Source organism: Dasypus novemcinctus, chromosome 3 (genome assembly GCF_030445035.2).
Source record: "Dasypus novemcinctus isolate mDasNov1 chromosome 3, mDasNov1.1.hap2, whole genome shotgun sequence".
In the NCBI taxonomy this organism is placed as follows: Eukaryota; Metazoa; Chordata; class Mammalia; order Cingulata; family Dasypodidae; genus Dasypus; species Dasypus novemcinctus.
In genome coordinates this window covers 13,274,759-13,345,040 of record NC_080675.1, presented here as the reverse complement: position 1 = coordinate 13,345,040, position 70,282 = coordinate 13,274,759, and the positions used below count along the sequence as shown (strand labels likewise).

The 70,282-nt window shown below is 49.0% G+C and overlaps 3 protein-coding genes across 4 annotated transcripts in view; 2 read left to right on the top strand and 1 right to left on the bottom strand.

The window, feature by feature from the left end:
* Window positions 1–2,137, top strand: part of CCDC197 (coiled-coil domain containing 197) — an 11,508-nt gene extending 9,371 nt beyond the window's left edge. The window contains 1 exon segment of the mRNA XM_058292255.2: window positions 153–2,137. Coding sequence (XP_058148238.1) covers window positions 153–674 — 522 coding nt within the window. The 3' untranslated portion in view covers window positions 675–2,137.
* Window positions 2,138–12,238: 10,101 nt separating this feature from the next.
* OTUB2 (OTU deubiquitinase, ubiquitin aldehyde binding 2) lies at window positions 12,239–36,723 on the top strand. Its single transcript, XM_004484376.5, has 6 exons — window positions 12,239–12,435; window positions 25,382–25,477; window positions 26,757–26,875; window positions 31,932–32,016; window positions 32,503–32,697; window positions 33,693–36,723. Exons 1-6 carry the CDS (start codon window positions 12,433–12,435, stop codon window positions 33,897–33,899), a joined length of 705 nt encoding a protein of 234 aa, XP_004484433.1. The 5' UTR covers window positions 12,239–12,432; the 3' UTR covers window positions 33,900–36,723.
* Window positions 36,724–38,592: 1,869 nt separating this feature from the next.
* DDX24 (DEAD-box helicase 24) lies at window positions 38,593–60,061 on the bottom strand. Of its 2 annotated transcripts, none has more exons than XM_023586318.2 (9): window positions 59,957–60,061; window positions 57,783–58,487; window positions 50,000–50,524; window positions 48,854–49,007; window positions 48,068–48,583; window positions 45,915–45,990; window positions 43,577–43,765; window positions 40,717–40,846; window positions 38,593–39,158 (listed from the first exon to the last, which is right to left on the bottom strand). In XM_023586318.2, the coding sequence occupies exons 2-9, from the start codon at window positions 58,483–58,485 to the stop codon at window positions 38,893–38,895; spliced, it is 2,559 nt and encodes an 852-aa protein (XP_023442086.1). In that variant the 5' UTR covers window positions 58,486–58,487; window positions 59,957–60,061; the 3' UTR covers window positions 38,593–38,892. The 2 variants fall into 2 exon arrangements, with proteins under 2 accessions (XP_023442086.1, XP_004484432.1); XM_004484375.4 differs by having other exon boundaries at window positions 57,783–58,490; window positions 59,957–60,060.
* Window positions 60,062–70,282: the final 10,221 nt, after the last annotated feature.

The window sequence follows — 70,282 nt, the reverse complement described above, 5'->3', positions numbered from 1 at the left end:
TTGCCAAGTGGCAATGGTATCTCACCATGTGCAGAGCCCTGGCAAGCTTTAAAGGAGATGCAGGCCAAGCTTGGCCAGTGCTTTGGTCCCTGGGAAGTGGCGTTCGGGGGCCAAGGCGCTGTCAGGTGAGGGAGATTTCTTTTCTTTCCTAGGAATTTATGTTGGACAAAATGGAGACTGTGAGACTCCTATCACTGCTTGGGGAGCCCAGGCTGTGCTGGCCAGGGGAGAGCCCCAAGGTCCAGGAGCTCGGAAGTCACCCCACACACTGCAGGGAAGATCTGAGAAGACAGCATTTCGCCTTCAGGACCCCTGTGCCCAGCACCCAGCCTTTCAAGTGCCGCGCCCAGCCTGTACAGGCCCCATGGGCCCTGCCCACGTCACCGTCACCACCATCTCCCTTGTCCTCGCCATCCGCCGGGAGTGGGTGGGAGCCAGCCCCAGGGCAGGGGAGGGCGGGCAGGGCCCGGGGCCAGCTGGGGCCGAGGGACTGCTGCTCCTGCCCCGGGGATGGGCAGGGATGGAGGTCAGACCTGCCGGGGCTGGCGGGAGCAGGGGAGGGCTCCCGGGCCGGAGGCAGCAGCCGGGCAGGAAGCTACGGGCTGGCTGGAGGTGCCTTGGGGCTGGGCTGCGCCTTCTGCCCACCACGAGGGTCCCGGAGCTGGCGGGAATGAATGCTGCTCTTGGGGAGGCGTTGGCAATGCCGAGCTCCTCTCCGGATTGGTTTCCCTCCCTGTAAAATTAGGGGATGAGAGGAAGTCAAGGAGGCCCCCTCCACTCAGATATTCTTAGGTTAAGGGCGAGAAAGCGTGGGCCCCCTGGGTGCAGGGGCCTTGGTCGTGCCCCTGGGTAAATCCTCTTGGCAACCAACACAGCCTCGGAAGTGAGTCCGCCCCGGTGGGCCACTGGCGGTCGTTTATTTAGATAGAGGTTTGATGTCACCTGATACGCTGTGAACGGTGGGGCATCAGCAAATAAAGGTTTCAAAGGACAGTTTCATAAGATATCAAGTCAACAAGCACCAAGCATCTGCCATATTGCAGGCACGGTTAAGAGAGAGGCTCGGAGGCACCCGGGGGCACCCTGGGCCCTTAATTCATTAGAGAAGTTAGATAGCAAGAGGAAGAGCCTGTGTGCTCAGCTCCCTGCAGCAGTTTAAACAAAAGGGAACTTGGGAAGAAGAAAGCGTTTCCAGTTTCTGATCTCTTAGGACTTGGGAGCAAAGGGGGCATTTGAGTCTGATTTCAGAAGGGAGGGGCTGGGGGGAGGCTGAAGAAAAGGGAAGAAAGCACGGAAGTTTGGCTGGAGACAAGAACGTGATGCGCTTTGGAGGTGGGCTGGCGCCCCGGCGGGACGAGGCCAGGCAGGGGGTGTGTGGACCTGGTCCAGGGCCTCCCCGGCCCCCACCCCCCTCAGCCCCCTCTCCCCACGACATCCAGGGCGCGGGTCTCCGGCTTGGCGGCTCGGCTGCCAGCGCTCTGGAGAGCTGGTTGTCCTGTCCTGGCACCTGCCGCTGTGCACCTGCCGTGCACTTGGGACAAGTCCAGAGGCTCTGGCGCGCTCCTTGGGCGGGGGGCAATGGGAACAGGTGCCCGCATTCGCAGCCGCCGGCCGCCAGGGCTGTGGGGAGCATCGGGCCTTCCTGGGACGGGGCTGGGGTCGTGGAAGGGACGAAGGCACCCCGTGCTTGCTGCTGCCGCTCCCTGAGGCCACTGTGCACGCCGGGGGGCGGGGGTCCATCCTTCCTGTTATTTTTGCCAAACAGACAGTCTCTTATTCCTGACACCGCACCTTTAAAGTATATTCCTCTTGGGTTCCCTATGAGCTGGGGAGAGGCTTCTGAGAGTTTTTGGAGAGGAAAAAAAAAGCACTGGTTCAGGTACCTTATGAAATATCTTCTCATCTAACCTCCTCCCTTCCGGAGTCGGAGATCCCAAAACACCGGTGGTCGGGGCTTGGGCATTTCTGTCACGGAGAGCCTCACGACCTGGCCACACACTCCAACCTTGAGCCACTTCAAGCGTGAGAAAATTCTTCCTGCAGACCCTCCTGGAAAAACTGGCTAATTAGCAAGTGGCTGGTGCTGGAAAGGGAGCTGCTCGGGGGGAAATCAAATAAAGTGCTTTTTTTCACACCTTTTTCTTTGTAGTTTTCCAACTTTAAACTTCACCCAAACTACCTGAGATGCTGACTAACAATGCAGGTACTGGGGCTTACTCAGAGATTCTGACTCTATGGTACAGCCTGGAAATCGGTATTTTTAGCAAGCTCCCTAGGTGGGCCCGATGCAGGTGGGTTTCTAAAAGGAGAAGAAAATCTGGTCCATATTGACCTGATATACAGTAGGGAAGGCAGCCTTCCAACGCATGGAAGAAACAGAAGTGACACATGGAAAATTGTAACTGCATTAAAATGAAAAATTCATCTACCTTAGAACACAAGGAAATCTAAGGACAATAAGATGGTGAAAGATTTGACAGGGGTCGATGTTTTTGATGTTTAAAGAGATTTCAAAAAATATGAAGACTAATTGTTCATATTCAGCAAATATCAATTCATAAATGAAATAAAAATGTCCTATACATGTGAAAGGTGTTTCACCTCATTAAAAAAATTAAAACTATATAATTTGTTCCAAAAAAATATACTAATACTTGTAACATAAGCTCTCAACACTGTGGCACTGTTCGCGTAAACTCTGTGGAAAGCAATATGTGAAGAGGTACCAAGGACCTTAAAAAGCCTTATGTCCTTTGAAGCTCGGTAATTCCAGCTCAAGAAATTGAAGTAAATAAGACCAGAGCTCTTCCGTTCAAAGTGACAGAAAGCCTAACTTGGCTTAAGCAACAAAAGATAATGCACTGGCTCAAAAAACAAAAGACAGAGGATGCGGCTTCAGTTCCAGCTGAGTTCACAGGCTCAGTGTGAACAGGATCCGGTTTCTTTTCATCTCTGGGTGCTGCTCTCCCACACCTTGGCTTCTGCCTCAGGCTCAGCTTCGCCTCTGGCGACCAGCACCTCAGCCCTGCACCTGCTGAAGCAGGAGTCTGAGAAATAGAGAAAAGTCTCTTCCCAGAAGCTCCTGAGGAGTCCCAGGATTCACTCTGATTGGCTCGCCTCAGGTCATGTGCCTCCCTTTAACCAATCACTGCCTGGCCAGGCTTGGGCCAGCTTTTTATTTGTGTTTTAGTAAGCGGGAAATTTTTCATGTTTAGGCACCAAGACCCTGGTGGAGGCTGCGTGACCTACGTGGACTCCGAATAAGGGGAAGGAGGCTCTTCCGGGGGGATTTCAGTGTGCTGTCATCAGAGAGGTGGGACCTGGCGGGGGGAAAGCAGAAGTGTGAAATGGCCATTTCCGATGCCCTCAGAGCTTCTGCACAAGGATGTTCATCACATTGTCATTTATAGTGGCCAGAATTGGAAACAACCTCAATATTCTAGAGGAAGAATTCGATAAATTAAGCCAAAGCTTTATGATTTTGATTCTGCAGCTATTACATAGCATGTTTTCAAGTATATTTAATGGAAAAGAAAAGTATCTATAGAGGGTAAATGTCAGTATATTAAATAAGCAACAGAGATTAATAACAACAACCAAAAAAAAAAAATACATTACAAACCCAATTTAATAAAAATTATATGCCCTGAAAAGAGTAGAGGGAATTAGACTACAGCAGTGTCCAGGCCTAGCCAGGGGGGAGATGGGGCTAGTGGCCCCAAGTCTCCACCCCTGCACCTTTGCCAGAGCCTCAGGGTTAGCAGAGGGGGCACCCCGCTTCTTGACTTTGGGTTGGTCTCCTGTGACTTGCTTTGGCCAATAAGATGTGAGTAGATTGTGACACGTGGAGAGGCTTACGACGAGCTGGTGCAGTGGGACTGGTCCCCCTCGTGCTCTGCCACCAGGGAATGTGGCCCAGGGCGTCCCCTGGTTCCTGGAGGAAGGGAATCACGTGGAACAGAACCCAGCCTGCTGGGGCTGATGGCACTCGTCCAAAGCCGGGTAATAGTCCCTGGGGCAGCCAGGGAGGGGCGTGCGATCCGGATCCCTGCTGCCCTAAGTGTGGCCCGCGGACCAGCACCCAGGAGCTGGTGGGCAGGGCAGGGCCTCTGGGCCTGCTGCGTGGAATCCGCACGTTAAGATCCCTCAGTGCCGGGCTCATGTGCTCCGAGGTCTGACATCCCCCCCTTCCAGGGAGGACGTGACTCCCATGGCTGTCAAGACGGGGTAGCAGGAAAGCAGATATGGCTCAAGCGATTGGGCTCCTGTCTACCATATAGGAGGTCCAGGGTTTGATGCCCAGGGCCTCCTGGTGAGGGCAGGCTGGCCCATGTGATAAGCTGTCCTGCGCAGCAGTGCTGGCCCATGTGGAGCAGCAAGATGACGCAACAGGAAGAAACACAGAGGAGAGAGAGGATCAGAGATGCCGCTGACCAAGGGAGCTGCGATGACACAAGAGAACAATTACCTCTCTTCCACTCTGGAAGGTCCCAGGATCAGTTCCCAGAGCCACTAATGAGACTACAAGGAGACACAGAAGAACACAATGGGGTGTGTGTGTGTGTGTGTGAATAAATAAATAAATAAATAAAAGGTGGGGTAGCAGCAGCTCTCCTCATTCAGGGCATGGCACGGGGTTCCACTGTGGGGTCTGTGGACAGAGGAGTGACATGTCCAGCCAGCCAGTCAGCCACCCAGGGCTCCCGCTGGAGTGGGCTCGAGGGGCAAGGCCGGGCATGGGATAAGCTACAGACCCGCCCATGCTTCGGGGAGGTCCTTTCTGCCTTGACCCTTCCTTTCTCCAGTGGCTTCAAAACCTTACCTCCTCCATGAAGCCTCCCCAGCTACCCTTCCCCAGGTGGAGAGAGTAGAGCCCCTTGGACAAGGCTCTCTGGGAACACCTTGCTCCTTCCAGGCTTTACTTATACTTTTATTTCCCCCACTGGAAGGAGACGTTCTCCAGAAGGTTTGTTTTAACCACATATCCCAGCACCCAGGGCAGTGCGTGGTACAAAATAGGCCCTCAATCAAGATGTTTTGGATGAATATCCTCAGAGTAAATGAAGAATGAATGTCTCAAGCAAAGAAGTAAATCTCTAAGTGACAATTTTAAGGAAAGTATAGAAATCAAAAAAGGGATACTGGGCTGGGACAGAGAAAATGCTCCCTGGCTGCCGCGGGGCCCTTCGGTTGCCCGTGTCCCATGCACTGGTGCTGATGGGTGTTTGGGGCTATGCCCCCTCCCAGGATGAGCTGCCTCCCCACAGCCACCGAGGGCGATAAACCAGCCACGATGGTACGAGTTTCCTAGGGGAAGGGCTCCCTCTCTCCCCCTCTCCTCCAGCGTCATAAGGCACGAGGCCCAGGCTCCAGTCACCCGGGGCTGCTGCCAAAGAACATGGATGGGGGTCTGGGGACAGTCAGTCACCCCCCCGAGCCAGCGACGGTGCCATCTCCCAGGAGCCAGCAGGGCCTCCCTGTGGGCTCTTCCAAGCCCCTCTGGCCTCCAGCACGGGGAGCTGGGAAGGGTGGGATGTGGGTGCAACAGACCAGGATGACTTCTGGCTCTCTCGCTCCATCTATGTGCACGTGGAACTCAGTTTCTGTCTGTTACTAGACTATTCCTGAGCAGTTAGATAGATGATCCCCAAATCAGGAAGATGGATTTGGGAAGGTCCGCTTGAACATAAGACCTCATGGTTTCTACAAAGCTGGCTGATGGGACGCAGCCGGCTCTTGTTCCCACCCCCGATGTCACATAGAGCGTATAGCACATCATTTTTTCAAATTTCAAAAAACTGATCTCAGGCCCTTATATAATTTGAATTGTTATCCTGCACAGGATGTGGCTGTGGGGTTAGGGGTCGGGGGTGGGGAAGGGGTGCTATTTATTCCTGCAGTGACTGGTTCTAATTGTTTCGCTTCCCTTCAGAAATGATTCTAGGCAAAATACTGCTACCTAGAGAATGAACAAATCTTAGTTGTCCTTCAGCAAGGGATAAGAAGGGGAGACTGTGAAAGACAGAATGTCAGACCAAGAGGAACTGCTTAGAAATTTGCTTGGGAGGGACAGGATCTTTCAAGGGCAACCCAAACTGATGTCCTGGCTCAGAGACGTGCAGTAACTTGCCCAAAGTCACATAGCAAACAGGTGGCAAAACCCAAGTCCACCTAATCTTCAGGACCCTTTCCCTGATCAAAGTTTCTAGAAATTTCTCCCCAATTATCCCTAAGGATAGAAGAAAGTAAATTGAGACTTTCAAGGGCCTGGCATGCAGGCCTGAGGGGAAGTCCAGAATATCTTTACTGCTTTGCTTTTCATCTGAAAAAATTTTATCAGTGAATTGGCATTCTATTTCATAAAACTTCAGTCTAGCACACCAAAAAATCATGTTTTCTCCCTGCAAAACCTCTTTGAGTAGAACAGATAGCCCAGGAAGCTGCTCCGTGTTTACCCTGGACTTCCAGTCCTGTCCGGCAGAGCTCGATGGGCCCCTGGGGCCTCGTGGAGGAGCCCAGCACTTACCCCAGCCGCCCCCATTATCTGTGAACACAGGCCAGTGTTTCACGCTATTATCAACTACTCCGCAGCCAAGCTTTGCTGAGCTTTGCTCTCTGGGGCTTGGGGAGTTTCTTGGAGTCACAAGACCTTGAACTTTTCCATTTTTCATGTCCTGGGGGTGGTGTTTGGGGGATGTATTCGGGCGCTCAGCTCTGCTCAGTCTAACGAGGCCCAGTGCCCACTCTGCCTCCCATCGCTGGGCAGGCAGTGGCCTCGAGCCCTGCACTGTCTCCCGCTGCCCACATGCAGCCCACCGCCACGTCCCGTCCATGTCACTTCCTGCTCTCGGAAACCGTCCACTTCTCCCTATCTCCGGGCCACCCTAGACTCGGGCAGTCTCGTCTCTTGGCCTGGTGGCTACGGCAGCCTCCTGCCTGGCCTCCTGCTTCTACTGCTGCCCATTCTCCTTGTAGCAACCATAGTGATCTCGCAAAGAGCAAATCTGATTCGGTCCACCCTCCCGCCTGCCCCTTCCATGGCTCCCTACTGCTCCGAAGACAAGCCCCTTCCCAACACCTTTGAGGCCTGGACGATCTGCCCGTGGCCACTTCTCCAGGCTCATTGGAAGCACTCTCCCCACCCCTTCTTTCCTGTGCTCCAGCCAGGCCTGTCCCTGCTCTTAGAATTCACGGGGGTCCTCTCCCCAGGACCTTCACCGATGCTGTTCCTTCTGTCTAGAATGCTTTGCCCCTTACCCATTCATTCAGTGCCAGGCACTGGGCTGGCTCCACAGAGGACTGTCCTCTTGGAGCTTACTATCAAAAAGGAGGGCAGACACATGGAAAGTCAGGAGTTGTGACAAATGCCAGAATGGGAAATAAAGTGCTAAGAAAGAGACTAACAGTGTGGGACAGTGAAGGAATGGCAAATGAAATCTCCAACCTACACTTCAGACCCCAGCTCAGAACTCGCCTACTCTGAGAAGCCTTCCCTCCCCGCTGCAAGGCAGGACCCTCCGTCATCTGTTCTCTTTCCCAGCACCCTGTTCTCCTTCCCAGCACTGGCCGTAGTTTTGCAGTTAGACATTGATTTGTGTGACTAGAGCAGGGGTGAGGAGAAGTCCTGTGGAACATCTACTCTGCTTCCAGTGGGGGCTTGGGGAAGGGACCCCCAGCACTGTGACCCTCCACACGATCACCCGGAGATGTATCATTAATCCCACTTCATAGAGGAGCAGACTGAGACTGAGAGCAAGAGAGGCTGTATTAGTTACCTAGTGCTGCATAACAAATTCCTCCAAAAGTTTACGGCAGAAAGCAACAAACATCTATTCTCTCTTCATTATCCCTGGGGGCCAGGAGTCCAGGCGTGCCTTAGCTGGGTCCCCTGGCTCAGGGCTCTCCATACTTCAACCAAGTATCTACCAGGGATATGGTCTCATCTGAAGGCTCAGCTGGGGGAGGATCATCTTCCCAGCTTGCTCAAGCGGCTGTTGTCTGGCAGCCTCAGTGCCTCACTGCCTGTTGGCCGGTGGTCTCTCGCTGTTCCTCACCTGATGGACCTCTCCACAGAGCAGCGCAGAACTTGGCAGCTGGCTTCCCGCATGGCAAATGAGAGAGCAAGAGCGAGCGAGAAAGGCGGAGGCCAGTCTTCTGGCCACTTAATCTTGGACATGACAGCCCATCACTTGTGTTGGATTCTATCAGTTAGAAGCAAGTCACAAGGGCCCCCTCCCTGCTCAAGGGAGGGGATTATGCCAGGATCAGAACGCCAAGACATGGGGTCCTTGGGGCCTTTTCCAGGCTTTCTGGTCCTGAGGCCACCCTAAGTGACAGAAGTTGTGCAGCTAGGCCGTGTTCCAGCTGTGTCCAGGATCTGGGCTCCTTATCCATCCCACAGAAGGAAGTGGGGCTTGGGGTTGGGGCAGGCAGTTCTCTCCAAGCCTGGGGATCCCCCCGCCCCACCGCTGGCCTCAGTTTCCTGCAAATGACACCAAATACTTTCTCCTCTCATAAAAGGAAAAGATTGTTTCTGGCCAGCCCAGGAGGCTGCGTGGGTTCTGAAATGAAGGGACAGTCATTTCCCAGGCCCTTGGGAGCCCACAAATGGACAGCTGGCTGGGAAATAGGCCCCTCCATTACCCTGCCCAGGGCTGAGGATCGGGGTAGAATCCGAAAAGCCAATTGTAGCATGATACTCGCCAGGCTTTGTAAAATGATTTTTCCCCCAGGTTCTCTCACCTCACATTTGAAAAGCCAGAGCAGCCTCCCAGGGGGCCGGCGCTCCGGGGCCCTTCCTGGCCCCAAGGAGCAGGGAAGCTGTGGGTGGTGAGGGATCCCCGCCTCCCCCTGCCCAGCCAGGTGGCCTGGCACACGGCCCCCCCTCTCCAAGCCTCCATTCTTTCGTCTGGACCATGGAGTAGTGACACCTGCTCCCCATGAGAGAACACGGAGAGAAGTGTGTCGTTTGCTGACTTATTTGTTTACACCACCTCTGTCCCATCAAAGCTTCGCAGTGCCCTGCAAGTGCCCGCAACCACAAACAAAAAGATCAGTAACAACGAGCACGCAAGACCAGATCACGACATGCCAGACTAGAAACTCAAGGCGGGGAGAAGCAGGCCGCAGGTGAGGCCGGAGCACCTGCTTGTGCCCAGGGGCTCCCAGAGAACAGCACCGTGTCCCTGTGCTTGAGCTGCACCTGCGCCTCCCAGCCATTCAGGGAGCAGCTGGCAAATGCGTGCAGCTCGCGGCTGTCAACCTCGTCCCTAAAGGCGGGAGGCAAAGATTATTCTGACCCTCCTGAGGTCCAAATCGAAAAGGGAAATGCGTGCAGCTGCAAAGTATTTGTCCAAGATTAAACACGCTAGTGTTTCAGGCAAAGCCAAACTGTTCTTGGGATGTCTTCCCGAGAAGACGCCCAGAGGGAGATGCGTGAGACCCCAGTGGCGGGAGAGAATGGCCTCAGCAGCCTCCTGTGGTCAGGGAAGCGGCAGGGGTCACGAGCCCCCTTGGGGTGACCCCCCCCCCCCGTGACGGAGGGCTGGGGTGTGGGGCTCAAGGTCGCCACTTGACCCAGGGCTGGAAGGCAGAGGCGCACCGGCTGCGGCGCACAGGGCCGGGCAAGGCTCTGCACCCCAGGATTCGCCTCCTCCCTGGGCTGGGGGAGTGGGCAGCAGAGGGTGCGCTGGGGGCCCGCTCACGCCGCCCCAGTCCTGGGGACAGGCAGTACCCCATCCTTTTGGGTTGTTTTCCACTAAACTGAAATCTCCGGGTGTGTTCCGCCTCCCCGAGCTGGTGGAAAAGTAAATCTCGGTCATTTGGGGGCTCCCTCCCCAGCTTCACCCCGACTGTCATAGGCCGCCCCCTCCAGAGGCCCGGGGGCGGGGGGACACACAGATGAGACGGACGTGGGACGGGACAAGCGGGGCCTGCGGAAGGGGATCCCAGGAAGAGGGAACAGCCGGAGCAAAGGCAGAGGGCAGGAAAGCATGGGGCAAGCTCTGGACATGAAGCCACTGTCTTAAGCTCGTGGATTAGAGAATCAGGCAAGGGAAGGAGAAGAGAGGATGAGAACGGCGGGCAGGGGCCACATGCAGAGCGAGGCGGGGGCCCCTGGGGGCCTCTACTGGGTCTGACCAGCCGAGAAAGCCTGGCCACGAGCCACATGGACCACAGAGCCAGCCCCCAAGGGCAGGTGTCCAGCACCCAGGTGCAGGACTTTAGATGTAGGACAAGGCTCCCGGGCCCCGCCCTCCCCCCAAGCTGCAAGTCGAGGGGAGCAGCCCCCTTGTGCCTGCCCAGACGCCTGGACACCAGGCTGAAGGGAGGCGGGAAGAGGGGGGTCCACTTACTCCAGAGGGAGCATGTTTGTCCCCAGCCATGGGGCAGTCCCTGAAGGCACTGCTCACGCCCTCAACTTGGACCAGCTGTTAGCCCCCCTGGACTCTGCATAAATGTTTTTTTCCTCTTTTTAGCAGCATCTAGAGAGCCTGGGAAGGCTGATGAGTTCCAGACTAAATAAAGCACTTATGTTTGTCCTGCTCATTTGAGCTACAGTTACGGAAAGATTCTGTTATGCGTACACTGAGATTCTGAGTAAGGCCATGTTTTTGTTCTAAAGGGCTTCATGACCAATAATATTAAAAAAGAAAAGAAAAAAGCTTATTTTTAAACCATCCAGATTGTCAAACCCTTTTATTGAGAGAGGAAGATGGCCCAGAGAGGGCCTGGCAGTTGCCTGGGGCTACACAGCAGTGAGTGGCAGAGAGCAGCGCTAACCTGGGGCCCAGAGCTCCTTGCCCACACAGTCTAGAGCGCCTTCCACAGGTCAGTGCTGACTGGGCCTGAGGAAGGGGCAGGGGGGGATTGAAGTGGGGTGCCCAAGCAAAGTCTCCTTGTCCCTGCGCCACACCCATGCCCCGTGCAGCCGCACCAGGCTTAGCCCCTCCTCCATAAGTAGAGCCTAACACATCCTGGAGTGAGCACTGTACAAGGAGTCAGAAGTCCTGGATCCAACTCGGCCGGGTCACTTCCAAGCTGAGAGACACAGGCCAGTCCTGTCACCTCGCGGGCTTCCTCAGCTGTAAAAGCAAAAAGCAGAAACCCTCTGAAAGCAAAGCGGGCCTAGGAGTGCGCTCATGGCTGCTTCCTCAGCAGAGGGAATTCAAACCAGCCTGCAGCCAGACCGCCTGGAATTGAATCCCGCTCTGGACTGTGTGACCCTCATGGCTCTGTGCCTCAGTTTCCTCATCTGTAAAAGAGGGATAGTAGGGATGCTAATAATAGGACCTACCCCTATAAACTAGTTGTGAGGGCTTAGGGCAGCATCTGAGCACAGTAGATGCTCAATAAAAGCAAGCTGCTATCGTTAATTGCTTCTTGAGCCTCCAAGGACTCGAACCCCGACTCCCCAGTAAACGATAGATGCTTGGAAGGCACAGATGTTCACAGCCTGGTACCTGGGTGGTAGGGGGGTGGGGGTGGGTGACAGGTGAAGGGAAGGGGGAGTAGGGAGGGGAAGGGCTCAATAAACTCGTGGTGTTTTAATACCGTAAAATGGCTCCGGAAATGCACTGGAGCCCCCTCCCCTGCCCAGAGCATCCCCTCCAGGGGAGCGACTATGACTGACTCTTTGGCTGATAAATAGCCCTGTGTTTGGTGTCCAGTAATAATGAGCTTGTACGCGGGGTGAGTCACCCAGACTTGTCTCACTCTCTGGGCTTCGTATGCATCTATACAATTCCAGAGCCACCCAATCAACCATCCTAGAAATTCATTCATTCAACAAACATTAATTGGGTGCCTGACAACCTACTGATTCATGAGTTGGGAGGTGCGGGCGTGAGCGGGATATTATTGAGAAGCTGCACAAGGGCAAGAGTTAACTTAAGGTTACTGGACTCGTGTTCCCTAAATACCTTGTTCTCTGATCTTGAGCCAACTATACTCATGTGGCCTGATTTATGAATTAGCGAGGGCCAGCTAACCTCTCCGAAGACCTCAATTTGCAGTGTTTGTCAAAAGCCCTTCGGTCTTTACAAAGGAGGACCTGTCCTTCTGGGTTGGGCTAACTCCTTCGCGCTTTGAAAGCTTTTGGTGTCTTTAAAAGGAGGCGGTACCCTGTCAAGTGAGCCCTAAAGCATAGGCTGGGAGGCACGTGAAGTCCCACCCACTTTCTGTGACGTCCTGGGCGCCCGCTTCTGATTGCCCGTTTCAGACGTCAATCGCCGGGCGTGTGTCTTGCTGGGACACGGTGGAGGTCTAACCTCAGGTTTGCGGAGCGGTCGGGTGTCTTCTCCGCACCCCCGCAAGCCCTCGAGGCCCCCGCCGCCCGACCCAACGGCGAAGCGGGCCCGTGCCTCCCGCGGCGCCCTGCGCACCGGATCGCTCCTCGCTGGGGGGAGACCTGGCCCAGCGGCTCCGGTCACTATGGTCAGTGGTCGCGGGGGGCAGCGGGGCAGGGGAGCGGGGAGGCGCGCGGTGGGCGGGGTCGCCGCCCGGGCGCACGTGCGCTCGCGGGCCGGGGGCCGGGGCGCGCTCTGTCGCCAGCGCTGAACTCTCCGCGTTCGGATCCGCGGCGGGATGCTGAGCCCGGGAGCGTGCTGGGAACCCCGTGCTTCCTCGGAAGGGCCTGCAGGCCCAGAACGCGCCCCGCGGTCCCCGAGGACCACCACGAGGGGGACAGTCCTGGCCCCCCTCCCGGCGCGTCTGTACCGGCAGTCCCCGCGGGTGCCCGCGAGGGTGCGGGAGAGGCGCCCTCGAGCGGACCCACCCGGGCAGGGACTCTCCAGCGCTAGGGGTCGGCCCCTCTGTGAAGGAGCCTCCACCAGCACCCACGACCACACCCAACCGGGGCCTCAGCCCCTGGGTCCCCAGCCCCCGGGGCGAGGCTAGGGGGTGGCACAGATGGCCGGGTCGCCGGTCCCCTGGGTGGCTGGACATTCGCTCTGTCCCTCGAAGGCAACAGAGGGCCTCTTGGTAGGGTCTCCATGGAGAGGCTGCCTCAGGTTGTGAGAGGCATAAATGAGGGTCCAGAGGAGCCCCTGATCTGGGACCCAGAAAAGGCCCCAGGGACACTCTGAGCCAGGCCATTCCCAGGCTTGGCCAAGTGGGGCAGCCAAGACGCAGGCGGAGGGGACTGGTGCTGATGGCTGGGCTGGGGGGGCTCCCAGGCTGGTGGTCTTTGTGTTACATCAGCCCCTCTCCACGTTGCCGTGGGGGTCAGGCATCCTGCAGGGCCTGGGTGTGATGACAGTCCACACACCTGCCCGGGGACCTGTGGCGTGGAAGGGCCACCTCACCTGAGCAAGAGCCTCCAGCGGGTGCCTCCCCAGCGCTGCGCCGGTCTTCAGCCGCGGCTTCTCCCGCCATGAGCCTGGAAACGGGCGCACACGGGGGCTGGGTTCCCGGCGCTGGGCCAGCCTCCTCGCCCATCTGGGCAGGGAAACGGGTCAGGCCTGCGGGCTGCTGCCGGCCTGGCCACGAAGCCTGGGCGTTGTGTGGGCAGCTGGGTCACTGGAGCTGGGGCTGCCCCGACAACAAGCCGCTGTGGTGTGGCCGGGGGCCCCAGGGCATCCGCAGGCTCCAGCTTCCTGCTTCCACCTGGGCTGCCGCATCACCCATCAGGGAGTGGCCGGGGCTGGCTTGGGGCCGGAGGCTGGCGTGTCCTCTGACGGCTCCTGGGGAGCTGAGGGTCCAACAGGGGTGGTAGGGGCTGGGACCCCCTGCTGCCCCTTGTGCTGCAAGCGAAGCTGCCGATGCCACTGGCCCATCTGCCCCGGACTCGGGCCGGGAGGTTAGAGGACATGTGGGGCCAATGCACAGAGCATCGACCGTCATCAGACCCTCAGTGCAGGCCGGGGTGGCCTGGTGGGGGGTTAACCCACTAAATAGGACGTCAGGCTAGGAACCGGGAGGGGCAGAGGCTGGGCAGGGCTGCTCATGCAGTATTTATTGAGCACCTGCTGTATGCCAGGCACGTGCTAAGCCCTGGGCTGTGAGGTGGTTTTTCATGTTGTTTGAGTTTCCATGTGTGGTGGGTGGAAACGTCTAACAAACATCCTTGAAAAATACAGTATCTTCTTTCTTTTCTCCCCTCCAAGCCACTGGGCTAACCTTGAGAAAGGGTCTCAGGGAGAAGCCCCTTGGGAGGAGGAAGTGGGGCGAGGGCCAGGGGCAGGGGCTGCAGACTCAGGGTGGCATGCTTGGAGTGCAATTAACGTTTGCTGAATGAATGAGTTAGTCAGGCATGAACGATGAAACCATAGCGTCCTGCTGCGCTTTGCTCTCTCGGTTGTCAAACCAGCTCCTGGGAGCCCCCTGGCCAGGCCCCAGGCCCCAGGCCCATGAGGGCTCTACCCTGTCCAGGAGCTCGGTGCCTGTTGGTCAGGACAGACCTGGACAGGATACAAGTGATTCATGACCTACTGCTCACAGCCCAAGAGGACCTCTTCCTGCAGGAAGCCGGTGGACTCTGGGTGGCGGCTTGGGCAGTGGTCTTTTGAGCTGGGTGTTGAAGTATATATAGGAGTGCTCAAAAAAGATTTGGGAAAGAGTACATTCCAGGGGGTGGGGGGAAGGCAGTGTACTTAAAGGCCTGGAAATACGGTCAAGAATGGGGTATTCTGGGAAAGACAAGCAGCCCGTGTGAATGCAGGGAGATTGGGGCGGGAGAGGGGATGAGTTTAGAATAGTAGGTGGGGTCAGAAGGTGCTGGGCAGGCCTTGACATTCCATGCTGTGGCCTTTGGGTTGAAGCTGGAGGTGGGGGTAACTATGACATTTGATAAGAGGTGGCTGACTTGGAAAGGAGTGGACAGAGGGAAGGAGGCGGCCGGCTGGAGTCCAAGACCAGTTCACCCCTTTGTCCACCCATTCACTTGGTGTCATCTTTGGAGCATTACTCTGTGCCGTGCACAGGAATCGGGCCGTGGCAGGCGAGGTCCTTGCCCTCGTGGAGTCCACATTCTAGTGGAGAGAGTCAGACACATGCAGGTAAACAAGCGAGCCCACAGGTCAGCTAATGCCATGAAGAAATAAAGCTGGACAGCGATGGGGCGGGGCCCTCAGGCAGGGTGGCAGGTGGGGCCTTTCTGAGGAGGTGACGCGCCACCTGAGTCAGGCGAAGGGCCAGAAGAGTGTTCCAGGCGGCAAGAGCGGCACGTGCCAAGGCCCTGAGGTAGAAATGGGTTTGTCTTGTTGGAGGACCAAGAGGGCCCTGGCGGCTGGAGCTCTGGAGAGCGAGGTGAGCAGGGGCGGGTGGGACAGGATCTCGGAGGAGGCTGTCCCTAAAAGGTCGAGTCGCTTGCTAAGAGGAGGGAGCCAGCGGAGGGTGTTAAGGAAGGAGTTCTCATGGGGCTCACAAGTGGCTTGTGCTGGCTGCCCAAGAAGGGTCCGGCTGAGAAGCTGGGAACTGGGCGGGTGCTGCCGCAGCCTCCCTGAGGGAGACGGTGGCAGCTTGGGCCGGACCCTGGAACAGAGAGGACAGGGAAAGAGAGGAGCGAAGAGGACTCTGGGTCTTTAGGGCGAGTGCAGGCCGGAGGGGCCTTGGGTGGAGCTGGGCAAGCCCGGGGTGAGGCGGGGTGGAGCAGGGGGAGCAGTTGGGGACATGTCAGTTCCGAGGTGGGGCACCGGAGTGGCGGATGGAGCTGCAGGGAGGGGCAGGGCTGAAACCTGTGGGTGGGATGGAGGATGCTGTGAGAGTCCTCGCCTCGAGGGTGCGGGGCCAGGGTCTCTGCAAGGCCAGCGGGAGCTGTGGCCCCAGGAGGAGGGCCCGGTGCAGGCCCTTCTCGAGTAGCCGAGAAGGGGCACGTGGTAGACAGAAGAAAGAGTCCCCCCCGAAATGTCCAGGGCGTGACGAGATCCCGGGAACCTGTGACTGTGTCACCTTACATGGCCCAAGGGGCTTTGCGGGTGTGATTAAGTTTAAAGAATCTTGCCATGGGGCCCCTGTCCAGGGGGCCGGGTGGTGTCATCACGGCGTCCTCCTAGAGCGAGGCAGGAGGGACGTGAGGACAGACGCAGGGGTTTGGAGGGCGGCAGGGAAGGGGCGGCGAGCCCGGGAACGCAGGCGGCCTCTGCAAGTTAGAAAAGGAGAGTGGATTCTGCCCCCGTCTCCAGAAGGAAGGCAGCCTTGCCGCCACCCTGCTTTTAGACTTTTGGCCTCCAGAACCGGAAGTTATACGCTTGTGTTTTTCAAGCCACGAAGTTTGTGGCAATTTGTCAGAGCAGCCGGAGGAAACTCAGGCAGGGCCCAGGTCTCAGCTAAATCCGTGACCTCCATCACTTGGGCCCCTTAGCCGTGAGAGTCGTTGAGCGCTCCATCCACGCCACCCCAAAGCTAACATGGTAACGGGCATCTTCTGCCAGCCCCTAGAACTGCCCCCTGCACGAGGCCAAGGCTGGACGAGGTCAGCCGTGCAGTGACTCGCACCTGTGGAGTGCAGAGGTTGGCTCGGCTCTGACGGAGCTGGCGACCTGAGGTCAGGCCCCGCGGGGAGTGGTGGCTTCTGTGACCTGAGCCCGTGCGTGAGGCTGACTCACGGGCCGGGGTCAGCCCTGCGAGAGGCGAGCCCCAGGCTGGCTGCTGGGGAGCTCTTAGGAATCGACCACTGGCCCCGTGTGGGGGGCAGGTGGGTTCTCTTCATGACGGGCAAGGGTGCAGAGAGGCAGCGTGCTCCGGGCTGGGGTCCCAGTTTGCCCCGAGGTTGCCCAACTGTGTGCACAAGGCTTGACCTCTCTGCCTCAGTTTCCTAATCTGTAGGCTTCCACGAGGTAAGCCGTGGGGATGCTCTGCACAGCGCCTGCCTCTAGGGTCTTCGTGTAACAAATGGTATTGATTGCGACAGAGTTGCAGGCACTTGGGGTACACCCGGGTACAGAGGCGACTGACCTCCCTGAGCTCGTGGGGCGTCGTTCTCAGTATTTCACCCTCAGGGAGGTGCTGAGAGGCTGCTTCAAGCCTGGAGCTGTGCCTGCCCCAGGACACGCCTTGGTGGCGAGGGTCTCCCCCGGGCCGTACAGGGCCGTCGCGATGGGCAGAGCTGCCCGAGCCCCCTCCCCTCAGGCGTGCCCCTCTCTGGTGAGAGCAGGTTGATGCAAGGAATGGCTCAAACGGGAGGCGCCGCAGGACTTAAGAAGGAAACTTATAGTAATTTCATTAATCAAGACTTACAATTTTTATCATTGTAGAGATCTTATTAACATTTAAACTTATGTATTAATATAAGCGCTTATTTAATTTTTGGCCATTTGAATAGAGCTCTTTTATAAATTTTTATTTATCAATTTGTATTACCATCCGGAGGTATCAAAATATACACTGACATTGAACAAACAGACAAACACAAAAACGATTGCAACACACCAACAGAAACATAAAGTTTACTATTTGACTCATAATTCTTACTGTTTTGGTGTAACTGTTTTTAAGCTCTCCGTCATTTTACATCTTATATTTTACTGCTTTTAAGATTTCTTCTGGAATCCATGTTGCCTGTAACATGCAAGCTTGTTCTTGGCAACACTTTTATTAGTAATCAGCAACCAGTTAAGATAACTTGAGCAGCATAAATGAAGCTGAGCTTTGATGTAGCAGTTCAGACAGTTAACACACATTTTTTGATTACTACTCTTTAAGACAACACTGAGACTTGAAGTTCAGGAGTAAGCTACTGATTCAAAACTGAACATTCCTTTTAACACTTTGATAAAAATTTTGTGCTAATTTTATTAATTTGGTTTAATAGGCCCAATCAGAATCAGCATGGAAACAAAACAGAACACCAATGCTGCCATATTTTCCTCCTCTCCCAGTGGCTTCATTCTATCAGCCCTCAGCAGCCCTCAGCCACACTATCATGTAGGCAGCAGGGGATTTGCACAGTTGCTGCCAGAATATTTTCCTTATCTTAGTTAACACTTTTAACAGTTTTCTTACAAGCCTAATTGCACTAAAAAGGGCCTTATTTAGCACTTCTGCCTGTGCAGGATGTTGTATTTTTGTGAGTTAACCTTTCCTTGCATAAGCGGCTCAACAAGATTTCCCTCCGTTCTAGCCTGCAAGATTCCCTTCTGTAAAGAGGATAATTTAGGCTGGGAAGCTCCAGGCACAGGTGTGAGGGGTGGAGGAAGGGATGGTATAGCAGCTTCCTCAAAATTAATTAATGGAGGGGCCGTAGGCAAAGAGTTTAGAATCCAAACCTTTAGAAATTTTTATAGGGGAAGGGTCATCATGGACCTTTTCTTCATCTTCTTCATCCTCTGTTTGTAAAGGTCCTAGGACAGACTTAATAATAGTCCGTGTAGGCCAGATAGTAATGGACGGAAGCCCTTGAGTGTGTAATTTTTAAAATTCCTTACCAGCTCATTCCCAATCAGTTAATTCTAAACTGCCCAATCTTGGGAACCTGGAACAGTGAGCCTCAACAACCTGTAAAAGTTCCGCAACTTGGGACTCACTAGCTTTATCTCCCCCTGCTTTGAGGAGCTGTTTCAGGAGACAGACATAAGGACGATACTTGGTTGTACCATCTCCATTTCCCATTGTGACCCTGTAAAAACCACCTGAGAGCGTCCTTACCCACGGAAGGCTTCTGGCTCCAGATCATCACTTGGGGTTCTGTAATGTTACACCAGTTTTAGTTTCAGTCCAGCGAACCTTCTCCTAGTCGAGCTGTTCAAGCCCCACGTCGGCCCCATGTTGGGCACCGGATGTTGAGACCAGCTCAACATAAGGAACAGCTGGAACGGGAGGCGCCGCAGAATTTAAGAAAGAGACACAAGAAGCAAGAAAAGATGGAAACAGGGGACTCAAAGCCTCAGGGACTAAGAGCCTTGACCCCAGCTTCCACATCGTCTTCACTGAGTATCTCAGGGATGGGAGCAGAGGGACTTTTTATTCTTTTAGATAACATTTTGCCAGAGCAGTCTCTCCACATTTTCCCCACGTATGCCGTGCAAGGTTTACGTGTTTCTTTCTGCAAACAATTACGGGTTGTCCAGGACAGTGTTCCGTCCTGAAAGGACCTGGTGTTCCAAGGTCCATACCCGCATTTGCGTTTTGGAAACATTTCAACCTCCGGCCAATCTCCACCCCTGCCCGCCGGCAGCCTCCTGCTGCCCCGTCCCCGTCTCCATGGGAAGGACTGGGAGGCCCCCACCTGGGCCGCACCTGGCAGCTGTGGGCTGGGAGCGCCCGCACCGCCTCGGCGCGGGGAGCATCTCTGCAGCTCCACTTGGAGACAGCTTTACTAGAAGCTTCAAATGCCACCCCCTGCTTGGTGCAGCCATGGATCAGGATTCAGTTGGAGGGTTGGGGTGAACCTGGCTTTCTGCCCATCTCGGGCTGGCTGAGGAATTCTTGGGCTCGTGTGGGCAGGATTAGGTCCACAGAGAGGCTTTGGAGAGAGAACAAGAGACTTTTCCTAAGTCGGGACCGGGCACTGGCATTGAACGGGTGTGGCATAGCGAGCACCACGGCCAGGGACACGGATTGAGGGACAAGTCCCGAACAAGGGCTGGACCCGGGCCTGAACCCCAGCCCCGCTTTCTAGGGCATTGCGCTAGTTCAAAGGATGGGGCGGTGGGAAGCCAGCGTGAAAGAAACATCCAGAAACTGTTTCCAAGCAGAGGTGCCATCTGCCTGACTTAATTAACGTCTACTCACCAACGAGCCACCGAAGGGCTCAGCCTCTCCCTGGGCCTCAGGGGGGCTGACAGGACACTGTCGGGCGTGGCCTGACTGCTCTTTCTCCATGGCCTGGAATTTTTGGCCTTGGTTTAGGTATCAAAACAAAATGCCAGTTAGGGTCGGCTGAGCCCAAACTCAGAGCGTCGTACCTGATTTAGGGACCAGTAAATTGAGGCCGTGCCTGGGTCCTCCCTGGAGCACGAGGCTCTAATTTTAACTTGGTCCAGTGGGGTGGCCAGGACCGTGCCGTGCGCCGGGGCCAGGAACCAACTTCAGGGTTGCCCGGGCCATCCTGGCTGGGCCAGGCAGGGCCAGGAAGCCTCCAAGTTAGAACCCCCTGCCCTCCAGGCCACTCGGGGCCCGGGAGCCAACCCCAGGGCCCCCGCTGCCCGAGGGAGGAGGCCACAGAGCCTGTTGGCAGCCGGGGGGAGACTTTAATGGAGTGGCGCATGGAAACAAGCAGACCCCACACTATCAGGAGAATACTCTGCGTGCACATTAAAACACATCCATGCATAAAACAACAGTGTTTTTCAGAGATCCATGAGAGGGCCTGCCCGTGGGAGTTAAGGGCTATAGAAATGGGAACAAGGAGCAGAGATGAAGGGAAAAAGCTTGGAAAAAAGCTTCCTTGCAGAGTCGGGTGGTGACAGTGTCTCGGGAACCCTGCTCAGCTTTCAGCGGCCAGGGGCCTTCCCCCGCCCCCAAACTGGGTGCTATTTCCTATTTTTCTTTCAATTGACTGTTTTAAATAGCCTAATTGAATTTGTTTAAAACGTGAAGTGTATCCTACCGCGGAACACGGAAGCCCATTTCCCCTTCCCAGGCCACCTGTAAATAGTCTTTATTTTGGCTGTGGATGTAGTTTTCCACATTAAGTCCTTCTCCCTACCTATTTAGGGCTCATTTCCTAAATTCCTTTGATAGCTTCTCCGAAATTGCTAAGTAAATACAACCGGTTTTACATCCCCCATAACCCCCGCGCGCCCTGCCACTTTGTTTTTCATTTGGGGCGATCCAGGCACAAGCAGCATTAAATCCAGTTGTACTGCCTTTTTAATCTACCGTTGAGAAATACCCAAGCCATCGTTTCAAGTAAGCTGTCTGTAAAAACACGGCTTTTTATAAAATGTAAACAAAAGTAAATAATGGAGGAAAGTGGATTTGGCCCAACGAATAGGGCATCCGTCTACCACATGGGCGGTCCACGGTTCAAACCCTGGGCCTCCCTGACCCGTATGGAGCTGGCCCATGCGCAGTGCTGATGCACGCAAGGAGTGCCCTGCCACACAGGGGTGTTCCGGGCATAGGGGAGCCCCATGTGTGGGGAGTGCACCCTGTAAGGAGAGCTGCCCAGCGCGAAAGAAAGTGCAGCCTGCCCAGGAATGGCGCCGCCCACACTGACAGCTGACACAACAAAATGATGCAACAAAAAGAGACACGGATTCCCGGTGCTGCTGACAAGAATACAGGCGGACACAGAAAAACACACAACGAATAGACATAGAGAGCAGACAAGGGGTGGGGAGAGGAGAGAAATGAAAAAAAAAAGAGTCAACGAGCTTATTAAAAAAAGTAAATAATGGGATTTGGGAATGAAATAACATCACGTGTAGGGGGTGAGGAGTATGGTAAAGCAGATGCACTTGCTGTTTTTAAATCTTACCTGCTTGTCGCCATGCCAAGCTGTTTTTAATTCTGGGATCCCTTAGCTATTTACTTTATTAGCATACATATGAGTGGAAAATTAACCATACACCAGCAATTGTTACTTATTAACAATATAAATTTTCCACGGTTTAGAATAGATCAAAGCATGTTAACTTTTCCTAAATTTGCCACTGACTTCAATTAAATCAGCTTGTTTTAAGGAAAAAATAATAATAAATGCAGTGTACACAGAACTATTTTAGGCTCTTGAGTCAGAGCCTTACTCTTCGAAAGAGGAACTAACAAGTGAGAAAGGAGTTAAAGGTAGGAGCTCGCTTTCTCCTTAACGTCATCAGAAGGCCTGAAGGGTCTTGAAGAGCATAACCGTCCCTGTGAGTGTCCCAGGTGTTTTTAACGCCACGTGGGGGCGCCACCTGTCAATCGGCTCTCGTTCCAGCTGTGTGAGGGTCTCAGCCTGGGAGATGCTGCCGTAAACCTGGCCCCCACGAGGGGTCTTGGACTGGAGTTGGATGGATAACTGCGCTGCCCACCTCTCTGGGGGGAGCTGCAGGGGTGGGAGAGTGGGACCTGGCTTGCTGGCGAGAGGGCCCCAGACTGCCCTGCAGAGAATGTCTCTTTGTGTACCAGAGGCCTTGGTTTTTCAAGAGCTCCTGGACTCTGAGCTCCATCTGCCTAGACGTTTGGCACCTCCACGGCATTCAGTCAGACAGATCTGCATTACATCACTTCTGAGCACAGTACACCTGAGCTCTCTGAATCTTTTTTTTTTTTTGTCAGTAGATTTAATAGCACCGACCTCAAAAGATTGTTGTGAGGATTAAATGAAATAATAAAGATATGTAGGCCTGTATCTCAGAGGTTGGCACATAATGGATGTACAATAATGGCACCTGTTATTATTTCATCCATCTTGGACTTAGGCTAGCAGCAGATCATCAAGCCTGCCTCCACGTATTAGCTTTTGGCCTCACATCACAAGACGGATGCTATAATGTGGATATTGTATCGGCATTAAAGGCAAGGGAGTAAACGGATGTGGCTCAAGTGATAAGTACCATATGGGAGGACCAGGGTTTGACCCCTGGGGCCTCCTCGTGAAAAAGAAGAAGAGAAAGCATGCCTGCACAGCAAGCCAGTGCCTACGTGGCGAGCCGAGTGCCCATGTGGGTACCTGCGTGGCAAGCCATTGCCCGTGTGGCAAACCGAGAGCCTGCGCGGTAAGCCAACTGCCCGCACGGTGAGCCAGTGCCTGCATGAGTCACGCAGCAAGATGATGACGCAACAAAAGAGAGACAAAGGGGAGAGTCAAGGTGAAGGGTGGCAGAGACCAGGAACTGAAGTGGCGCAGTTGACAGGGAAACTCTCTCCATATCAGAGGTCCCCAGGACCGAATCCCGGTGAATCCTAGAGGAGAAAGATGAGAAGAGAAGACAAAAAAGAGAAATAGATACAGAAGATCCCACAGCGAATGGACACAGCAAAAACAGCAGGGTGGGGGGAGGGGGAGGAGGCAAGGGGAAGGAAGAAGGAATGGGAAATGCCATCTCTGATCCTTTATCCCAAACCAAAGCTTTCAGACGCTCCAGCAGACTTTCCTCGGGTTGGGTTGGCCAACCCTGGTCCCTTGGCTGCCATAGCTGCAAGGGAGCCTGGGAAATGAGGCTAGGGAAGGAGGGGCAGGATCACCGTGACTTAGAGTGATGGTTTTTCTTCACATCACCCCAGGTGATACCAGGATTCCGTGAGTGGGGAAGACATGGATAATGCCTGATGGGAAAGCAGCCCACCATGTCTGCCCCTGAAGGGTTCTCTGATTCCTCCTGACAGGTTCCCCACTCTGCTCACTTGCCGTTGTGGCATGAGGCAGAAGGGCAGAAGAAGTTTGAGGCTGACTTACTTTTGCAAAGGAGGGTGGGGACAGAATGAAAACTTCCAGACACAAACTCCATAATCCCTTCTCCCCAGTTCCGAGCGTTTGCACACTCTGTTCTCTCTTCTGGAAACACTCTTCCTTGTGATCTTCTTTGGGACAAGAGCTTCACCTTTTTCCACTTTTAAGCTTTCCTCTGGGAAGTTGCCTTGATCCCTCAAGTCTGGGGGAGGGCGTGTTCGGGACCACCAGGAGGGAAGGAAAATGTTAAAGTGTAGTTCAAGGAAGGGCTCAAGCCTGACTTAGATGGGCTGAAGAGATCAGGGAGGCTTCCTGGAGGAAGTGGCGTTCGGGCAAAGCCTCAAAGCAAGAACATGATTTTCATTCATTCATGTAGCAAGCATTTCCTCATCCTCTCCTCTGTGCCAGGCCCTGGGATGGGCCCTGGCGAATCGGACAAGTGAACCTGAGATCAGAGACAGTAAGAGGATGCCCTGCACTGAGAGACGCCCCTCCTTGCTGTCCAGTCCCAGTGTCTCTCCTCTGTCCTGGATGCTGACTACACGAATAGGGGCCAAAGAAGTGCGTTATCAGTGAGTCTGTCCCACGTGGAGACGTGGTGGCCCTAAAGTCACTTAGGCCTCCTTGTGTCATCTCATGGCTCTGCTCCCTGCTTCCAGGTGCCCGGCTTGGAGAAATCTAATCAAACATCCAGATATAGTGGAGCGGATGTAGCTTGGTGGTTGAGTGCCTGCTGCTCATGTACAAGGTCCTGGGTTCAGTCCCTGGTTCCTCCAAAAGAAAGTAAGAAGATCCAGATACATCTCTCCAGGTGGAGAAAAGGATTTATAGCCAAAAAAGGCTCCTCGACGGGCACGATGGTACTAGATTGAGATCCTTGTCTGGTCAGTGATGAGACAGAAGCGATGGGCAAAGGCCGCCTTAGTTGGAAGCATAAATTGAAAGTGGCAAGCTCCAGTGACAATTAAGTGTCAAAAACGGTGGCAATAAGTAGATGGAAAATTACGGAAATCCCAATTAATGTTCACTTTCCAGCTGTGCACCCACTGCATTAAAATGGTCTCCTTGGAAGGTGCACAGCCAAGAACGTCGCCCTTCACCAGCCTCGGGACGGGTGTTTCTAATGTCAGGGTAAAGACTGTAAGTGGCTTTCAGACTAATTTCTTGTACAGTGTTTTCATGCTAAAATCAGAGCTGTTCCCGGGGTGGGTTGCCGGGCAGGGTAGGTCTCCCACTTGCCTGGACCCTGGCGGGAAAAGCATAAGGCGGGGATGGGGCCGCTGGCGAGTTGAACAGAGCTGTCTCCTGCAGCCTCCCTGGCCCTGGACTTCCTTCTGCCGGCATCGCCTACCTGCCAGGTGATCACTTCTCAGCCCCGCGGAGACTGGCTCCGGGCTCAGAGACTTGTATTTTTCCGGGTTGGAATTGACCAAGAGGGGAAGCTGGGCTGCAATTTGAACTTTCACCGGTAGGTGGTGCATGACGATGCTCACCCAACCAAACCGCCGGGTACCCTGGGATGGTTTCCTCTGTGAAACCTTCCTTGGCACTCCCAGGTCATGGGAGGGGACCTCCCTCCGTGTGCTAGTGCCACTCAGGGTGTCCTCTCATGGGACCTTATTACACTGCATCATTAGTGAGTCCTCCCCTCGACTGTGAGCCTTGCTGGGGAGGGCTATGGCGCATGCTGGATATTCAAGGATTGTTGGATGAGTGAGTGAGTGAGTGAGTAAGTGAGTGAGTGAGTGAGTGAGTGAATGAGTGAATGAATGAATGAGTGAATGAATCAAAAAGGAAGGCCAGAAGGAGACAAAAGGACATACCATATTTCAGCGTAAAGGTTCCTTACGTTTGAACTATTACATTCTACAAATGCATCACTCTGGAAGTTACAAGCCGAGTTTGCTTATGAAGGAGATACCCCTGCGTGCTAGTGCTGGCACCGATGTCCTTGTCAGGGAAGGTGAAATCAGACGTGGATTAGAAAGCTGGTGGCCTGCTCAGACCAGCCTTTTGTGGGAAGGTAACATTTACTATTCTTTTTATCCAGCAGCTCAGAGACTATCTTGGTGAAATCCCATCAGTTGCTTCCAAACTTGCCACAGCTTTTTCTTTTCTGTCTTTCAGAGTGAAACATCTTTCAACCTAATATCAGAAAAATGTGACATTCTATCAATTCTTCGGGACCATCCTGAGAACAGGATTTACCAGCGTAAAATCCAGGTGAGGCAGAGTGTAGGGAGAAGATTCTAATTGAAATGGCTAGAGCTGGGAACAGAGAAGAAGGTGCCAGTTTGAAGGCAGGAGAGGCTTATAGTTTGGACCAGGTTCCTGGGGCCTTTGTCTCAGGGATGAATCGTTCTGTTGCAAAAAAGAATTGTTTTTTTTTAAAGTTAGACATTCTCCCAAGTGCTTTATTTACTCAGAGACCTCATTACAACTCTGTGAGTTAAGTACTATTATTATCCCCACTTTACAGCTGAGGAAACTGAGGCACAGACCTTAAGCAATGGGCCCAGGGTCATACAGCCCATGAGTGGCAGGCTGGGATTTGAACCAGGCAGCTGGACTTCACAGCCACATCTGTGACCAGCATACTATGTACCTACCTCCCAGGAGAGAGCCCGCTCTACCTGTGCCAAGGCAAAGGGGAGATTTGCCGGAAGGATGCAGGGATAAGGTGCAGATCCCACGGGATGTAGGGGCCCGGATGCTTCTGAGAGACTGATTGGTCCAGCTTGGGTCAGGGGTGGCATCATGTGGTCCACAGCCGGCCACTGGAGCACTGCCTGGCACAGGGGCAAAGCCAGCTGACAGGCCCCCTGGAGCGAGAGGAGATGCCAGCAGGGTCTGGGCTACCCTCTGCCCTCCCACCTGCCTCGGTAGGCCTAGGTCGGCTCTGACCCTTCTGGTCGCTTGATGGGCGCAGGGACTGCCCCCCATCTCTTGAATGCCATTCTCTGCTATCAGAACCCTGACTGTAGCCTCTGGAGGCAGGAAGGGGAATTCTGGGCCATTTCAGAGAGAAACTGACGACCGGGAGCAGGGCGGGAGGGGGTGGTGGCACGGGGAGGGCCGCATCTTTTGAGCTGCCTTAAGTGGCCCCTAGTAGACTGGGCGGCCTCCTCTCAGCCCACCCCAGCCACCCACACCCTCCCTCGGTGCTCCTCTCAAGGGAGCCGTGTCCTCCAGGAAGCCTTCCCAGCTTCTGAAGCTGGTGTAGACCCCGTGGCCGCAGCCTGGTGCTTCCCCTGCCCGTGACCGCAGCTGCCCGAGGTTTCGCACCAGTCTCAGGGCTGACACCGGGACGCCCTCGGTGCGCTTCTCTGCTGGTGGGATGACTGGCTAAATAGATGAGCACGAGGGGGGACACAGCGAGGCGAGAGCCTGGGCCTGAAAGGAGGGGCAGGCGTTCCCCGGAGAGGGGCGGGAACTGCAGGTGCCGCGCCCCGTGCAGCGGGCGGCAGTGGTTGCAGCTGTCCACGTCCTTCCTCTCCCACAGGAGCTCAGCAAAAGGTTCACTGCGATCCGCAAGACCAAAGGGGACGGAAACTGCTTCTACCGGGCCTTGGGCTATTCCTACCTGGAGTCTCTGTTAGGGAAGAGCAGAGAGATTCTCAGGTGAGACGGGCCCGAGTGTGACTGGGGTTAGGTCCCTCCTGGTTTTTTTGGCTGTGTGCAAGGTCAGCCCTGAGTTTCCCTGAGGGAGATTCCTCAGCTCAGATTGTTCAGCCTCGGGAGTGAGCTGGAGGGCTGCCTGGAAGAGGTGTTTAGTGTTGGGGGATGTCCAAGTGCCTGCTGTGGTTGAGACGGGAGCAGCTGAGAGGCAGGGGATGGAATAAGGGACCGTCCAGGCTCTTTCCCGCCATCTGCGTCGTCCACCGGGTCTGAGCCAGCCTAGGTGAGTGCCATCGGGCTGCTATTTGGTGACTCGCTCCCAGGACACCACCAGGTTTCACCTTGGTTTTCTGAATAATTTCTGCCGGCCCTGCTTTGGGGGCACATAACCCAGGCGTTCGTCTGGTCAGGCCTGGGTCTAGAGGTTGGTGCCGCCAGGAGGTCTCTGCCGGGAGCTGCTTCCCGTCGCGACCCTGTGCTGGACCTTCACGCTCTAGCTCAGCACTTTGCGTGTTGTAACATTTCTGCAAATCACCTGGGATCTCGTGACCGTGCGGATCAGGGTTTAGCAGGTCGGGGTGGGGCCGAGCATCTGCATTTCTCACAAGCGTCAAGGAGCTGCCGCTGCTGCTGGCCTGTGGACCCCGCTTTGAGGAGCAGGGAGTTAAGAGAACGTTGGGAGCCTCGCGGCCCTCGGAGGATTTGAGGAAAGCCACCGAGTCTCTGCAGCAGGGTCGCGCGCTGGGTGGGAGGGGGCGGCCGCGGGCCATGGGGCACTGGGGCTTGGACCGCGACCCCGGCTGAGACCCCCCCAGGGGCTAGGGTGGGTTTTTCCAACAAGGGCGCTGCTGCTGGGTCGGGCTGGGTGACCCTTTCCTGTGGGGCACTGTCCTGTGCGTCGGGGCGCTTGGCGACGTCCCCGGCCTCCGCCAGGCGCCAGCAGTCCCCCTCCCCCAGTCGTGGCCAACAGGAACCTCTCCAGGCATCGCCACGTGTCCCCTGGGGACAGTCACTCCCAGACAAGAAGCGCCCGGTAGAGGCCACCGTCTCTTATTCAAAATACAGGTGGTCTCACAGGGGCTAGAAATTAAGCCACTGGTCCTTTACTTGGAATGACCTGTTCAGGTCATTTCCCAAATGACAAACTGGCCAAGCCTCTGGTGACAGAACCAGCCGTCTCAAGCCTTTCCCCTCCCGGGCCTGCTCGCTGTCCTGCAGTGGGCGAGACAATGCCCCTGGGTGTTAAGACCTTGGTCCCCGGAGCTGTGACCGCAGTGGCCCTGGGGCCCGAGGTCCGATGGCCTGGGGTCCACCCTCCCTCCCTCATTAATCGCTGCGTGACCCTGGGCGAGTTAGCCCACCCCTGCGCCTCAGCCTGCCGCGTGGAGGGTGGAGGCTTCTGCAGCCCGCGGGGCCGTCACGAGGACTCGGGGCGCGACGCGGGGACGCCGGCTGCCCGCGTCTGGACCGGCCCCCCGCGCTCTGCTGACCCCAGCCTTCCCCCTCCTTCCAAGGCCCCCCACGCACACTGTCCACCCCTCACCCAACAAAGTACCCGCATGCGTGGCCCCGACACACGGCTGCAAAGACGAGCCACAGCTTCCTGCCCGGTGCAAGAGGCTCCCCTGGGAGAAGATGGGCGCTGAGTAAGGGCAGCATTTGGTGTGTCGGGCCAGGAGGGAGGCCGGGAGTCAGGTGGCCCTCAGAGCGGGGGCCGGGCGTGAGGGACGTGCTTTCAGCCCGAAGGAGGTTTTGAGCGGGGACAGGACCTGGCTGCGGGCCTGTGGGGGGCGGCGGGGGGAGGCCCGGGGCGACACGGTGGGGACCGCGACTGGGACGGCGGGCCAGAGCGGGGGTGGCGGCCTGCCCGGTGGAGGTGCGGGTGGCACCGAGTCGGGGGCGCCTGGCGAGGTGGAGGCAGCGTCGACGGCAGGGGGCGTGGGAGCGGGGGAGGGCGGAGGCCTGCGCGGAGGCGAGGGTGGGGGCGCCCTTCCTGTGGAGGGAAGGCTGGGCAGGTGGGAGCTCAGTGGGAGCGACGCCGCGGGTGCAGTGCCCATGAGCCTGCGAGCAGAGGCAAGTGGGCAGACGTGTGTGGCCGGCGCTCGGGGCCGGTCCATAAAACCACGGGGCGGCGCCAGTCCGGCGGGGTCATCTGCCCTAAACAAACTGGGGCCAGGTCGCCCCAGCCTTGAAGGAGGCCCCGGCCTCCAGGCGTCGGTGGAAGCTCTACCCTGGCGGCGCCCCAGGCCCTGCACGCCGCCGTCCTCCACCCCATGCGCGGGGCTGTGCACGGGCCGACCCACCCTGACGGGCAAAGGCGGTGGGCGGGGGTCCTTCACGTCTCTATGGCCCTTCCTCTAAGACAGGATCACAGGGCCCTCGTGGGGACCGAGCGATGCGCCTGCGTGCTTACACCACCGCTGGCACGCTGTGTATTGGTTACCACCCGTGATATTTATCCACCAAGATGCTCACCTTCTGGAGAAGCAGGCAGCTGCTTCCTCCTCGTACCGCAGTACCGGAGCACAGATTTACCGCCTACCTGCTGTGCACCGGTTCCTGAGCCAGAGGCTCTAAGGACATGCTCTACCTTTAAGGAAAGTCGCTGTTATTGTCCACATTTTACCAATGAAGAAATTGAGCCTCAGGAAGGTTAAACGATGAGGCCAAGGCCACAAAAAAGCCGCTATGCAGCCAAGAAAGGCTGAAACCCTGGCCTGAGTTCCCAGCCCTGATGCCCTCCTCCTTTCCCCCCCCCCAACCTTGGCCTGAGCTCTGTGTAGGCCCCCCTCGACTGGGCCTGTGTGCCACTCGTCCCTGGATCCCCTGGCGCCTGGCACAGCGGAGTCAGGGATGAGGCAGTGGTGTGGGGATGGGTGGCCCGAGAGAGGAGGAGGGGAGGAGGGGAGGCAGGGAGGCTGGGAGCGGAGCAGTGCACATCACCGTCTTGCAGGGACAAAGTGATGGGGCCTCTGGCACAGCTGGCAGGGCAGACCCAGAGAAGAGCAGCTGCCTCCTGGTGCCACTGTCCGGTGCCCAGGGCCTGTGGGCCGCCCAAAGCGCCGGGAAGAGGAGCAAGGATGAGGGGTCTGCAGGGCCAGTCCCTTGGCCTTCAGAGGATGGCTGGCCCATGAGAGGGAGGCGGCAGGCAGGTCTGACCATCACATCCCAGCCCGGACCAAAGCGGAAGCTAGAGGGTGCTGGTCCAATAACCACAAGAAAAAGAATGATCGGAAGCGCCGCTCCCACCTCACGCTCACCCCTCCTGCAGCACGGCCCCTGAGCCAGAAGACAGTAGCTGCTGAGGCAACTGCAGGTCTCTGTCATGATCTTTTAAGTCCTTTGGGCAAACTTCTCCTCCCTCTGTCCTGGCCAGGGTCTGGCTTCACTTCCAAGGGATGGGCCGCTGTGTCTGGGTGTGCTCCCCCAGTGCCTCTCTGCTTTGTCCTTTTTTTTTTTTATTTTAAAGATTTATTTCTCTCCCCTTCCCCTCCCCCCTCCCACCCCAGTTGTCTGTTCTCTATGTCTATTTCCTGCGTCCTCTTCTTTGTCCGCTTCTGTTGTTGTCAGCGGCACGGGAATCTGTTTCTTTTCATTGCATCATCTTGCTGTGTCAGCTCTCCGTGTGTGTGGCACCATTCCTGGGCAGGCTGCATTTCTTTCACGCTGGGCGGCTCTCCTTACAGGGCGCACTCCCTGCGTGTGGGGCTCCCGTAGGCGGGGGACACCCCTGCGTGGCAGGGCACTCCTTGCGCACATCAGCACTGCGCATGGGCCAGCTCCACACGGGTCAAGGAGGCCCGGGGTTTGAACCGCGGACCTCCCATGTGGTAGACGGACACCCTAACCACTGGGCCAAGTCGGCTTCCCTGATTTGTTCTTGCAGTCCTTCCATCCTCTGTGCACCATAGTTATGTGTGTCTGCGTCATCTGCTGCTAAACCCTGAGCATTTTGGGGCCAGGGGCCAAGTGGGCTTCCTCATTGCACCCGCCCTGGGTACTGGGACAGGCCCTAGAAAGAGACCATTGGGATAGAGCACAGAGGCATCCAGCAGTCCTGCAGGGTGTGTGCACTCATGGGGGCGGGGCCTCCTGGCCGGGTGCTGCCAAGGTGTGACAGCCAAGCTGGCTTTCGGGGGAAGAGCCCTATCTGTGGGGTTTGCCAGTTTCTTTGGTGTCAGTACTCCTACCATGATTGATTTGGGAAGAGATGTAGTCACATGCATGACAATACAGAGTATTTCCACCATACGGGTACAGCAGCCTCAAGAGCAGAGATGATAGTAAAATAAGAAGGAAATGCTGAGTTCTGAATAGCTGTTACCTTTGTTTCTTAGTCTACCTAATGGTAAGTGCACATACCTTGGTTTTTAGCTCTGGCTGTGCTTATCACCCAGCTCGCAGGGGTCCTGACAACCTAACAGTTGATTCTAGACACCCCTGAGGAGCACCACCGGTGCGGGCGGCACGGGAGGCACAGGAGGCGCAGGGGGTGGAATGCTGGTGGGGGTGGCTGTGGGAGGACGGCAGGTTTGGAGGGTGGGTGAGAGGAGGTGGGCGAGCAGGCAGGGCCCTGTGAGGAGCTGTGAGGAGCAGCAGGCCTCCCTGTGAGGAGCTGTGCCTGAGGGCAGTGAGCCAAGTAGTCGAGTCAGGCTGGGCTAGTCCCCTCTGGAGCTCTCTATGGGGCTCTGGCACGTTATGCCAGGGAAGGCTGGGCATGGCCCAGGCCAGAGGTGGTGATGAGGTGGCGGGAACCATGGGGACATGGCTTGGAAGGTATAAGCAACACGTCTGTGAGTGGCTCTGGGGTCACCGCAGTGTCCTCATCTGTGAAATGGGTATACTGCCCACCCCTGGGGATTGTTCAGTGGGGAGGCAAAAAGGTCAATGCCGGGTCCATGTGGAAAGTGCTTTGAAAAGTGGGAATGGTCCTTCACCTGTGGGTGACAAGCACTCTTTTCAGGTGTGGGGGTGCGGTGGCTGAGAGAGGGATGGACAGTTGACAACCACCGGAACACTGCCTGTATGTCCCCGTAAGCACCCAGTCTACCCACTTTAGGTTCAAGGAACGTGTGCTGCAGACCCCAAATGACCTTCTGGCTGCTGGCTTTGAGGAGCACAAGTTCCGAAACTTCTTTAACGCTGTGAGTTAACCTGGTCCACGAGGGTGGAGGCCAGGTCCTTCCGTGCCAGCACAGACCCTCAGCCCACAGCCCACTACCTTGCTTGTGGAGATGCAGGGGGACAGGGAGCCCAGGGCCCTGCCCTCCTTTGGGAGGAGGCCCTTGCTTTGGGGCAGTGGTTGGAGCCCTCTCCTTCACCGCTCTTCCCACCCATCTGGTTAGTGAAGGGGTGGGCTTTGGAGGGCTTGCAGCTCTGGATCTGCAAATAGAGTCCCAAGCAAGAGAGCGATGCAGGGAAATCCCACTTGCTGGTCGCTGAACAAGACTCTGGGTTAAGGCATTCATTCCAAAGCATTCCTAACCCCCAGTTATGTAGCTTTGGATGAATCTCAGAGTACTTTAATACCTCGACTTGATCTAAAAATGAAAAGCTCCTGCAGGAGTGCCAGGCAGGGAGAGGTGGCGCTTGCCTGTCCCTCCACTGGCTGACAGCCTTGGCGGGCCCAGTTTTACAGTGTGGTCGAACTGGTGGAGAAGGACGGCTCAGTGTCCAGTCTGCTCAAAGTGTTCAACGACCAGAGCTCTTCGGACCGAATTGTGCAATTCTTGCGCCTACTCACCTCAGCCTTCATCAAGAACCGAGCGGACTTCTTCCGACACTTCATTGACGAGGAGATGGACATCAAAGACTTCTGTGCTCACGTAGGTCCCTGGGCGAGAGGCAGAGGGGTCTCGGGCTTTGGGAACTCCGCCTGTCTCCCGCCCCTGGACTTGAGCACTCCTATCCCTAGCCAGGAAACATGAAACAAACTCACATTTGTACTTCGAATTCATCTGAAATTCGAAGAACACTAACTAGATGGGGAAGCTGGAGACAATCCTACTTGAGGTACCTGAACTTTGTGGCTGAGGGCCAGTCACTGTCCGTCCCAAGGCCTCAGTTTTCCCATCTGAAAAATAAGGGCTTCGGACTGGGCAATTTACAGAATTGCAGAGTAGCAACTCTAGAGCGACATTTGCCCCAAAATGCATTTTCAGATATATGGTATTCAAGAGTTCCCAACATTTAAAAAATTGGGTTATTTTCCTATGAATATTTGGGTTTCTCCTGAAAAAAAAAATCAGGTCTAACCCCTTACACCCTTAATCTTGTGAGGCAGTAGTTAGCAGGAGTCTAGTCATAGCTGCCATCTCTATTATAGGACAGCCACCCCAGGGACACACCACCTTCTCTGCCTCATCAACACCCGGCCTCACTCACACTCACTCACCAGCCTGGCCTCTGGGAGCACTTAAGGTGGAATCTCTTGACGGCACTGCCCCTCTCATGTCTAAAAATCTTTGATTCTATGCGGTACGGAGCCCGACCTGAAAAGAAGTTCCTGCCCCCTCTTCCAGAGTCCTCAAAGATAGTGCTCTCTTTTTATATACATACACAAGAGGTTCTGGGATCCAAAAGTCTGGGTTTTTGCAATTCTAGCCATTTCTAACTATATTACTTCCTTTCACTGAGCCTCAGTTTCTTCCTCTGTAAAATGGGGATGTCAGCACTTAGCTCCTGGGTTGTTGTGAATACTACTTCCCAGCACAGAGGATTTGACCCAGCGCTGTGAAAGCCAGGGTTGAACTTCTCTGACTTGTTCTCAGCCAGGCTTCCCTCCTAAGCTGGGCTTGGTTTTCCATTTTGGCCTTGGCAGGAAGTGGAGCCCATGGCCATGGAATGTGACCACATCCAGATCACCGCCCTGTCTCAGGCACTCAACATCGCCCTGCAGGTGGAGTACGTGGATGAGATGGACACCGCCCTGAACCACCACGTCTTCCCTGAGGCCGCCAACCCTTCCGTTTACCTGCTCTATAAAACATCCCACTACAACATCCTTTATGCAGCCGATAAACGTTGATTAATTTTAGGCCATCCAGTGGAGCCTGTCACCTAACGGGAACATTCCGGCTTTTCAATTTTTTAAGCGATTTAGACTGTAGCTAGAAAATGTATAGCCTTTTGGGCAAAGCCACTGGGAATGAGGCCTACCCATTATGGACTGTGGTAACATGGTGATGTTTTTACTATTTATTTTGATGAAGGACCAAATACTTTCTAACTTTGGGCCAGGAGACCTGGCTTGGCTTCTCAGCTCCCTGTGAGACCCTGGCTAGGTCACCTGCCCTCACTGGGCCTGTTCTTCAACTAGAGGTTGTTCTTGTATGAAAATGGGACCTCCGTGGTTTCTCTACCCCAGGGGGCAGTGCCTCTCTAAGATGGGAGGAAAAGCTCAAGGTCACAGTGTCTTGATTCAAGTGACTTAACCAGATCTGTAAAAAAGAATCAAGTCCAATCAGCTGTTGGACTGGACCTGGCTGGCTGGCCGATGGATGGGCTGGCCTGTTGAGGCGGACTTGAACGTGAAGGCTTTAGTGTGGGTCCAAGCTCCATAATGGGAGTCAATTTCCCCATCACCAGTCAAGGGAAAAAGAGGCTTTTGTGCCAAAGTCCAGGAATGGGCCTTTGGCCTTCAGATGAAGCTCATGTTGTTGGCAGCACCAGCAGGAAGGGCCCAGTGGGGTCTGGTCTGAACCAGGAAGCTTTAGTTCTCCCATCAGTGCCGCAAATCCTAGGAATAGGGTGCAAGACTCAGATGGGTAGAAACATGGGCACATGCAGCCATGGTCTCCGGCTGAACAGAGTGGACATTTTCTAAGACTCCACTGTTAGCTTCTCTCCCCCTTTCCCCGAAACCTTCTGCTTTATTTATGGGCTGGCAAGAGCTCAGATGGGAAAAAACCAGGGACAAGCCAGGGAAAAAGGTGTATGGAGACTTCCCATAGGTAGCCCACTGTCCTGACCAGCAGCTTCCTTAGTCAGCCTCTGAACATGACCCCTTAATAACCTTCACCTTGGGCCAGGACCTCCAGGCCTATTGCTGGGTTGGCGGACAAGGTAGACACGAGTGGGCAAGCAAACACTGAGGTGCTGCTACCACCACCTCTCTTCATCTGTGGGAGGAAATGGAGAATACAGGGGTATGGAATTGCCTGCTGGGGTACTTTCTTAATCTAAGGCCTTCCTCTCACAGGTTTCTTCGGCAGGGATTTGTTAGAATCTACTGGTGCTGCTGTGAGACTGCTAACAACGAGATTGTACAAAAGATTGGTTAGCAGACTCAGAATCCTGTTTACACAAATGTCAGATTTTTATTACTGTTCTGCCTTTGTGAAAAAACCAATAGCACTCATAGATGTCAGAGTGCTTTAATTCCAGGCAGGGACCCAGGTTCTCGTACTGTCCTAAACTGGAATTTGGACCCAAGGGCTCAAGCTGATTTTGTCACTTTTCTACAGGCATGTCAACCTGACCCAGATTTCAGCATGTGCTCCCTGTCCCAGTCTGCTCTAAGTTGGGGTCTATAAAAAAGAACAATTACTCTGGAAGAGCTGGGGGAACATGCATGATGTAAATATCATTCTCTTTGCCTAACACGTCTCCAGGGACTTCGTTTCCGAACTGAAAGGTGGGACACACAGAGTTCTCGACAACACCACTGCAGATGTTCAGCTGTTCTGCAGGGGGTAAGCTGGGGCCCTGGGCCTTGCAGACAGGGCCCTCAAGCACAGCAGAATAAACCACTAGCTGCTACTTCTCTGCAATCATGGCTTATGTGGAGTTCTCAAAAGCAGAGCTCCCTGAAAACTCCAGATGGAGTGTTCTGGCAAGAGACATTTCCTCCGAGACTCACCTCTGCTGTGCTTCTAAGTCAGAGAGCCTATTAATCCTTGGATGGAACACCCTTCCCAGGAGAGATCCTAGCAGCTAGATCAGGATGCCCAAGCTCTGGCAGAGGCAGGCCTGATTATTTTCATGATCTTACCTCTTGCTATCTCTTCCTTTTTCCCAAAACCAATGGCCAAATCCAAACCGCTGCCTTCATTCTTTCTATATCTGCCCTTAGATCTTACCTCTAAGGGAAAGCACTAGGGGAAAAAAGTGGCAGAATTTAGTGTCACTTTGTTAACTTGTTAAAATATGCACGAGCAGTTACCCAGCTTACCTCCAGCAGCCAGTTGTCTGGTAATCACACTTTCTGAATAACTTGCCACCCCTACTCCATGCACTATCTTTTTCCAAACCTAAAGCTGGAAGTTGCTTTGCAAGCTTGTCTTTAAAATCATGTGTTTCTTTCCAAAGGGAACTTGTATAAGTCAATGGAATATTTAGCAACGGAAGAACAAAACGCCCTTCTTTTGACTGAGTTCTTATTGGGGACGGGGGGACTACATGAAAGGGGCTCTGAGGACAGACTGCCTGGGTTCAAATCTCAACGTGCCACCTACTGTATGCCCTTGGGCAATCATTTCACCTCTTGAGTCCTGATTTCCATGTTAGTGAAATGGAGACAATACCTACACCACAGGATTGTTTGTTAAAACAGGATTGTGTATGTGAAAACTGAAACACCTGGTAATAGTAAGTGCTCTAACAAATGTATAGTCTCCAAGCAGCCTTCCTGAGGGGAAGCAGAAGGGCACTGCAAGGTGCCACATGCCACCTTGGCAGTGACTGTGACTTCACAAACAGTGCAAAGATCAGGGAAACCATTAGATCTATGAACCAAACACATTTCCACCCTGTGCACAAATGGGGCTGGGGACTGTGCCTCAACAAGTGGCTGCCCAGGGGTCAAGGTCCTGTGGGATGCGGGCCAAACATTAAAACACTTTCCCTAACAATTTTTGTCCTAATTTATTTGGTACTTGGCATGCACCAAAGACCAACACCACTCTCCCTTGAGTGTGTGGATTAGTAGAAGAGGGCAGCTCTTTGTTTAGTGACAAGGCATGGGCTCCTTGTTTAGTGACAGATCCAGGGCTCTCCAAGAGATCACAGGCTTCAGGAAGCTCTGCCCCTAGGCTGGAGGTAACAAGGGAATCAGGTCTCACCAAAGCCTCACCAAGTGGGAGAAGAGAACTGTTTGGGAGACAGACCCTATCTTTTAAAACCTACCCCTTTAGCACACCAGCCAAAAAAAAAAAAAGAGACTTATTTGCTGCTAGAGGGCAAGGTGAAGAGATCAGTGGACACCAGTGGGCTTCTATTTATTCTGTGACAAGTAGCCAGGCCTGCCATGACTCAACTCCTGTGAAGGGAACCTGAACCTGCTTAGCAGCCCCGCTGAGCTTCACTTGGAAGATGGAGTCCGTCCCCCTGGCATCTGTAAGTCAGGAAGCTATGGCTGACCTCACAGACTGAGGCTGGTTTCCTTCACTCCTGGCCATTGTCCTCTTCCTTATCCTAATCTCAAGGTCACCAGTGACTGGGGGAGACACTTCTTGGCCATGCTGTTGTCTTTGAAGATGAAAGCAGTTTCTGGACTTGCCTTGAGCCCACAGGAAGACACCACTGGGTTCTAATTCCAGCTCTGCCACTTGACTATTGTATGATCTTGAGCAAATTGGGGTCACTACAAAAAAGGGTGTTAAGATTTGTTTGGGGGCCTTGAGGAAGACTTGATGAGATATATAGTAGATGAGCGGGCCTAACAGTGCCTGGCTCTCGGTAGTCTCTCAGTGACACCTGAATCTGAGCTTAGGCACATGAGGCCAGATGTTGCCAGAGAGCTATGGGAATACTGCTGCCGGTGGTGAGGCTGTGGGAGGGCAAGTTATTTGCATTTGGTGTTATCTAGGTCCAGGTATGTACCCTCTTCAAATTCACAGGACTCCTGGAACCAAGCGGCTATACTGTGCCTGGATTAACACCCACGTGGAAGCCCAGACTGAACTGTTCAGAAATCTGAAGATGTGCTGCTCTCATGACTGTGGCAGCTGTGGCTACTCAGAGCAATCCAAAAAAGCTGGGGCAGCAGCAGGATCATGCGTTCCCTCAGCACATTTACACCTAACCTGACCAAGCACGAGGGCTGCAAGGGGTGGCAGGGAGCACTCTCTGCCCTCGTGGAGCTCATGGCCTGAGGCAAACCTAACACGGTGTGGCAGGGAGGACTATGGGAGCCCCCAGGAGGACTGCTTCACCCTTCTGGGATGTGGCTCTAAAGGACATGCAGCAGCACTCCAGGATGACAAAGGCAAAAGGCAAACCAAGCCATGCATGGGAAAGGCCTTTGCAGAAGCTCAGGAACAAGAGAAGTGGTGCCTGGGACCACGGGCAGCAAGTAGCTCTGCCACACTCTGTTCAGGAGGTAAGTGGAGTGAGGAGGCTGGAGGACTTGGCAAGGGCCCCACATGCCAGTCTCAGCATACGGTTACTGGCTCTCCCACAATTAGCTCTGTGATGTTAGGGAAGCCTGTGTCGAGTACATCCTAGGGTACATCAGACAAGGTAATAGCTGTGAGCAAGTGGTAAGGAGTGAAGGAGCTGTTAGGGAGAAATCTGCACCTCCTGCTCTGTCCAAACTGTCCAGTGGGGTGATATGCACCTGGAGCCAGAGGCCTGGACATTTTCCTCACGGGATCCAGAGGACCTACACTGGTGGCACAGCGCAGAGGAATCGCACACGATTAATGATGAAACGAAGTGCACCATCACCATCGTCCCCCAATCCTCCCCATCTCTGGTTGAAAGAAGACAGGATGACATGCTGGCTCAGACCACTGTTTTTAATTCACAAGGGCAAGTTGAACATGAAAGAAGCCTATAACAAACAGAATACAGAAATAGCTGCCGCAAAGAATTCTTACTCTAAAACAATACAAATCTGCATGAGGTCTCTCCTGCTATGAAATGGAGGGGAGAAGGAGGTAGAAAGAAGGTGATTTTTATAACTGGGGTTTTGATGGTGGAGTGAAATGAACAAGTGGGAACAAGGTTTTTTACACGAGTACAGAACACAGAACACCGACACCACTGTGCTGTTACCAACAAACCTTGACTTGGGGCAGTTAATTTGCACTTGTACTTGGCTGTTCCTGCTGCTGCAGCTGTCTTGGCTGCTGCTTCTTTTTCTTCTGTTTTGAGATGCAGCTCAAAGCAGACTCACCATGTCTTTGAACAGACATGACCACAGGCAGCTTGCCAGATTGAGTTGGGTATTTGGTTTTCAGGTCATCTTTAAACAATGGCTGGGAAAGTAAATGGCGCAGCTCCTTCTTCAAGACCTTCATCTGCTTTTGTCTCCGACGCTCTTCTTGCTGGTCAGCTTTTCTTCCTTAAAATGCAGTATAAAATTTACTATGATTTTTCAGAATGTCTTGTTTCTCTGGATGGCTAATACTCATATTAAAAATGATTTGGAACTTTTTTAGGGAGGCGGGGTTCAAAAATCCTCGCAGGAGCTAGTACTGACTGTTGGCTTAGTGGGAACTATAAACAGCCAACTCCTAACAGCACTTTAGTTTAGGGAGGGATACTAAGGGCTATCTTTGTTTCACTCCTCACAAAACCATCATTAAGAAAGGAATTACCTTCATTTTATAGATAAGGAAACTCAGGTTTAGAGAGGTCACTTGTCAATGACCTACAGAACTAGCTGTCAGAAGGAGACAGCAATCCCAACCTCCTAACCTAAAGATGGGTTTTATTCCCACTACCCACCCACTTGCTGCCTGGGAGTTGGTGGCTTACCGTTTACAAACATCTCAGAAGACAGTGACTGCTTCTTTGCACTCCAGCTCTACTGGCACTACCCCAACCAGTGCTGTCACTGTACATGCAAAGGTGGAGCAAAGCCAAAGGGCTCCACACCAGCCTGTCTCTGGGAAGTGAAGCCAGGGCCTCACATTATCTTCAGCCTAAGGCTGGACTAACACATGACCAGAGTTCACTGTCAACAAGCCCACTGATTTGGTTACTGGCAACCACGTTGAGTGGACAGAAGGAAGTATGCCCTCTGAATTTTTGTTGGCTTTAGTTCTGAGATGCCAATACCTCAGCTGAGTTTCTTGGTGGGGTAGAAAGAACACTGGACGTAACTTGGACATCCTCCATTCTAGTTGTTCTATTAATACTTCTTAGATTCATGAGCTTTCCTAGAGCAGGAATCATGCATAGTCATCTCTGAAACCTTAGCATATGGACCAAGTACAGAACAGGGGCTCAGGAAATGTGGGCGGAGCTATTTTCCTACACAAATCATTTCCCTTCTGTTAGCCTTTAGTTCCCATATATAAAAAGATAATCATTCCTGCTCTATTTATATCACAAGATGGGAGAAAACCAAATGAGAAAGATATGGAAGTGCTTTGTCACCTTGCAAGCAGGTGTAGTCGCAACAACACTGCTAAATAACTGAAAATGTTATACTTTCTCTTTGTAGGCAGTGTTGTAAACATTTTACATATTTAACTCAAGCAATTTTCATAACTCATGAGTGAGATACTTTATGGCCTCATTTTATAGATAAGGACACAGATGGTTAAGCAACTTGACCCAACCCACAGTCAGATAAGGGAATGGCCAGCATTCTCACATGGGTGGTCTGGCCCAAGGCCTGCTCCTTCAGCACTGCACTCCACTGGCTCTCCACTTGAGGGCTGTCAGCACAGCAGATGAAGGTCCAGAAAGAGACAAGAGAAAAAGGGAACAAAGGCTATGTGCTCATCTCAGACTACGGCCTGTCAGCAAAGAGTATGGAAAAGGGAGCTGGGTGATTTAGGACCCACAGCAGTGGGCTCCCACATTGATAGTTCCAAAAATGCAACAGCTGAAGGAAAAGAAAAAAAGTTGCGGATGCCTGTCCTCAAGTCCCATCCAGCCCAAGAACTTACCCTTATACATGTCTTCTTCCAGCTCAATCTCAAGGGCAGCTGCTGCCTGCTCAATCCAAGAGTTGTGCAGACAAGCCTGGAAATTCCGATACTCAGCTTTCTCAATCTGTCGAGCTAAATGGATTCGCTCCTAGGAAAAGTAACAGAAAGTATTCATTTGATAGAGGGCCCAGACTTTTCTGGGCCCTTTAGTCATGGTTAAATAGCTCCTGAGATCAGTGATCAGTGAGATGCAGCTCGGCTCCCGTTGGAACGCATTTGTTTTAGTTCCTGGCCAAAGCCTAGGCAGCAGTCGTTATGTGTGAGCATGTATACACGCAATCACGAGCCAGTTTTCCAAACACTGTATTTGAAGACACCCACCTACTGAGAACCCCTGTTTGTCTTACTGCCAATTGAAGGTGTTCAAAGTGAACTCTTTTTGCCAGGTACCATAGACTTCCAAGCATTTGTGAATCCTGGAGGGTTTGTGGTATTAAGCCAGGAGTCTGTTCTGATAAACTTACTTAAAGCATATAAGAATTCTCAGGGAAACGGACTTTGGCCCAGTGGTTAGGGTGTCCGTCTACCACATGGGAGGTCCGCGGTTCAAGCCCCGGGCCTCCTTGACCCGTGTGGAGCTGGCCATGCGCAGCGCTGATGCGCGCAAGGAGTGCCGTGCCACGCAAGGGTGTCCCCGCGTAGGGGAGCCCCACGCGCAAGGAGTGCACCCATAAGGAGAGCCACCCAGCGCGAAGGAGGGAGCAGCCGGCCGAGGAATGGCGCCGCCCACACTTCCCGTGCCGCTGACGACAACAGAAGCGGACAAAGAAACAAGACGCAGCAAAAAGACACAGAAAAAACAGACCTCCGGGGGAGGGGAGGGGAATTAAATAAATTAAAATTAAAAAAAAAAAGAATTCTCAACAGATGCCCTGCCATTTCCTAGCTGTATGGCCTTAGGCAAGTTACTTTACCTCTCTGTATCTTAGTTTTACGCAAATGAAATGTGAGGCTAACGCAATCACATAGGGAGTTGTACTAAAGACTGAATGCAATGCTTAGAAAGACCTGGCAAATAGTAGGCCTTTAGTAAATGGTAGCTGACTTTCTGGAGAGCAATCACGTCCCCATGTGGTTTCTCTAATCACACTTGGAAGAGCACCCATGCCCCTGGATGACCAGGCCCTAAGCTTTCCACCCTTACCTCATTATCCCCTTTGCTTATATCCCCACTTGCTGGCTCCTCTGCCTGTCTGATAGCACCCCATCCCCTCCACTCCCCATTCTCAAGAGTCAGTTCCTTCTCGAGCTTAGAGCTCAGCTTAAAAGACACCTTCTCTGGGTAGCCTTCCTTGATAATGCCATCCAGGTAGATTGTTGTCCACCACTCCATCCAGTTTGTTTCCTAACAATTATCACAATTTATAGCTTTATATTCATTTGAGGTACCTATACTCGATTCTGCTCATAACTTGATTTCCACACTTTAAACTCTTGGTAAAAATCAGAGCGGACTCCTTTCTTTTGAACTAAGCATAACTATTCTGTTATAGTAAGGAATGAAGCATCATTTCAAGGAACAAGACTTAGGTCTATCAAAAAGGATTTTTCAATGCCTCTGATTCTCAGCCAAGAACAATTACTGAGACAAAGGGGAAAGGTTTTCTAGCCCTTTTACCACTTCCCTTGACGTACAACGATAGGATATGTTAAGGTCCAGCTTTTTTGAGGTGCTGGGAGTAGATGCACTGGACAAGGCCTTCACAGTTATTTTGAGTCAAAATTAAATAGCAGACAGGCATAAAATAGGACAGCTTTCTTACAAGAATAAAGCAAACCCTGTCTAATTTGTGTAAAACACCTTCTAAGCAAGGTCACACAAGTATTAAAGTTAGCTAAGTCACAGCTGGCTTCCTGAGAAAAGAGAAAAATAATCAGTTGTATAGTTAAGAAATGTAGACCTTGGGTCCATCAAGAGGAATTGACTGAGTCTCCAGGAAAGCCCCATGCCTAACATGATGCCTGGCGCATAGAAGAACTCAAAAATATACCTGTTCACTGAATGAATAACTTTCTAATGGCACATAGCTAGGAAATGGTTGAACCAGGATCTGAGTCAGGTCTGATTTATTCCATGCTATCGTACCTCTACTCTTACCTCTGACATCTACTACCTACTAGGTGAGTGACAAACTACTGAACCTGCCTAGGTCTCACTTTGTTACTCTACAAATTGTGGGAGCTGGCTGGATAAAATGTTCTCTCTGGTCCCTTACAGATGAAGAATTGTCAGCTACTAAAGGATAAGGATTTTGTCTAATTCACTGTTGCAGCTTCAGCATCTAAAGGAGTAGCTTGCATGTGCTTGGTACTTAATGAATATTTGCTGAATAAATGAGTAGGGGCACTCTGCATCAGTCAACCTAAAGCACACTCAGATTTTCCACAGCTATAAAACATCTACCTCAGGTGGCTTCCACAGCTAAGTTGAGATCCTTGGAAATACTCTAAGTGCCCTGAGTGAGTGCAGAGTTCTCAACTATCACTGTTGTCCTTTGCAAAAAACATTTCAACTCTCCCTCTCACAGGTTTTGGGGTCAGACAGCAGAGACAGCATTCACTGAGGGACTGGGAAAGACCTTGCGGTGTGGAAGGAAAGGACCCCTGGGAAGCCACAGGGGCTTCCCCCAATCCTCTTCACAAGTGGGAATTCTCCCCTTAGTTTTCCCCATACAGCTAACATTCCTTTCGAGCCGGAGGAGCCCACAGTCCTTGATGGAGCCCCAGACTCCATGCTTTTGCTATCTCAATTCACAGGGGCTCTGCGAGGGAGTGCCATAACCCCCTCATCTGCAATGGAATTTTATTTTTTTTTTACCTTGACGGCATCCATATACTTTGTTTGTACAGGGAACAGTGGGATGTCCTCATCTTTCTTGAGGGTTTTGTAAATCTTCTTGAAGTTGATCACATCTTCGGGCCCAATCAGCATCAGGCTGAGGCCTTCACTGGTGGCACGAGCAGTTCGACCACTTCGGTGGACGTAAATCTCTGAGGTGCGAGGGACCTGCCAAAGGAGGAAGTGGTTGGTCAATCTGTGGCAATCACCAGCACTGCTCTCCCCTTGAGAGCTAGCACCCCAGTACCGGATGCCTCCTAGCCAGGCAGGCAGAAAACTTTTTAGCACCAGGGATCCACCCAGCACTTCTCTCTTAGCCGCACATTCAAAATAACCCCAGGTTTAGCAGTCTGTTCACTGTGCAGGCTCTGCCCTCCCATGCTCCCTGCCCTGGTTCAGGTCCTCCTCGACATATGGACAGCTGCAGTCATTTCGTATTCAGTCTTCTGTCCTCTCCACTGCCCCCACCACAGCCCAAAGCTGCCAGTGTCCTCCTCCTCAGTCATAGCTCTGACCATAACACCCCCTCTTGCCAAAGAAACCTCACTGGGTCTTCATTAACTCTAGATTTATCAACTCAACATTTATTGAATGATTACAATGTACCAAGCAATTCTAAGTACTCGGTATGTATATATTATCCCATCTACTCCTCACAATAATATGAATTAGAGGCTTTTTACAATTATCTGGTTTGTATATATCAGGAAACAAATTTAAGAAACTTAAGTTTCAGACAGATTAAGCAACCTCCCCTAGGTTATCCAACTAAGTGGAGGAGCCAGGACCTGAATTGGTGCAATCCAACTTCATAGACCATGCTCACCAAGGGGTACACTGCTTCTAATACAAAAGATGAGAGAGAATGTGGCATGGGTGCGACAACCCCAACTCCCATGGCACCCACCACTAATCAAGCACAGCATTCTTTACAGCTGAGCCAGCTTTAACACTGGGGTATCTTTTCCAACACAGTGCTCTAAGCACCCACTATAAACTGTCCACAATGGTGCTAGAAATGAGATCTACTTGGAATAAAGCCCCAACTTCTCAATCTGACATCCTGGGCTTTCAATGTCCTGCCCCAACTTAACTCTGTGCCTCAGCAATTTACTCCTCTCCCAAAAAACCCCTCTTCTCATGCTAAGGCAAATGCCTCTGAACACTGTCCACTTCCATACCCTGGCTTGCCATATTCTTTCCTCCTTCCTTTCCTACCTCTATATGCCCAAATCCTCTCCACCCTTAAAACACAAAGCACCTTTCATAAAGCACTTTCCACTCTCCCAAGTGAAAAATTACCTCTTTCCCTTACACTTTGTAACTCTCTAATATCTTCTACCTTAAATTACAGCTGTGGGAATCTCACCTCCTCTACCAGATTTGATACTTCCTGGTGACAGGCTATATTTTATCTTTCTATCTCCCAAAAAGAAGAAGAAATATTGTCTACACTGAATTGACACAAAGGATTAAAGGGGAGAAATAATGTCACAATAGCTACCATTCAATGAGAACTTAAATGTGCTATGATTTATCAGTATTAGCTCATTTATGTCTCAAGATAACCCTATGGGATAGGAAGCATTACTCCCAATTTAAAAACAATGACAATGAAACAAACCAGAGGTACTCAATAGCTTGCTCAAAGCTATACAGCTATGAAGTAGCAGACCAGGGAAGTAGCAGATGCTGGCAGTCTGGCTGTGAAGTCCACACTCGGTTTGTATTTCCTAGGTGCATCTTGTCATATTAATGTTACTATCGACAGAAGCTAACTTTAATAAGTGTTTATTTAAAGCATGCCAGGTGGCTTTCTATGCTCTATGCTGCTTCAAAGAAGCAGGTGGTACAATTTACCCCCATTTAAAAACAAAACACACAAAACTGAGGTACAGAGATATTAACCTATTCAAGGTTATACAGTTGGGATTTGAGCCTAGGCAGTTCTTAACCACCACACTCTTCCACCTACCTACACCATGGGAGCTACTTTATACAGTTAACTCATGCCCATTTCATGGAAGAAACTAATACTCTAGAGAAGAACTATAAGTAACTCCCCACAAGTCAGAGAGGGGGCCATGTGAGCCTCAGACAATGCCAAGAGGATTTATGAGAATCCATCTTAACTTCTACAGATCTCAGTATTCCAAAAGTTGCTGCAGTTGAGCCAGCTGGGCACTAGATACACCAGTAGTATTACTCTGGGGCACCAGGCCCTGGGACCAACAGGTCCTCCTCCTTTCACTCCCTTTGTTTTAAAACATCCCCACTCAATGCTGGGAGATGCCCACAAATTCCAAGATGCTCCTACCTGGTAATGGATGACATGCTGGACTTTAGGAATATCCAAGCCTCGGGCAGCCACATCTGTTGCCAGGAGAACACAGCTGCAGTGTAAAGAGAAAGCTCATTAATAATTGTAATTAATGGCTAGCACTGATCAAACTCTTAATACCTGCTCAGCACTCTCAACACTTTACAATTCTTAAAAACATCCTATGAGATAATACTATATTTTTAACAATCCTTACAAACACCCTTTTGCAGATCAAGAAACTAAGGCACAGGGAGATTAATTTGCCAAGGTATATACATGGCTATTTAGGTGTGAAGCCAGGATCCAAAGCTGAGTTGAACTGGACCCAGTAACAAAAGACTACTTCAAGTGAATTAAACGAGGCCATATATATTTTGGGCTTGTGACCTCATCTCCCTTCACCCTCAGACTTACCTCCCTCCAGCCACAAAGACTTGCTGGTCATTCCTCAAACACGCCAACCATGCTCTCGTCTCTGAGCCTTTGCACCTGCTACTATTAGGCATTAAAGGTCCTCCCCTCAGAAACTCATGACTCACTCACTTTAGCTTTCTGTTCAAACCTCCTTCTATGAGCGAAGCCTACAACCACATGCTATTTATCTCCTGCTCAACTTAACGTGTTAGAACTTAATACCGCTTGACATAAAATATATTTACTTGTCAATTTAGTCATCTCCCTCCACTAGGAATGTAAATCCTATTCACTGTTGTTTTACAGCATTGGGAACAGTGCCTGGTTCATAGCAAGTCCTCAATAAATATGTGTCGGCTGGGGAGCAGATGTAGCTCGGTGGCTGAGCGCCTGCTTCCCATGTACAAGGAAGGTCCTGGGTTCAATCCCTGGTAACTCCAAAAAATGTTTCTTAATGGATGGCTGGAGGACAATATACTTGAGACATGTCTAAAAACTTAAAATTCTGGGCCCTTCAGGGCTCCCACTCCTTGTACCGAGGCAGGAATGGCCAATATGATGTAAACTACAGCTTGTAAAATAGTATACTGCTCTAAGTCATAAGTCAGTAAAGTTTTTCTGTAAAGAGTCAGACAGTAAACATTTTAGACTTTGCAGGTCAATCTGTCACAACTACTCAATTCTGCCATTTTAGTGCAATAGCAGCTACAGACAATACATAAAAGGCATTTTCGTGTTCCAATAAAACTTCACTTTAGAAAATAGGAAGTGAGCCAGATTTGGCCCATAAGCCATCATTTACCTATCCCTGCTCTAAGCTAGTTCCAGTAAACCACTCATATTACTTAACAGCATTCAAAAGGAAGTAAACCAGATATTTGTTCTAGAAACTAATTACTCTGTTATCTAGCAAACCATAGTAGGCAAAAGCTAATTCAGTCTTCCTCGACTTTCCTGGCCATCATCTTGACAATATGTACTCTGCGAAGTATCAGCTTATTCCAAAGGTAGATGACAAAGGCTTGGGCTCTGGGGTCTGACAGACTTGTCTGAAACCCAGCTCTGCCACTTCCAGGCTGAGAAACTGCAGACAAGCTGGTTGGCTTTTCTAGACTTTACTTTCTTAAAAAATGAACATAATGGTAATAATGATAAGGAGCAGTAATTGGACTAGTCATTAAAGCTAACATTTATCAAGCACTTATTATGTGTGGGACACTCTAAATGCTTTACATGCATGAATTCACAATCATTTAATCTTCATAATAACCCTATGGGGTACCTTCAATTATCACCCCAATTTTATAGATGAGAAAACAGGCACAGAGACGTCGAGTAACTTGACCAGCTTGGAAGAGGTAGAGCCAGGATTTGTTCTCAGGCAGTCTGTTGCCAGAGTCTGTATTCTTCAACTATGAATCTATTCTGCTGCTTCTCAAGGAGGTTAAGAGAAGTGTCTGAATATGATAAATGTATCTAAAGTGCCAGCACAAGATTTATTCTATTGCAGTATTTAATAACAACATTAGGCATTACTGCCACCATTACCCATTATGGAAGGTTCTGTTGGGCAAATGCATAAATGTGGGGAGCCTACCTCATGCTGTGCAAAAAATAGCTATATTCTACTCATAAGGTCCCTAGGACAAAAGGTTACCTCCTATCTCCCTCCCATCCTGGCCCCCCTGGATCAGTGGCTAGAGGCTAGGCTTTTGGGGACAGGCCTGACTTACTCTTCCAGACGAGCAAATTGCTCCAGGTTTCGGAGCCTCTGCTTCTGGTGCATGCAGGCATGGAGGGTCAGCGGCATGATATCCAGGACTTTGAGGAGTCCAGAGAGGCGTTTGATGCAGGAGATGCTGTTGGCAAACACTAAGGTGCGGCCTGGATACTGCATCAGGAAGTAGTATAGGTAAAAGTCTTTCTCATCAGTCTCACAATGGATCTTGGTCTCTGTCAGTGTCTCTACTGTGGCCTCATTCCTTGTGAGATCAATGACCTTGGGCTTGCCCTTCATGCCAATCTTCTGCATGAGGAGGTCAAGTTTGGCAGTTTTGTCAATTTTCTTGGTGTGCTTCTTATGAAGGATCCGCACAGGAGCTTGATGTACAAGGGTCAGTGTGGCAGAAAAGACAAGCGTCTGTCTCTCTGGGTTATACTGGGCATCACTGAGCATCTCCAGCAGTTGTGAGAGCTCGGCAAAATGGCCTTTTTCAACCATCCGGTCAGCCTCATCCACCACCAGGCACCTACAGATCCAGGCAGACCCACATAACCCTGGTTAGTGGCAGGTAAAGGCACCATCGGTAGCATACCCTATCTAACACCCTGCCCTCAGCGTTAACCTCCCTCTTTCAGCGTTAACCTCCCTCTTACAAGCTTTGCTTTCTAAAGGCCAGGGTCTGGCTGGCACCACACCATGGAACTTAGTGACAGGAAGAAGGCACTGTACACACTATGTCAACTCATGCCCATTCAGAACAAGGGGTAAGGGGGAAAAGAGAGGTACTGTCTCTCACCTGAGCTGCCGAAGGTTGCTCAAATGAGGGTGCTTTGCTTTAACCAATTCCCACAGCCGACCCGGAGTAGCGATCACAATCTCAGGCTGACGTTTGAGCATCCTCTGCTGTTTCTGCATCGACATTCCACCAACCAAAATAGCAGTTTTAATCCCTATGTACACAAAACAGAAGGGACATCGTTATTCACTCGGGCTGCTTATTTTATTACACAGTTGGCAAAGGAGCTCCCAATAGAGGCAGTTCTACCACAACTCCCCTCCCTAGAGGGATGCTAAAAGAGCTGACCTAGACTGGTAGTTGCTGCCATTCCTAGAAGTCTGGGCCCCACCTACATCCCCAACCTCATTTCTTTTTATTCCTTCCCCTCAACCACAACAGAGGGCTGAATTCAAACCAAGGCCTTGTTACCTACAAAGCCCTGGAAAAACAGTGGTGCATCACAATGCTGGGAATGATGTTACTTGAGCTCCTAAGAAGCTCTTCCCATTCCCCTCCATTACAAGAACTAATCTGAACCTCCTCCAGTGCCCAGTGTTGTACTGTCATCTCTTGTGGAAGATGTCTCATGGTTTCCAGTGTGAGAAAAACACATATGCTTCACATACAGTATGAGGTCAATAAATAACTGCTCCTTTATTATAAAAATAAAACTCCCACTCTGCAGTCCTTCCCCAAAGGGACTGCCTAAGAGAATTAAGTTCTAATGCCGTAAGGCAGAGGCTGGCAAATATTTTCTCAAAGGGTCAGAGAGTAAATATTTTTGGCTTTGCAGGCCAGACGTCTCTGTTGCCACTACTAACTCTATTCAACTCTGCCTTTGTAGTGCATAAACAACCACAGGCAATATGGAAACAAATCAGTGTGGCTATGTTTGTAGAACTTTATTTATAAAAACAGGTAGTTTGCCAACTCCTGCCCCTAAGTATTCATTATACATAATAAATTAACTAATTTCCTATGTATCTAGACTGTCATCAACATCCTCGGAAGTAATGAGAAAACAGTCACTCAATTTTCTGTAGGTATTCTCTGGCAGATGAGAAAGGATGCCCGAGAGAGCAGGAGCCACAGTTCATTCTTCTTTGCTAACCTAGCATCTGGAATGTTCTCAGGGAATATTTATTAAATGGAACCAAACCTCACCTGTAAACTTGGCCACAGCATCAATGTGTTGTTTGACCTGGACAGCTAGCTCTCGAGTGGGAGTCAGAACCAGTCCAAGCAAAGGACACTTTTTATATGCTTTAGAGGGAGCAATTTTGCCACCCAACTCTTGATTGAACTTTTCTTTCTCATCCTCATCCGGTTTGGGGACTGGTTTCTCCTTGACCAGGGAAGAAGGTCCTTCACCAGCATCATTGTCACAGAAGAGCAGCACCTGGTCTGAGACCGTAGCTCTGGTCTTGGCTCTGGCCTTGCTGGGGGGTTCTTTAGCCTTAGCACCAGCCTCACTAGGCAGTGCTTCACTTTCAAGTCCTGTCTTATAAGGCAATGCTCCAGACTCAATTGCAGCCTTGCTTTGTGATCCAGTCTCAATTCCAGCTTCGGAGCTGGTCTCTTCAAGTGGTGCTCTAGTGTTACTGGAAGCTGGGGTGGGCTTCCTCCTCTCCTGCCACTGCAGCACAGCATGAATCATCGGAATAGCAAAGGCAAGAGTTTTCCCACTTCCTTAGAAGGAAAACAAGACAACAAAGTGAATGAATAAATGCACATACTTTTGTCTGGGGTTCTTTGTTCTGTACTCCGACCAACCCAAAGTTCCTCTACCCTGTATAGGTTCCCCCAGAGCATTACAACCAGAGGGAACCTGTAATTAGGGGCCTGAGACAAATTCTGGCCAACACTTACATATCCTGCAAACTAGCATTGAGGTGTGAGGTTGCCAGGGATGAGCTAAGGCAAAAGTCCAAGCAATCAAACTGTGAAGAGATGAAGTTTTTTTTTTTCTCAGTCATTTGAGGGGACTGGAAATTTATAAAATAAATACTTTCTGAAGACATTTATGAAAGAAAGAAAATCCAGTCGTTAGTTATACTTGTATATTAGAGATTTTCTTTATAAAACTAATTTAGGATATTGACAAAACTTATGAAAGGTCAGAGGGAAAGTAATGACATGAGTTCCAAATATATAAGCATCATGGTAGAAGATTTTCTACTTCCCACTTACTGATAAAATAAGCAGAGAATAGTAGTAAAGATATAGAAAATTTACACACCATAATTAATAAACAGGATGTAGAAAATTTAAACACCATAATCAATAAGCAGGATGAAATGGACAGTCATAGAACTCTGGCCAAAATTATAGGCTACACATTATTTTCAAATACACAAAGAACATTTAACATGAACTGATTATATACTGAGCATGTTTTCTGATCACAATGCAGTTAAAACTAAAATTCAATTGACAAAAAGACAATCCCCACATGTATGGAAATTTAAAAAGCGCTTCTAATCAACGCATGGGTCAAAGAATAATTTCGGAATGAAAATATAAAATATTTTGAACTGTAGAGAAAACACAACATATCTTAATTTGTAGGATATGGCAAAAATACAGATATGCACAAAGCTATATGTTGTAGTATTTTCTGCAACTACAACAGATGGAACACAAATACCCATTAATAAAGGAATGGTTGAACAAACTATAGTTCATCTTTATAACGAAGTACTACACACCTGTAAAAAAAGAACTGAGAAATATGCTACAGTGGACTGATCTTCAGAATATACTTAAATGGAAAATGCAAAGTAGAGACAGGTGTTTTTTGTCAAAGGGGATGAGGGATATGAATAACACAGTTTGTTTTAAATAAATTAAACTTAAACAATGCTTTAAAAAAATATTATCCCAGGCAAAAATAATCTATAGTGACAGAAATCTGAATAGCAGTTGTGTCCCAATAGATGGATACCATTGGGAGGAAGGTGACTAATTAGAAAAGAGCAGAAGGGAACTTTCTATGGTGATGGAAAAAGTTCTGTATCTTGATTGGAGTGGTTATCTACGGCATATACATTTGGCAAAACTCATCAGTCTGCATAGTTATAAAAATCTATGTACCACAGTTGTATGTATGTATGTGTGTTAGAAAATTACTCAAGGCCAGGGAAAAAGCCACTCAAAATGATTAAACAAAACATAACCAGAGCCCTGGAGGGCCAGGAATAGTGACTCTTCCCACAAGAAAGACTGGCAAACCTCATAATTCATCAGCATCAAGTAGAGGACTAAAAAGGGATTTTCCTTACTGTAGGGGAAAAATTACTGCTAGACTAAACACTACTCTAGCCCTGCCTAGCCACACTTATAAACAAAATCCGAAAGGATCAAACTATTTTCAAGCAATGTCACTGCATCAAAATAGAGCTCAGGAATATTTCTAGGAATCAAAAAATATTCAATGCCCAGCAAGGTAAAATTCACAATTTATGGCATCCAGTCCTAGAAAGAAACAGGACAATATGATCCATAATGAGAATAAACAAAGCAAAAATCAAAACTGACCAAGAAGTGACAGATGAGAGAACTGGCAGATAAGGACAGTAAAACAGTTATAACAGTATTCTACACGTTCAGTATATTAGAGGAAACACTGAACATGTTAAGTAGAGACACAGAAGGTATAAAAAAGACAAATTCAGGAGCTTAAAACTACAATTCTGAGATGAAAATACAGCAGATTAAACATAATAGAAAAAACATCAGATAACTCAGCAGTAAAAACTATTCAAGATATAAGGGAGCATATCACTTAACAATGGAAAGTGTGAACCGCAAAGCACCATTTACAGGACACAATAGAGAGTTACTGCTAATAAGACTATAAAGGAGATAAGGTATCATAAAAATATGCTTAATCAAAAGAGGCAGAAAAAGAAGAAACAACAGATGAGACAAAAAGAAAATAAACGGCAAGACAAGATTTTACTCCACCACATTAAATGTATATGACCTAACCACCACCCGCCCCCAATTAAAAGGCAGACACTGTCTGATTAAATAGCAAGACCCAACTATGTTGCCTACAAAACACCCACCTTAATATTTAGACACAAATAGGTCAAAAGTAAAAGTATGGGCGAAGGGATGTAGCTCTAGCAGTTGGGCACCAGCCTCCCACATGGGAGGTCCCAGGTTTGATTCCCAGTGCCTCCTGAAGAAAACAAGCTGATGCAATGAGCAGACACAATGATCAGGGAGTAGATGTGACATAAGCAATTAGGCACCCCCCTCCCACATGGGAAGTTCCAGGTTTGGTTCCCAGTGCCTCCTAAAGATGAGCAGAAACAACGAGTGGAGACAACTAGCAGAGACAATGAACAGAAAAAATGAGCAGACAGATAAGGGAGCCATCTCAGGGGAGGAAAATGAAATTAAAATTAAAAAAAGAAAAAGAAAAAAAAGTAAAAGTATGGAAAAAGACACAATATGCTAACATCTATCAAAATAAAGGTATAATGGCTACATTAGTACCCGATAGAGTAGATTTAAGAACAAAGACTATTACCAGGGATAAAGAGGGCTGCTTCATAATGAAAAGGTGTCAATTCATTTAGAGGCTGTAACAATGGTAAATGTTTATCTATGTAATACATGGTTTCAAAATAGATGGAACAAAAACTAGCAAAATGGCAAGAAAGCAAATTATCACTCACACTTCCTGATTTTAAAACTTATTACAAAACTACAGTAATCAAAACTGTGTAGATATGGCACAGGAAATAGAGACCAATGGAATTGGACCTAGAGTTCAGAAATAAACCCTCACACCTTTTACCAACTGATCTTTGACAAAGGGGCCTATTCCACTCATCCACTCCATGGGGAAATATTAGTCTCATTAACAAATGGTGCTGGGAAAACTGGACAGCCACATGCAAAAGACTGATGATGAACCCTACACCTCACACTATATATAAAAATTAACTCAAAATGGATCAAAGACCTAAATGTAGGAACTAAAACTATAAAACTCCTACAAGAAAATATAGGGAAACATTTTCAGGACCTTGTGTTAGATGGTGGTTTCTTAGACTGCATCAAAACCATAAGCAACAATAGAACACATGGATAAATGAGATTACATCGAAATTAAAAACTCCTGTGTATAAAAGGACTTTATCAAGAAAGTAGAAAGACAACACAGAATGGGAGAAATCCTTCGGAGACCGTGTATCTGATAAGAGTTTAAAATCCAGAATTTATAAAAATATTCTACAACATGACTCAATTTTTAAAAATCGTTAAAAGACCTGAATAGATTTCTCCAAAGAAGATATACAAATAACCAATAAACACATGAAAAGATGCTTAGAGTCATAAGCCATCGGGGAAATTCAAATAAAACCACAATGAGATACCATCTCACAACCACTAGAATGGCTGCTATTAAAAATGTGGAAAATAACAAGTGCTGGAGATGTGGACAAACAGAAGCATTTGTACACTGTTGACGGGAACGTAAAATGGTGCAGCCATTGTGGAAAACATTATGGCAATTCCTCATAAAATTAAGTATAGAATTACCATATGACCCAGCAATCCCACTTCTAGGTATATACCAAAGAGAACTGAAAGCAGGGACTCACACAGAAACTTGCACAATGATGCTCACAGCAGCATTATTCACAACTGCAAAAAGGTAGACGCAATCCATGTCTATCAGCAGATTAATGGATAAACAGAATGTGGTATATGCATACAATGGAGTATTATTCAGCCATAAAAAGGAATGAGTTTTGATGCATGCTACAACATGGATGAACCATGAAGAATCATGTTGAGTGAAATAAGCCAGACACAAAGAGTCAAATACTGTTATGTTCTCAACTTATGTGAAATAAGCAGAATATTCATGCAGTTAAAAACAAGAATACAGGTTACCAGGGGCCAAGTAGGGGAAGGGAATGGGGAGTTAATGTTTAATTGGTACGGAGCTTCTGTTTGGGGTAATGGAAAAGTTTTGGCAATGGATGATGGGGATGCAGGCACAACTCTGTACACCACTGAACTGAATATTCAAAGAGGGGAAAAAATAGGAAATTTTAGGTTGTATCAAGTTACCACCACCCAAAACCCCAGAACTGTACAACACAATGTGAACAGTGCACTAATGTTAACTGCATAATTATAATAATCTTTCATAAATGTTAACAGGTACACTAAGGCAAAATGTTAATAGGGAAAACTGCATATGAGAAGGAAGTATATGGGAACTCTGTATTTACTGCATGATGTTTCTATAAACCCAAAAGCTTGCTAATGATAATTCAAACCAATCCAAAACTGAGCAAAGCAAGTAAGCAGAAACTGCACCAAAGAAAAGATGCTCAACATCATTAGTCACTAGGGTAATGCAAATTAAAAACCCCAAGGAGGGGAGCAGATGTGGCTTAAGCAGTTGAGCACCCACCTCCCCATGGGAGGTCCCAGGTTTGGTTCCTGGTACTTCCTATAGAAGGTGAGCAAGACAGCAAACTGAAGTGAAAGGCTGGCACTAATGGGATGACACAACAGGATGATGCAATGAGAGACAGGACAAGAAGGGAGCGGTTGTGGCTCATGTGACTGAGCGCCACCTCCCATATGAAAGGTCCCAGGTTTGGTTCCTGGTGTCTCCTAAAAATAAGATGCGCAGACACAGAGCATACAACGAACAGGCACAGAGAGCAGACAGTGAGCACAAACAGTGAGGCAGGGGGGTAAATAAACCTAAAAAATAAAAATAAAATAATAAAAAAAACAAACAAGGAAGTTACACTAAAATTTTAAAAGTTTAAAAAACTAAATTAAATAACTGACCACACCAAGTGCTGGCAAAAATATAGACCAACTCAAACTCTTATAACTCCTGGTGGATATGTAGTGGTATAATCACTTGGGAAACACCTAAGAAATTACACATACCTTTATCATATGGCCCATCCATTCCATGTGTAGTATTTACCCAACAGAAATTAAAGCATTATGTCCACATGAAGAATTTTACACCAATATTTGTACATAAATTATACACAAGTGTCTATCAACAGATGAATGGACAGTGGTACATTAGAATACTATTCATCAGTGAAAGGAATGAACTACTGTTAACTGCAGTAACATGGCTGAATCTTAAAGTGTGCTGAAAGTCAGACCTCTTCCTGAAAGTAGACTCTGTGTGATTCCATTTATGTAAAATTCTAGAAAATGCAAACCAATCTATAGTGATAGCCTATCCGTGGTTGCCTGGGGATGGACAAAGAGGGGGGTGGGTAGCGGGGATGGACAAAGAGGGGGGTGGGTAACAGGGATGGGGAAGGAAAATTACAAAAGGGCCCAAAGAATCTTTTCAGGTAATAGGGCAGTTTGTCCACAGTCCTAAATGCATTGCCCGAACCAATTCTTTTTGAATTTTATACCTTCAGATTAACAGCATGTTATGGGGAGCTGCTCTATAAACTCAAATGCCATGTTCCAGCTACAGTGGCTCATATAGATCTTGTCTCTGCCTTCCAAAGAGTCACTTCAAGACCTTAGCACATGCCAAAGCAGTGTTAACAGAACGCTTAGAAGTACAAAGAACTGCCCTAGACTCCAAGGGCTACCACTTTACAGCCATATAATTTTAGGGAAGTTGTCTATCCTCTGTGAAGCCAACAAGTTTCCCCATCTGTAAAATGGGAATGATACTTACCTCAAAGTGGTTTTAAGAATTGAGTTCATCAATATAAAGGACTTAACACAATATACGCCACATTTTAAGTGCTCAGTAAGCATTCTAAATTATTATTACCTCCATTCCCCGTTCCTGGGATTTCCTCACTCCTCCACGTATGTGACTCTCATATAGGACCTCATCCCAGATTTTCTGATCACATTTCCAGGAACCCAAGGCAAAGTATTTAGATAGTCTAGTCCTACACTGTTCAATATAGAAGCCACTAGCCATGTGTGACTACTGTACAGTTAAACTGTGGCTAGTCTGAAATGTGCTGAAAGTTTAAAATACACATCAGAGTTTGAATACTTAATACAAAAATAAAAATGTAAAAAATCTCAATAATCATATCACATACTGAAAAATGTTTAAAATTATTTTAGAAATTTTCACTATTTCTTTTTACCTTTTAATAATGTGGTTCCTAGGAGTTTAAAATTTAAGTAAGTGGCTCACATTATACATATTTTTATTAAATAGTGATGGTCTAGTTGGACTAATGGTTCCAGGTAGTACCAGTTCCTCCCCCAAGTCAGCAGTCTAGTCTATACAGCCAGTCAATGTGTCATTGCTTCACCAAGTCTTAGGTGGCCCAGGGAACGAGGGGAACATAAACACTGTCGGTCCTAACAGCCATTTCATGCCTGAATCTACAAAATCAACCTCATGGTTATCTACCATATACCCAAATCCATCCAAAGGCAAGAAACTTACCAACTCCTAAAGCAGCCTATTTTTATCTTTCCACCACTCTTGAGAACTAGACAGTTCTTTCTTATACTGAAGATCTACCTCCCCAGAAGGCTAATCTTACTTGGCCCCATCTTATCTCTTGGGGACCTTCAAAAAAAGGCTCAAGAAAAGGAAAAATTACCATTTGCTGCTCACTTACAATGTACCAAGCACAATACAAATTTATAGTTCATTGTAGCATTTAGCCCCAAGGCAACTGACGGAGGTACTGCTGTTATCTTCACCTGACACTGGAGCCTAGGGTTTAAAGAGATAAAGTAACCTGCCTAGGGTACCACTCAGAAAGGAGAGGATTTGAACTCAGAACTGGCTGGCTTAACATCTTCATTCAACATTGCTTTTGTAATGTTATGTATGTAGTTATGTTCTCAACATTCCCCTTTCTCTTGGTCATCCTGGTTATTAGCAGCTATAGGTTCAATCCAGAGCAAGCCTGCCCTGGTCAGACATGGAAGCCCTTACCTGTCTCAGCAGCTCCAAGGATGTCCAGTTTGTCACGGATGGCAGGTGCCAGGGTCAGGGCTTGGATCGGTGTGGGTGCAGAGAAGCCAAGAAAGCTGAGCGCTCGGAGAACTGGCTTTGGTACAAACAGGTCCTTCCAAGCTGACACGCTGGCCTTGTGGTCATGCATTTCAGGCATCCATGTCTTTGCTTTTTTGGACAGCTTTGGAGCAGTGCCCTGGGAAGGCTCCAATTTTTTTTTCCCCTTCTTTTTCTTCTTTTTTGGAACATTCTGGGCCAGGTTTCCTGGTGCCAACTCCTCTATCTCTGGATCAGGACAAATGATGCCATCTCCCTGTGACCCTGGATCAGTATCTTTGACTTCAAATTTTTTCTGAGCACTGGTTCCTTCAGTTTCCACATCTTTACTCTTCTTCAACTTGATCTTTTTCTTTGGGGAGCTGGACTCTCCTCCTTCCTCCTTTCCTTCTGAAACAGCTTGTGCCTTTCTCTTCTTAGGCTCCTCCTTTGAGAAGAGAATGGAGGGATTCTTAGCCGGGGAGACTAACTGGTAATCTGTCAGTTCCTCAAAACACACCAAGTCATCCATCTGTCCATCTACAAACATGTTAGGGTCAATCTTCACCCGCTTCCATTTTCCCACAACTTTGATTCCCTTCATTTGAAACGGCTTTGGTCCTGATTTTGTTTCCTTCAACTTCATGGCTGCTGAAAAAGAGAAAACTGTTCTATTAGGTTGGCAACTGAGAAGCACAGGGTTCTGAGGCAACAAATACTTCCTAAGGAGCCTGTCAAGCACCAGGCCCTTCAAAGAACTGAGGACACAAAGATGGGTCTAAAGCGGACACAATCAAGCAGAATAGATCAGGAGGGAAAGAAATATACTGACAGAACAAACAGTTAGACCTGGAACAGAGGGGACATGGGAGATGGAGCAAAGACATATTTTGGATTCCAGAATCAACACTTACTGCCAGTCTGACCTCCGAGAATGCCACTTACTTTCTCCTTTGAACTTAAGTCTGCTCATCTTTTTTAGAAAAGGGTTGGGGCCAATAATATCTCTGTCACAAAGTGTTTTACACAAATAAATGAAAACATTAAGTAAAGCAAGGAGGATGAAACTGCCACACAGCCACTCTGAAGGCAGACTAAACATTTGGGGATTTTTTGGGGAGAGGTGAGAGGGTAAGCGTTATTAAAAGTGCAAAAGCTTTCTTTCATCTACAGCCTTGCCCCAAGAAGACAGATGCCTGGTTCTCCCTTATCAGAGGGTCAAGAAAGACCTTGCTGTGGAAAGACAAAAATAAACCTTGGGAAGGGTCAGTGTTTGGAAATGGACACAGAGGATCGCTGATTCCCACTCCCCACCCCCCAGCAGGACCATCTCAGCTTCAGGGATGGCACCAGACCCCAGGTTTCAAGTCGCACGGCAAGGCAGAGAAGAGGAGCGTTTGATTTTCTCCTCCTCCTCCTCCTGATCTTTCTTAATCTCGAGTATTAAAAAGACCTTAATTCTAAATAACAAGAAAAAAATTTTTTAAAGCCAAGCTTCGGTTCAAATACGGCACCACCACTTGCCAGTTCTGGGTGTGTGGTAGACAAATCGATCTCTGTGAGCCTCAATTTCATCGTCTCTAAGAAAGAGGATGACGAGAGTACAAATCTCACTGGAGCGTTACACAAATATAAATATATGACGCACATAAAAAACTTGGAGATGGCGCCTACACGAGGTAAGCACGTAGGCACTCAGGTAAAAATTCGCCCACCACCTAAACTGCGTCAGGTTCACGAACAACTCGAATTCTGCAACCCGGGAGTAGTGTGGGGGAAACCATGGCTCTCATACTGGGAGGAGGACTAAGAGTACGAACTGCAGCGCCAAGCAGGGTGTCCCTCCTCGTGGCGCCCCGGCTTCGTACCCGGCTCGCCTCAGGCATGAAGGAGCGCACAAAGCAGAGAAAAGCCGGGGCTGCCGAGCCTTCATGCCCGACGAAGGGGTCCTGGGCAAGGGGAAGGGCAGGCAGCTTGGCTGGGCAGCCTGTGCCGGCGGCCGCCCTCTCAGGACCCTCGCACCGAGCAGCCCGGGAGGAGCGCATCGGGAGCCTGCGGACCCGCCCCCAACTCCTCTCTGCTCCGGGCCCCACTGCACCTCCAACCCGGGTACTCACCGCGTGGAGACGCCGCCGCAGGCCCCTCAAGCGCCCCAGCCAACCGCGTCACCAACCCGCGAGGCTGCCGCTCAGCTGCAGAGTCCACTGCAGTTCCGGGGCGGGGCCTCCACACACGTAAACGTGCGAGCTACGAGAGGAAGTCCCGCCCCTCGAAACGCCGCAACCTGATTCGCTGCCGCGCGGCACCGCAGACATCTGTAGCGCCGCGGGGAGAAGGCGTGGAGCCGGCGTGGCCAGGCCGCTAGGTCCCTGGACGGTGGGAATAGGCGGAGCCCCAGAAAGGTCTCTAGGCCCGCAAACGCACGGGTTCGCATATTGTATTATTTGCCTTATTTTAGTACAGTAGCCGTTGTGTATTGAATACATACTGTGTGCCTGGAGCTATAACCGCGTTTTTGCTTTTAACTTAAAACCCAACCAGCCTTTATTAGAAGTACTATTGCCCCATTGTGTTTTTTTATTAGATGAGTTATACATTAGATTTACAGAAATATCATGCAGAAGGTACAGAGTTCTCATGTACCTTCTCACATCACACATTTTCTCTATTCTTAACATGTTGCATTAGTGTGGTACCTTTGTTACAACTGATGAAATAAACGTATCATTATACTGCTAACTGTAGTCCAGAGTTTACATTGTGGGTCACTGGATGTATGTACAGCTCTATAGTGTTTGTTTTTTAAATTTTCTAGTAACATATAGCCTAAAATCCCCTCTTTTAACTGCATTTAAATTTATAAATCAGTGATATTACATTCGCAGTGTTAAGCAACCATCACCATCATCCTTTATCAAAAATTTTCCACCTCCTCAAACTTAACTCTGTAACAATTAAGCATTGACCCCCCCATTCCATATCCCCACCCCGGCCCATGGTAAACAGTTTCTGGCTCTGAGTTTGCTTATTCTAATTATTTCCTATCAGTGAGATCATACAGTATTTGTTCTTTTGTGTCTGCCTTTTTTTCACTCAACATGGTATCTCCGAAGTTCATACATGGTTTCTCATGTTTTAGAACATCATTCCTTTTTATGACTGAATAATATTCCATTGTATGTACATACCATATTTTGTTTATCCATTCATTGGTTGATGGATACTTGGGTTGCTTTTATCTTTGGACAATTGTGAATAATGCTGCTATGAATTTTGGTGTGCAAATGTCTGTTCAAGTACCTGTTGTCCATTCTTTTGGGTAGCATTTTAGTTTGCTTAAGGCTGCTAATGCAATATACCAGAAGTGAGTTGGCTTTTACAACGGGGTTTTTAGGTTAAAAGCTTATAGTTACAAGGCTGGGGAAAATGCCCAAATCAAGGCATCAGGCGAAGCTCTCTCCCCGAAGGTCAGCTGTGGCAAGGCACAGAGACTTCTGCCTTCTCCTCCAGGCTTACTTTCTCCCCAAGCTCAGCTGTGCGCAATCAAGCACATAGCAGTGTCTACTCATCTCTGCCTTCTCCTCTGCGTCTTGCTTCAGCTTCTTGCTCCCATGGTGTTCTCTCTGCTTCGTGGGTTCCTCTCTGTCTCTGCCACTTTTTTCTATGCCTGTGGCTTTTGATTCCTTTGTTTATAAAGGACTCCAGTAAGAGTATTAAGATTCATGCTGGGTCATGCCCTACTATCTTGATCTAATAAGGAAGTTGCCTTAACTGAATCCAACCAAAAAGTCTCATCTACAATAGGTTTACATGCACAGGAATGGATGTGCTTTAAGAATAGGATTTGCTGGGATCCACCCAGCTTCAAATTGTCAAATGTAGATACCCAGAAGTGAGATTTCTAGGTCATATGGCAATTCTGTAGTTAACTTTCTGAGGAACTGCTTACAGCAGCTGCACTGTTTTACATTCATATAAACAATGTGCATGTGTTCCAATTTCTCCACATTTTCTCCTACACTTGTTCTTCTTGTTTTCATAATACAGTAGAACTCATAAGAACTCAACACACATAAATTCAGGTATATGCAATTGGCAATTGAAAAAAATAAAGGCAGAATGATATGTAAAACAAAACTTTTTAATTGGAAGCTAAATCCATGCCATTTTCCCAAGTGGCATAAAGTCTCACAGCATCTCGCTCTGAGAAGAGTTAGTATGAGCCATTACATTATTTTGCACCAAACATTAACTCCTGCATCAGTCTTTGTTGGAAATTCTTGTTTGTAACGGGTCATGTCCACATCAGAGCATGGCTTCTCTTTGTTTTATCAACACTATTTAGTTATGAATAATGGTCCCTAAGTGAGAGTAGTGAGGCTAGTCGCTCTGATAGTCATAAAATGAAAAAATAAAAAATCATAGGTTTAGTGAAGAAAGGAAAAAAGTCTGCTTCTGAGGTTGTGAGAATTCTGGGGAAGAACAAATCTTTCATACATTCCACACTAGTTAGGTAGAAATTCATGCTAGTGTTGCCATGGCACCTAAAACTGCTAAAGATACATCCATGGTGTGTGTTGAAATCTTAGTGAAAATGGAAAACCATTGAAGTCTGGATAGAAGACATGATCCAAAACCATGCTCCTGTCAATGGCCTAGTGTCGCATGAGAGGGCTAAGATGCTTTACGAACAATTTAACATAGATGATCCTAATTCAAAGCCCTTTACCGCAAGCAAAGACTGGTCGTACAGGTTTAAAGAACAGTCTGGACTGAAAATTCTCAAAACTACTGGAAAGGCAGCATCTGCTGATGAAAAAGTTGCTGCCATGTTTCCCACAGAACTAAAGAAAATCATTGAAGAAGGGGGATATGATCCAAGGCAAGTCTTCATTTGTGACAAGACTGGGCTTTTTGCAGGGAAAAATGCCCAATAGAACATACATTCACAAAACCGCAAGGGAGGACCAGGGCACGAAGTGTGGAAGGACAGGCTGTCTCTGGTATTATGTGGCAATGCTGTGGGTCACCTGATCAAGCCAGGCGTGGTGTACAGAGTGAAAAATCCTCGCTCTCAAGAACAAAAGCAAAAATTATCTGCCTGTGTTCTGGCAACACAACCAAAAATCGTGGGTCATGGCATTTCTGTTAAGCAAATGGTGGTTCCATCAGTGCTTAATACCAGAAGTGGAAAAGTATTTCGAGAAGGGATGACTACCATTCGAAGTCCTTTTAATCACTGACAATGCACCTGGCCATATGGAATCCATTAGTGCTGTGGATAGAAAGGTCAAGGTTGTATTTTTATGACCTAATATGATTTCTCTGCATCAGCTGCTAGACCAGAGCATAATTCACTGTGTGAAAGCTAGGTATACATGTCTGGTTTTTTATTGTGTTAGAAGCATCAAGAGATGCAGACCTGAGTATTGGACTAAAGAAGTGCTGGAAGTCCTTCACCATTGTGGATGCAATAACTTTCATCAAGGCTGCAATGGATGAATTAAAGGAAACAGTAAATGCCTGTTGGAATCCCTTATGGAGTGATATTATAAATGATTTTAAAGGCTTCCCTGGCGTTGATGGTGAGGTCAGAAAAATTGTAGAAACAGCAAAACGACTTGATGGAGATTTGCTGCCTGAAGAAGTGGAGGATCATATAGAACAGCATCATAATGACTTGGCACCTGATGAGTTGGAAGAACTTGTAAGGTCATCGACAGAGGAAGAAGGAGATGGAGAAGAAAACCTCAAGTGTGGACATTGCAGAAATTTGCAGAAAGTGTTCCATAATGTGCAGTGATTCAATGAGCAATGATCCAATCATGGAATATTATCCTCAGGTGGAACGTGCAGGGGCGTAACTGAAGTCATGTGGCCTCTGCAGCAAGTCTTTGACAAACTGAAGAGGCAAAAACACCACCTTCCAATCATGACGTTCTTCAAAGGGGTAGCAAAATTTTCCTCTTTAGAGGATTTCTTGACATCCTTCACTCCTGATGTCCAACTGTTGCCCTCGTCTCCTAACCATCGTCTTCAAGGTGGCTGACTTCTGACGGAAAAGCGAGAGTAGCCTGTCACTACTACACATGCCTGTGCACTTACAGTCCTCCACTCATTTCTTCGCAGCAGCGCATAGGCATTCTTATTCTCATCATCATCATCATTGATTCAAGGTGATGTCCAAAGAAGCAGGACAGCGAGTAAAATATACATATGGATGGAGAGAGAGAGGGGGAGAGGGAGAATTTAAAAATTTTTAAATTATTCTATGATTAATTTTGCTTACTTATTGTTACTAGAGTGTTGATTTGCCTTATTTATAAAAATATGTGATAGATACTTTGTATATAAAATACTTATTAAATAGTGGGGTTCACTATTATTCGTTATTTTCAACTTATGCAAAGGGTCTTGGAACATATTGGTCATGTAAAATAAGGTGCTACTGTAGTAATCATTCTAGGGGATATGAGATGGTATCTCATTGTGATTTTGATTTGCTTTTCCTTAAAGGCGAATGATGCTGAACATCTTTTCCTGTGTTTTGTTTTGTTTTGTTTTGTTTTTTGGTGATTTGTAAATAGTATGTTCTTTGGAGAAATGTCTATTCTAGTCTTTTGACCATTTTTAAATGGGGTTGTTTGTCTTTTTGTAGTTGGGTTATAGAATTTCTTCATACATTCTGGATATTAAACACTTACCAGATATGTGGTTTCCTAATATACCTCCCCCCCATTCTGTAACTTTTCTTTTCTACTTTCATGAAGTTCTTTGATACACAAAAGCATTTGGTTTTAATGAAGACCCATTTACCTTCTTTTCTTTTGTGCTTATACTTTTGGTATAGAGCCTAAGAAACATTGCCTAACACAGGGTTCTGAAGGTGTTTTCCTATATTTCCTTCTAGGAGTTTTATACTTTTCCTAGTTATATATATGTCTTTGATTCATCCATTTTGAGTTATTATTGTATATAGTGTGGGATGGGTGTCTGCATTAGTCACCCAAAGGGTACTGATGCAAATTGCCAGAAATTGCTGGTTTTTATAAAGGGCATTTATTTAAGGTAGAAGCTTACAGTTAACAGACCATAAAGCATAAGTTATTCTCCTTACCAAAGTCTTTTGCCACATGTTGGAGCAAGATGGCTGCTGACGTCTGCCAGGGTTCAGGCTTCCTGGGTTCCTCGCTACCCACGGCTTGCTTCTCTCCAGGTTCAAGGTTCCTCTCTTCCTGGGGCTTGCTTCTCTTTGCTCAGAACCGAGCTCCTCTGTGTGCTTACTTCCTGGGGCTCCAGCTCAAGACACCAGCATCAAAAACTCCGACATCAAAACTCCAACCCTCTCCTTTGCCATGTCTTTTACTGACATGGCCCAATCAAAGCCCTAATCATAATTTAATCACACCCAGGTACAGGCCAGTTTACAAACATAATCCAATATCTATTTTTGGAATTCATGAACCATATCAAACTGCTCCAGGGTTCACCTTGACACTCTTACATACTGGTATTCAGTTTTCCTATTACCAGTTGTTGCAGAAACTATTCTTTCTCCATTTAGTAAGTGTGTGGACTTGGTTCCCTTGTCAAAAATCAATTGGCACACATGTTAACAATATTTAGCCTTTCAATCCATGAACACAGAATGTCCTTCCATTTATTTATGTCTTCCTTGATTTCTCTTTAGCATTATTTGTAGAATTCCACATACAAATCTTTTACATCCTTGGTTAAATTATTCCTTGGAATTTCAATCTTTTATTTGCTATTATAAATTAATTTTTTTCTTGATTTCCTCTCATATTGTTCTTTAGGAGTGTATAAAAACACTAATGATTTTTTCATGTTGACCTTGTAACTTGCCATTGTGTTGAATTCTTTTATAAGCTATGGTAATTTTGTTGTGATTTTTCAGGATTTTTTTATGTAATATAATGTCATCTGCAAATCGGGAAAGTTTTACTTTTTCTTTTCCAATTTGTGTGATTTTTATTTCTTTTTCTTGCCTAATTGCTCTGGCTAGAACTCTCAGCTTATTGTTGAATAACAGTAGTGACAGTGGGTATCCTTGTCTTGTTCTTGATCTTTGAGGCAAAGCTTTCAGTCTTTCACCACTGAATATGTTAGTGGTGGGTTTCTCATACATGCTCTTTATGTACTGAGGATATTTCCGTCTGTACCTAGTTTTCTAAGTGTTCCCCCCCCCCCCCCCCAAGATTTTGCCAGATTTTGTCAGATACCTCTTCTGGATCAAATGAGATGATCATGTGTTTTTTTCATTTGTTCTAAAATGGGTGTGTTGCATTAATTGATTTTCTTATGTTGAACCATGCTTGCATACCTGGGGTAAATCCCATGTAATCATGGTGGATAATATGTTTAATGTGCTGTTGGATTTGGTTTGTTAGTATTTTGTTGAGGAGTTTTGCATCTATATTAATAAGGGATATTGGTTTGAAATTTTCTTTTCTTGTAGTATCTTTATCTGACTTTGGGATGATGGTGATGTTGGCCTTGAAGAATGAATTGGGGAATGTTCCCTCCTCTTCAGTTTTTTCTTGAGTTCCAGGAGCTAACAAAAACATGCCAAAGCAAAACCAATGCCAAAAATCAAAACGAACAATCAAAAAAAAACCCCCAAAAACACCTATCACAATATTTACCAATTGGTTCTGTACCTTCTGATGTGCTCCTTCCAGGTTTAACCCTCTTTATACAGAAAATCAGGCTAGTGAAATTCCAGGTCCTCTCACTCTTTTCTGAGCCTGCATCTTGTCCTGGCCTTGTGCTTCTGCCTAGCCTCAGAAATTCCCCCATTTACAGTAAAGCAAGTAATCCTTTGTCCCAGGCCACCTTGACTTAATTATTTCTTATACTGCTTTAACTGTCAGCAAGCTGCTTCTGCCTGCAGGGCAAGTTCTGGGAGGGTTCAGTCTTTTAGGTTGCCACTGGATAGATTGCCACTACAGGCACCCCAGTATGTGCATAGGGTTTTCTTTGCTTCTTCCAAGTAGGGTGAAGGACCCACAATAGGAAGACATGAGAATTGGGCCAGTACCAACACCACAAGCTTCTTCTTCCTTTTTAAAACCTGCATTTTCTTGATTTGGCTCTTGCCCAGTTACTGCAACCCTTGCAATGTTTTCAGGAGTTTTGATAGCTTTTGCTAGTTGTTCAAAGATTCTGTGGGGAAATGGCACCCTGGAGCATCTTATGCTGCTATCTTGGTTGACCAGCTCCCCAGCATTTTGATGCTTCACTGATGGTTAGGGCAGGTCTGCCTGCCTCCAAAGCCCATGCTTTAATTGCTAACTATACTGGCTCCTTTGTTATGTGCAGTGACGTCAGCTTCACAGTAGATAACTGTATTTTCGATGTTGGTATCACAGGACCTTCTGGTCACCCTTTCTTATACACTGTTTCTGTCCTCGATAAGCTTGAGAAGTCCTGAGAACAATGGAGTGTGTGTGTGTTTTGGCCAGGAGGCAGAGAGGGGGCAATTCTCACCATGCTTAGGTCAAGGGAATGCTACCCTTGCCCCCCACAGCGGGGGCCTTGGGCCCACAGTGGAACAGAGCCCATGTTTTGGGAGAACTTGTGAGGGTGTCCCCAACAGATTGGGTTACACTGAGCCACTAGTGAACTGCTACCTGAAGAAGTTTCACTACAAGAGACTGTGGGCTCTCTGGGATGGAGGAGTGAGGAGAAAAGATTGCATGTCCCTGGATGGCAGGATCTTGTCTCCTTTGGGCTAGCTACATACCCTGGAGAGTGGCGGGATTGTCTGGAAAAAAGCTTGCAAACAGAGCTGTTTGCTGGGTAGAGGGAGAGGCTGGGAACTGGGGGACACCTTGAGGGCTCCGTATGGTTGAGCTTCTCAGTGGGGACTTCTGAAAAGTGGACAAAGACATCCTAGGAGAGGAAAGGGTAGCTTTTGGACATCTTCCATGACAGAAGAGAGATGAGCTCTCTTTGATAGCCCAGAGAGGTCTGTGAAGAGTACCAGCCAAATTAAAATAGCTTTTTGCCCATTTATCTGTCATGGCCCCTCTTGCTTGACCCTGAAGTTGCCAAAAGCAGCTGTGTGGAGAGGAAGTAGAATAAAGAAAGGTAAGGAATAGATCACTGCCTTCTGCCCAGCTCTAGGTTCCAGGACCTGGATCAACTAGAAGCTGGGGTAAAGGGAGGTTTTAAATTGCATGTGAGATGAAAATTTTGACAGCATATTGATGATGTTTTTATTCATTATTCGTTCATAATAAATTTGCTTTTCATTCCTGATTATTGTGAGATGAGATGTTAAATGGCATTCTTTCTGTCTTAATTTTAGCTGAAAACAGAACAGTGGGTAACAAGTTTCCTCACTCTCCAAACAGGATGCTTGTAGGATGTAGGACCTAGCAAAGTTATCTCAAAACCGTTTTTGTCAAAGCAAAACAAAAAACTACTTTTGTGACCCTTATCTCAACACCTAGCTCAGTGTTATAAATGTTGACGTTCAAGAGGCTGGGGAGAGGGAAGCAGATTTGGTTCAATGGATAGAGCATCTGCCACCACGTGGGAGGTCCAGGGTTCAAACTCAGGGCCTCCTGACCTGTTTGATGAGCTGGCGCATGCGCAGTGCTGATGTGTGCAAGGAGTGCCATGCCATGCAGGGGTGTCCCCTGCATAGGGGAGCCCCCCACACAAGGAATGTGTCCTGTAAGCAGAGCCACCCAGCACGATAAGGAGACACGGAGAGCTGACACAGCAAGATGACACAACAAAAACGAGACACAGATTCTGGGTGCCACTGACAAGAATACAAGCAGACACAGAAGAACACACAGCGAATGGACACAGAGAGCAGACAACTGGGGGGAGGGGGCGCAGGGAAGGGGAGAGAAAAGAAAATCTCCCTCCCCCCCAAAAAAAAAGAGGCTGGGGGAGAGAATTTCCTTGCAGAATGTTGTTTGAAATTGTGGCCAAAGTTAAATAAATATATTTCAGGCTTATAATGAGTTATTTCAGCAAAATCTTCTTACTCAGGACTCCCAGAGCTTTTTCCATGGAGCATAACACTTTCTGTTCTGCATGAGACTGAGTCATTTTCTTTCCTCTTATCTCTCCTCCTAAATTGTAGGCATCTCAAACACTTCCCCTTGGATTCCTCTCGGTAGGCCTCCATGTACCTAGACAGTGTCTGGCCAACTCTGTAGTTCATAGGTGTTGGTTGAATGAATAAGCGAGTAAGCTAATGGTTGATCTTGGCTTGAAGATAGATACCTTCTCCCCACCGCCTTTTGGTAGTTGAACCCAGTATCAGAACTGACAAAGAGAACTGACCTTGCCACATAACATCCGTTGATAGTTCATAGCTTTACTTGTAATAGCCAAAAACTGGAAGCTAACTAACATGTCCTACAATAGAGGAATCGTTTAGCAAACTGTGGTAAATCCATACGTAGACCACTATTAAACCATAAAAAGGAAAGAGCTATTTTTAGACATAATTTGGGTGGATCTGAAGGGCTTTATAATAAATGAAGAAAGCCCATCTCAAAAAATCATATAATATCTTCAATTTACAAAATTTCAGAGATGGAAGATAAATTAGGGGTTGCCAGGTGTTAGGGAGGTGGGTAGTTAAAAGGGGGTGGGTGTAGACTAAAAAGAAGTAGCACAAGGGATGTCTTCTTGGTAGTGGAATAGTTGTGAGTCTTGTTAGCAGTGGTGATTTCACGTGTACTGAAACAACAGAGCTATATACATACATTATACCATTGTCCGTTTTCTGGTTTTGTTATTAGACTATAGTTACATAAAATATAATCCATGGAGGAAACTGGGTGAGGGTACAGGGGACCTTTCTGTACTGTCTTTGCAACTTCCTGTGACTCTCTAATTATTAGAAAATAAAAGGTTAAAGGGGAAAAAAAAAGATTCCAGCTACACAGTATGGCTCATGTAGTATTCTTATAAAAAAATACTTAACCTGAATCTAAACATGAGGAAGCAATCAGATTAGGTCCAGACTGTGGAATATTCTGCAAGACCACTGGTCTGAGTTCTGACAAAGTCATAGTCATGAAAACCAAAGAGGGCAATGCTCTTGATTTTTAAAAGAAATCAAAGAGAAATGACAACTGAACAGAAGTCACGATCTTTGATTGGATCCTGGATTGGGGGAGGGAGAGCATACATTTTTAAAGGGCATTTTGAGGTCATTTAGGAAAGTTTGAAGTATTTGTACTGTTCGGTAATATTGTGTCAGTCTTAAATTTCTTTATTATGATAAGAGGTCCAATGGCTGTGGGAATCATGGTCTCGTTCTTGGAAAATACTAGCTGCTTACCCATTTTGGGTAAGTAGCAACAATAGCTGCAACTTACAAATAGTTCAGGGAAGAAAAGTTTGCATATGAGAGAGTGAGAATTGATTGTGGGAAAATGTTAACTATT

What these genes read in the sequence shown, in the direction of transcription:
- OTUB2 (XM_004484376.5), top strand. An exon ending in TTTACCAGCGTAAAATCCAG is followed by an intron (nt 25,478 to 26,756) that starts GTGAGGCAGAGT and finishes CCTCTCCCACAG; the next exon opens with GAGCTCAGCAAAAGGTTCAC. An exon ending in AAGAGCAGAGAGATTCTCAG is followed by an intron (nt 26,876 to 31,931) that starts GTGAGACGGGCC and finishes TACCCACTTTAG; the next exon opens with GTTCAAGGAACGTGTGCTGC.
- DDX24 (XM_023586318.2), bottom strand. Translation starts at nt 58,485, where the DNA reads ATGAAGTTGAAGGAAACAAAATCAGGACCAAAGCCGTTTCAAATGAAG. An exon ending in TGCTGTGGCCAAGTTTACAG is followed by an intron (nt 49,008 to 49,999) that starts GTGAGGTTTGGT and finishes TTGTGTACATAG; the next exon opens with GGATTAAAACTGCTATTTTG. An exon ending in AGCAACCTTCGGCAGCTCAG is followed by an intron (nt 48,584 to 48,853) that starts GTGAGAGACAGT and finishes CTGGATCTGTAG; the next exon opens with GTGCCTGGTGGTGGATGAGG.